Source organism: Gossypium raimondii, chromosome 5 (assembly GCF_025698545.1).
Source record: "Gossypium raimondii isolate GPD5lz chromosome 5, ASM2569854v1, whole genome shotgun sequence".
In the NCBI taxonomy this organism is placed as follows: domain Eukaryota; kingdom Viridiplantae; phylum Streptophyta; class Magnoliopsida; order Malvales; family Malvaceae; genus Gossypium; species Gossypium raimondii.
This window is the reverse complement of record NC_068569.1, coordinates 14,136,583-14,195,368: the sequence shown is the minus strand read 5'-3', so window position 1 is coordinate 14,195,368 and position 58,786 is coordinate 14,136,583. Positions and strand designations below refer to the sequence as shown.

General features: G+C 33.8%; 8 protein-coding genes across 13 annotated transcripts; 5 read left to right on the top strand and 3 right to left on the bottom strand.

Moving 5' to 3' along the window:
• The first annotated feature begins 11,583 nt into the window (after positions 1 to 11,583).
• Positions 11,584 to 14,153, top strand: LOC105770146 (rho GDP-dissociation inhibitor 1). Its single transcript, XM_012591223.2, has 5 exons — positions 11,584 to 12,467; positions 12,577 to 12,643; positions 13,049 to 13,267; positions 13,369 to 13,493; positions 13,808 to 14,153. Exons 1-5 carry the CDS (start codon positions 12,192 to 12,194, stop codon positions 13,880 to 13,882), a joined length of 762 nt encoding a protein of 253 aa, XP_012446677.1. The 5' UTR covers positions 11,584 to 12,191; the 3' UTR covers positions 13,883 to 14,153.
• A 1,497-nt stretch (positions 14,154 to 15,650) lies between these two features.
• On the top strand, positions 15,651 to 18,833 carry LOC105766818 (MDIS1-interacting receptor like kinase 2-like). Its single transcript, XM_052631731.1, has 2 exons — positions 15,651 to 18,063; positions 18,231 to 18,833. The coding sequence occupies exon 1, from the start codon at positions 17,090 to 17,092 to the stop codon at positions 17,834 to 17,836; it is 747 nt and encodes a 248-aa protein (XP_052487691.1). The 5' UTR covers positions 15,651 to 17,089; the 3' UTR covers positions 17,837 to 18,063; positions 18,231 to 18,833.
• A 600-nt stretch (positions 18,834 to 19,433) lies between these two features.
• LOC105768699 (fumarylacetoacetase) lies at positions 19,434 to 24,026 on the bottom strand. Its single transcript, XM_012588806.2, has 14 exons — positions 23,673 to 24,026; positions 23,287 to 23,365; positions 22,996 to 23,054; positions 22,779 to 22,903; positions 22,592 to 22,666; positions 22,407 to 22,482; positions 22,219 to 22,318; positions 22,070 to 22,129; positions 21,672 to 21,742; positions 21,486 to 21,548; positions 21,251 to 21,315; positions 20,921 to 21,017; positions 20,178 to 20,303; positions 19,434 to 19,737 (listed from the first exon to the last, which is right to left on the bottom strand). Exons 1-14 carry the CDS (start codon positions 23,874 to 23,876, stop codon positions 19,675 to 19,677), a joined length of 1,263 nt encoding a protein of 420 aa, XP_012444260.1. The 5' UTR covers positions 23,877 to 24,026; the 3' UTR covers positions 19,434 to 19,674.
• Positions 24,027 to 25,183: 1,157 nt separating this feature from the next.
• LOC105768700 (mavicyanin) lies at positions 25,184 to 26,579 on the bottom strand. The gene is made up of 2 exons (XM_012588807.2): positions 26,179 to 26,579; positions 25,184 to 25,696 (listed from the first exon to the last, which is right to left on the bottom strand). Exons 1-2 carry the CDS (start codon positions 26,348 to 26,350, stop codon positions 25,353 to 25,355), a joined length of 516 nt encoding a protein of 171 aa, XP_012444261.1. The 5' UTR covers positions 26,351 to 26,579; the 3' UTR covers positions 25,184 to 25,352.
• A 4,075-nt stretch (positions 26,580 to 30,654) lies between these two features.
• LOC105768698 (phosphatidate cytidylyltransferase 2) lies at positions 30,655 to 36,282 on the top strand. 4 transcript variants are annotated; one of them, XM_052631389.1, is made up of 13 exons: positions 30,655 to 30,860; positions 31,130 to 31,195; positions 32,118 to 32,308; positions 32,612 to 32,714; positions 32,835 to 32,986; positions 33,252 to 33,393; positions 33,637 to 33,793; positions 34,460 to 34,507; positions 34,601 to 34,687; positions 35,226 to 35,354; positions 35,458 to 35,514; positions 35,717 to 35,800; positions 35,879 to 36,282. In XM_052631389.1, the coding sequence occupies exons 4-13, from the start codon at positions 32,614 to 32,616 to the stop codon at positions 35,963 to 35,965; spliced, it is 1,044 nt and encodes a 347-aa protein (XP_052487349.1). In that variant the 5' UTR covers positions 30,655 to 30,860; positions 31,130 to 31,195; positions 32,118 to 32,308; positions 32,612 to 32,613; the 3' UTR covers positions 35,966 to 36,282. The 4 variants fall into 4 exon arrangements, with proteins under 4 accessions (XP_052487349.1, XP_052487348.1, XP_012444255.1 ...); XM_052631388.1 differs by having other exon boundaries at positions 30,656 to 30,860; positions 32,461 to 32,714; XM_012588801.2 differs by lacking the exon at positions 31,130 to 31,195 and having other exon boundaries at positions 30,657 to 30,860; positions 32,461 to 32,714.
• Positions 36,283 to 38,029: 1,747 nt separating this feature from the next.
• On the top strand, positions 38,030 to 38,500 carry LOC105766817 (probable transcription repressor OFP9). Its single transcript, XM_012586382.1, has one exon. It carries the CDS (start codon positions 38,030 to 38,032, stop codon positions 38,498 to 38,500), a length of 471 nt encoding a protein of 156 aa, XP_012441836.1.
• A 7,561-nt stretch (positions 38,501 to 46,061) lies between these two features.
• On the bottom strand, positions 46,062 to 47,837 carry LOC105769656 (plastid-lipid-associated protein, chloroplastic). The gene is made up of 3 exons (XM_012590426.2): positions 47,220 to 47,837; positions 46,843 to 47,038; positions 46,062 to 46,603 (listed from the first exon to the last, which is right to left on the bottom strand). The coding sequence occupies exons 1-3, from the start codon at positions 47,690 to 47,692 to the stop codon at positions 46,292 to 46,294; spliced, it is 981 nt and encodes a 326-aa protein (XP_012445880.1). The 5' UTR covers positions 47,693 to 47,837; the 3' UTR covers positions 46,062 to 46,291.
• Positions 47,838 to 51,354: 3,517 nt separating this feature from the next.
• On the top strand, positions 51,355 to 52,840 carry LOC105771354 (uncharacterized). 3 transcript variants are annotated; one of them, XM_012592785.2, is made up of 2 exons: positions 51,355 to 51,743; positions 51,912 to 52,840. In XM_012592785.2, exons 1-2 carry the CDS (start codon positions 51,739 to 51,741, stop codon positions 52,516 to 52,518), a joined length of 612 nt encoding a protein of 203 aa, XP_012448239.1. In that variant the 5' UTR covers positions 51,355 to 51,738; the 3' UTR covers positions 52,519 to 52,840. The 3 variants fall into 3 exon arrangements, with proteins under 3 accessions (XP_012448239.1, XP_012448240.1, XP_012448241.1); XM_012592786.2 differs by having other exon boundaries at positions 51,355 to 51,747; positions 51,925 to 52,840; XM_012592787.2 differs by having other exon boundaries at positions 51,359 to 51,743; positions 51,925 to 52,840.
• The last annotated feature ends 5,946 nt before the right edge of the window (positions 52,841 to 58,786 follow it).

The window sequence follows — 58,786 nt, the reverse complement described above, 5'->3', positions numbered from 1 at the left end:
ATATCATAATCAGTAGACTCAACTTTTATGTTACTAATGCAGTGCAAACATAAGAATGCGTGGACTCAGGGTCAATCAATACATATACAATAACATCAAAAAGTTAGAAAGTACCAACAATCATGTCCGAAGCCGTAGCTTCCTCCCTCACTCGGATAGCATAAGTACGTGCAGGTGCCCTAGCCTCTGACCGGGTAGTAAATCCCTCATACCTGAACGAGTTGTTCCAGTAGCACTATTTTGGCCCGAACGTCTACTTCGTTGAGAAGTGGCCAACTATTTCTCTTTTTGCTCTTCTTCCTCTCTTCGCAATTAAGGACAATTTTAAATAAAATGGTCAGTGGCTCCGCATTTGTAACAAGCCCCCGCTTTGCCTCTACATTCACCAGGATGATATTTTCCATAATATTTACATTTGAGACTAGGAGTATTCTGTACACTGCCCACACTAACAGTAGGTATAACAGTTACCCCGTGATCTTGTTGAGTCACCTTATTCTTATTTGATCGTTTCAACATTGGAGTGGCTCGACTAAAATCATCTCTCGACTTTTTCGCTGGTAAAGCTGAAAATGACTTGGAAGAGCTTCTTTTGTATGATTCTTTATTTCTTCTATCCCGTTGCATTTTTCTATTGTACACCTCTTTCATTTTCTGAGCACGATCTAACAGAATGAAAAATTCTTGTATTTCTGTGCCCCCAATCATTATTCTGATTTCATCATTTAGCCCTTCATCAAATCGAATACACATTTCTTATTCGGTTGGTACAATTTCTCGGGCATATCTGCTGAGGTATACAAATTCCCTCTCGTATTCAGCTACTGACTAGTTTTCTTGTCGCAAGTCAAGAAATTTCCTCTTCTTTTTATCCAGATACCTCTTGCTGACATATTTATTTTTAAATTCACTCTGAAAGAATTCCTAAGTAATTTTCTCTTTCGGCATCACGACCATTATATTCATCCACCAATTATAAGCTTCTTATTTAAGTTGTGACACAGCGCATCTCAGATAATCTTCGGGAGAACAAGCTATTTCCTCAAAAACTGTTATCGTGTTCTGAAACCAATATTCAGCTTTCACATGATCATCATCTGACCTACCTCAAAATTCTTCGGCTCTACACTTTTTAAGTTTTTCGATCAGAGTACATTTACTGGATTCAGTCATCGGAGGAGGTGGAGGTGCAACCAGAGGTTCTATAGGTGGTGTAATACCCCTACTCGTATTCGTCACCGGGATAAGGTATGAGGCATTACCAGATTTTATCGAATTAATTTTCCATTATTACAAGTTAAATACTATTCATTTATCGAAACATGTCATGACGTCCTTTGGTTAGGCCGAAGCCCAAAACATACATCGGGACCAAATCGGGATTAAATCGAAACCATAAGAAATTTTTTTGCAAAATTCCAAAGTTTTTTTTTGAACTCAATATAACCCCTTTATAAATTTCTAACCTTCCCTGCAATTTTAAACCGAGACTAATCCAACACAACCCATCCATTTCAACATATTTTCAAGATAGATTTAACATATTGATAAGATAATCTCATCACATACCAAAACCAAAATTTGTTAGCCATACCAATGGCTAACCATACATTCAATTCAATTCACATTTACATTTACATTTACTTTACTAGCTTATACATGCCATTGATTTCCAAAATAAAGTTTCTTTATATACCGAGATCTTGAGGTTGATAGTGTGATACATCTCTGACCGAATCCGACCTCCGAGCTCTTAACACTACAAAACAGGGGAAAAAGAAATAGGATAAGCACTTTGTGCTTAGTAAGCTCATGTAACAAGAATTATACTGACCTAATATTTTCAATACAATGCAATAAACATCCATACATCCATTCAATGCATTATTCCCTTAACATACACAAACTCAACATTCAAGTTAGTTCAATAATTTCCATGTATCAATAATATATATACCATGATTGATGAGCTCATCAATTCCATGATTTCCATTCCCTTGTTATTTTTCCATATTTATCCCGTTGAACTTTTCGGAATTTCGATGGATTTTTAGGGGTACACTTTAGTGTACAAATCCGGGTCCGTCAATTCATATTCATGTGCGCACATTTCCATTTTAGAGAGCACACTCCCACGAACCTCATCCTTACAGCAGAATTACCAGTCTAGGCTAAATCCCTTGTAATATAAACTCATAGAGTATTGTCGGGATTACCAGTCCAGGCTAAATCCCCTGCAATGACAATTACTCTAATGAGCTTGGATCTAAATTACCAGTCGAGGCTAAATTCAGACCCTAATTCGGATTACCCGTCAGGGCTAAATCCATTTTCCACATATTCTTCGGGAGGGCTATATCAGGATAGGTTCACCCGTCCGGGCTAGATCCTTTTTACCGTAAATTTCTTTTCAGAGATCCATCGAATTTTCCTTCCATTTAATCGGGATTTCTTCCCCTTTTTATCAAATATATCAATGTTTCATCAATTTTCATACGATGAACATTCAAATAATATTCACATCAATAACAAACATTTCAAGCATTTAAGAATATAATTCAAGTTACACGAACTTACCTCGATACTTGTTCGTAAACAAAAAAATCTACTAATTCTGAACTTTTTCGTTTCCTCGATCTAGCTTCGTATTTGAATTTTCTAGATCTAAATAAATGAATTTAATCATTAATCTAATACATTTCATGTTCATATGTAACACTCTCTATAATTTCATTATTATTTATAGTGCATTCAAAGTTATCTCACTGAGTCATAGTCACTAAATTATTTATATCTTGAACTACGGAACTCCAAATAAAGATCCAATAATTTTCCCCAAAACTAGACTCACATATCTTCTTACCATAAAATTTAAAAAATTTTTAGTTTAGCCAATAAGTAAATTTTATTCTTTAAAGTTTCCCCTGTTTCATTATTTGACAGTTCCGACCCCTCTTCACTAAAAATTAATTATCTCATTGTACAAAATTTGGATGATGTTCTTGCTTGTTTCTTTTGAAAATAGACTCATTAAGGATTTTAAAAATATAAATTTAAGCCCATAATTATTTTTTTCCAATTTTTTTATGATTTTCCAAAGTCAGAACAGGGGAACCCGAATTCATTCTGACCTTGTCTCACAAAATCTATTATATCTCATGATTTACAATTCCATTGCTTACATCGTTTCTTTTATAAGAAACTAGACTCAATAATATTTAATTTAATATTTTATTTATCCTCTAATTAGATCTCTATAATTTCTGGTGATTTTTCAAAGTTAGACTACTGCTGCTGTCCAAAATTGTTTTAGTGCATGATGTTAATTACCATTTTCCCCTAAGCTTTCAATAAATGACAATTTCATCCCTGCTCAATTAACCTTTCAATTGAGCTTATTTTTCTAAATTAACACTTTATTCTATCACTTTAAACTACTTTATAACCTTTAGAAATCAGAATTTTAGCACTAGATTTTAATTCCAAACATTTTCACAATTAGGTCCTACAAATCAATTTCTTTTGAAATTACCTAATAAAATCATCTAATAAACAAATTAAAGCTTCAATTTCATGCTATTTTATCATAAAATTATAGCACTCAACCATGGTGACTTTCAATTTTATTCATAAAATCAAAAACTAATGAATTTAGTAATAGGACCTAGTTGTAAAAGTCTTAGAAACATAAAAATTACAAGAAAAAGGTAAGGATTAACTCACTTGGTGCAAAAATTATGAAAAAACAGCTTGAATAAACCTTAGGACATTTTTGGCTGATGAGAATGCAGAAAAATAAAGAGAATTCTAGATATTCCAATTTGGTCCCATTTTTATGTTAGTAAAATTTATTATTTTCCCATTTTACCCTTATTTCACCAATTCTCCTGATTTTTCTCAGCTTATGCCGCGCAAAATATCTATTTTTGGGATTATTTGCAATTTATGTCCCTCCTTATTTAACAATTGAGCTATTAATCATTCTAGTAACTTTTACACCTTTTTCAAGTTAGTCCTTTTCACTTAATTGATTACCCAAACATTAAAATTTTCTAACGAAATTTTAATACCATATTACTAACATTTCATAAATATTTATAAAAATATTTTTGACTTGGTTTTACAAGATCGAGGTCTCAATACCTTGTTTTTACCCAATTTCTTCAATAATTTCTTTTTCTAACTAACCACTAAATCGGTAAAATTTTTCTATCGATGTTTTCATACGATTTTCCTATCATATCAATATTCATGCAAAAATATTAAAATAAATTTCTCTTTAAATCGGATTTGTGGTTACGAAACCACTGTTCCGATAACCTTGAATTTAGGCCATTACAGGTGGTACAATAGGGGGATGAGGTTGTTGAGCATGATTTCTCTCTTGCATAAATTCGTTAAACCATTAATTCATAAACCCAAAAAACATGTTTTTAAGTTCTTAAGCCGAAAGAATTGGGACGTTACTACTTGTCCCGTGTGTAACACCCCTAACCCATATTCGTCGCCGGAATAAGGTTACGGAGTATTACTAGAGTTTACAAAATAATTACAATTAATTCATGTCATTTACTATTCATATATGAAATTAATTATATTTTATTATATAGTATCTTTAAATGGGCCCTCAAGGACTAAAATAGGCATTAGAAACAAATCAGGACTAAACTAGAAACTCAGAGAATTTTTCACAAAATTTCAAAATTTTTCCTAGGTGCAGGGGACACACACCTGTATGGCCAAGCCGCGTGGCTCACACAGCCAAGAGATACGCCTGTGTCTTAGGCCGTGTGAGCATTCGATGTGGGACACATGGTCGTGTCTCAGCCCGTGTCCTTACACGTGTAACTCTTTAACTTGGGTCACACGTCCAACCACACGCTCTTGTGTTAGGCAGTGTGAAGGGTGCAGGAGTCACATGACTAAGCCACACACCCGTGTGCTATGCCGTGTGCAAATACCTGGGCATTCTGTTTTGAAATTTCAAGGTTCAGGAGACATACGGCTAGACTACACGCCCATGTGCATGGTCGTGAGTCATACTCGGCTGAGACACATGTCCGTGTGTCTGCCCGTGTGGATAAAAATAGGCCATTTTAAGGCCACTTTTCTCACCTTTTTTGACATAAACCTACACACAACTTTAAATACACTAATATATCCCAACCAAGCAATCAAAACCAATCAATACATGTTCTAAACATAATATAACATTACATATACATCAATTACTTATACTTATCCATTTAACTCATTTCATTGATTTATCAAATTCTACTACTAATTACACACATATAAACATTTAAGATTCACAACCATAATTCAAACTATTTCATTGCCAAACCAACCCTATACATGTCATATAAACCAAAATTTACATTTTAAAAACTACCAGATTAAACTAGGTAGTGTGGCTTGATGTGTTTATCTGATCTCTAGATTACACGTTAATCTACAAGAACATAAAACAACACGAGTAAGCTTAATGAAGCTTAGTAAGTTCAATAGATTAAACATTGATCTTACCGAACTTAATATAATAAACTAAATTGTAAATAAATCATACATTCTCTCTGTCAAATACAACATAGTCAGTGAACACACTTCCTTCAAATCAATATCATTAATAATCAATATATCTTTCAATTCATTCACATGGGTCTTTTACCAATTCTTACTGAATCGAGGAACGACTTACGGATATGAGTACACCTTTTTCTTTGTGCCATAGTCCAACTATGGTCTTACACATGCATTGCCATGGCCTAGCCATGGTCTTACATTCGTAGTGCCATAACTCAGTTATGGTCTTATCATCAGAATGCCATATCCCAGCTATGGTCTTACTTATAAATACTGTCATGGTCCAACTATGGTCTTATGTTCAAAATGCCATAACCCAATTATGGTTTTTTCATTAAAATGTCATCCCAGCTATGGTCTTACATATAAAAATTGCCACAGTCCAACCATGGTCTTATCCGTCAATTCATCCTTTGCTATAAAACGATTGTACGCTATCCCGCGTTCTACTTGTTTTAAACATTCATTTCAATTTCATATTTTAACAATAAATTTTAATTTTAATAAAAAAATATGAATAAATACATTTTATCATTCATAAATCAATAAATAATCATAAATTTTTAACCATACGAACTTACCTGGATTGAATTGTAAAATTGGTAGTAGTTCAAGGATTATTCACTAATTTCCTTTTTTCTCATTGATCTATAGGATCTTGATTTAAAATGTAAATTTTTTATTCATTAGCATATATTTCAATTTCAGTCCACTTCACAATTTATACCCTTCAGATTTTGAAATTACACAATTACCCTAACTTTTACAATTTTTACAATTTAGTCCCTCACCAATTAACTTATTAAATGAGCTAATTTTTCTCAATTAACACTTTATATAAATGTTATAAGCTATTACACAACCTTTGATAAACAAACTTTAATACCAAACCCTAAGATTTAATCTCTTCCACAATTTTGTCCTAAAATCAATTTCTATTGAAATTACTTGATAAAATCATCATATAACAAAATTAAAACTTAAAATCCATGTTAATTCATCTTAAACATCCAGCACTCATCAATGGTAACTTTCAAAATTACCCATAGAATCAAAAACTAATAAAATAGATAGTTGGACCTAGTTGTAAAAATTTTAAGAAATAAACAAAAATTGAACTTACATGAAGAAAAATTATGAAAAATCAGCTATTAGAAACCCTCCTATGGCGTTTTGGGACAGCAATTTGGGGAAGAAATGTCTAGATTATCCTACTTACTCCTTTATTTTATTTTCATTAATTTTCCCCAAATGACCAATTTTGCCCATCACTCACTTGATTTTTGTTTTTCTTTTCTACTTAAGCCATTTAAACCTTTTCAATTAGGCAAATTTATACTTTAAGTCCTCCCATATTTATATTTTAAGCTATTTAATCACTATTTCATCAATTAGCTAGTTTTGCACCTTTTTCAATTTAGTCCTTTTTACTAAATTAACTATCAAAACGTTAAAATTTTCTAACGATATTTTAAAACTAACTCAATGGCACTCCGTAAATATTTATAAAAATATTTACGACTCGTTTTATAAAATTGAGGTCTCAATACTTCGATTTAGAAACTAATTAATTTAATAAATATTTCTAAAGCACAAATTACTAATTCATATGCCTTCCTAAACTCATAATTTGTTCACAAGCACTAAATAATAAAATTTTTGAACTCACTCATTGGATTCAGTGGTCTTGAACCACTGTTTCTGACACCACTGAAAATTAAGTCATTACACCGTGTTCAGATGTTTGTACTCTACTATTAGCATCATCATGTTTAGCATGTTCAGATTTATCTGACATCTTTACAATCTATAAGAAAAAACAAGGGTTAGATTGGATCATACACATCACACTATCACATATTTATATGACATGTATTTTTAAAAATTTTACACACTACGTTTGTTCTGAGAATCAGCTAAACCGAGCTTTGATACCATTAAATGTAACACTCCTAACCCTTATCCATCACCGAAACAGGGTTACGAAACATTACTAGACTTTATGAATTAAATACGAACATTTCACAACATTTAATAAACATATCCGAAACCAATAATAAATTATTCATATTGTCCCTTATATGAGCCATCGATGCCTAATATACACCTTAGAACTGAATCGGGACTAAACCAGATACTCAGGAAAATTTTCCCAAATTAAAAAAAAATTCTTAGGAGTAGGGGACACACGCTCGTGTGGCCGGCTATGTGACTCATATGGCCAGAAGACACGCCCGTGACTTAGGCCGTGTGGACATTCGATGTGAGGCATACGGCCGTGTCCCAACCCATGTCCATACTCGTGTAACTCTCTGACTTGGGCCACACGGCCAACCACATGCATGTGTGATAGGCAGTGTGTAAGGTGCAGGGGTCACACGGCCAAGTCACACGCCCGTGTGCTAGGCTGTGTGCAAAAACCTGGGCATTCTGTTTCAAAATTTCAAGGTGCAGGGGACACATGGCCAAACTGTATGCCCATGTGTCAGGCCGTGTGTCACACACGGCTGAGACACACGCCCGTGTCACTGCCCGTGTGGACGAAAATATGTCATTTTAAGGTCACTTTTCTCACCCAATCTTGGTATCAACCTATGCATAATAAATTTTACACTCACAAACCATACAAGACCCTCAATTCAATCCAATACCAAGTTCTTATAACTAACATATCCACATATAATCAAATATCTTAACTTACCAAATTAACAACTTACACCTAGGTGTATATGTAACCATGCCTCAATAGACCTATTAATTATCCATCGTCTAAACATTTCAAACATGCTTCATACATTATTTATCTTTACTCATATAAGTTGGGTTGAAATGTAAACAAAATATAACTCTTGATATTTACACAAATCATTATCACCCTATACATGCCATATAAACTAAAATATACATTGCAAAAACTACCAGAATAAATTGGATAGTGTGGCTTAATGAAGCTTAGTAAGTTCGTTGGTTTTAAACATAAATCTTACCGAACATTGAACATACTATAATCAAATCAAGTAAGTAAATAATTCAAATTACATTTCCTGCGAACAACAACTTCAATTTATGAATTCTCTTAATTCATATCAAAATCATCAATAACTTTAAGTTCTCATATACTAATTTCATATGTCACTTATTAACCTTACTGAATCTGAGAACGACTTATGAATATGAGTACATCGTATACAGAATCCCGAAGGTTGCAAGAAGCACACAAGTGCTAAACGGAAACCCATAAGGGTTGAACGGAAGCTCATAAGAGCTAAATGGAAACCCATAAGGGTTAAACTGCAGCTCAAAAGAGCTGAACTAAAACCCATTAGGGTTAAACAGAAACTCATATGAGTTAACTGAAGCTCATAAGAGCTAAACGAAAAGTAAACACGAAAGTTTGCAACAAATGCTGAACCTCGATTTACTTGGGTAAATTGCCGTCAATTCTTCCTTTGCCATAGAACGATCATACTCAATCCCGCGTTCCACTTTAGCCGGATGTTCATCCCAATTCATAATATAACAATATTTCATTTTTATCCAATAATATATTAAATACATAATAAATTTAACAACATTCCATTTTTAACAATATATTAAATATGTAACATCATTCATCAATTTCCATATAATTATTAAACTTTAACCATACAAACTTACCTGGTTTAAATTGTGGAATTTGTAGTAGTTCAGGGACTATTCTGCTAATTTCCCTTTTCACAATTATCTACGGGCTCTGATCTAAAATATAAAATTATTCATCCATTAGCATATAATTTAGTTTCAATTCATTTCACAATTAATACCCCTCAATTTTTTAAATTACACAATTACCCCAAATTTTATAGTTTTTGTAATTTAGTCCTCACCAATTATCCTATCAATTGAACTAATTTTTCTCAATTGATAATTTATCTAATTATTCTAAGCTATCATATAGCATTTGATAAATATAATTTATTAACAAACCCTAATATCTAACATTTTTCACAATTTGGTCCTAAAATAAATTTTCTATTGAAATCACTTGATAAAATTATCATATAATAAAATTAAAGCTCCAAATCTCCAAATCCATGTTAATTCATCACAAACATCCAACACTCATCAATGGTAACTTTCAAAATTACCCATAAAATCAAAAACTAATGATACAAATAGTTGGACCTAATTGTAAAAGTCTTAAAACACAAGAATTTCAAGAAAAGAGCAAGAATTAAACTCACATGAAGTAAAAACATGAAAAACCAGCTTTGAGGACCTTCAATGACGTTTTTGGACTGCAATTGGAAGAAGAAATGTCTAGAAATTTCTAGAAATTCAATTTAGTCTTTGTTTTAATTTTTACCTTAATTCCAAAATGACCATTTTGCCTTTAAGTCATCCAATTTTAAGAAAAGAGTAAGAATTGAACTCACATGAAGTAAAAATATGAAAACCCAGCTTTGAGGACTTTCAATGGCATTTTTGGATGAAATTGGAAGAAGAAATGTCTAGAAATTCAATTTAGTCTCTGCACATGCCGTCTTAGCCTTCTAATAGGTGTCTAATTGTCTTTTTGGTCCTCCCTTATTCACCACTTAAGCTATTTAATCACTATTTCTTTAATTAGCAAGTTTTTCACCCTTTTCAATTTAGTCCTTTTTACTTAATTAACTATCAAAACGTTAAAATTTTCTGAAGAAAATTTACTACCGACTTAATGAAATCCGTAAATATAAAAATATTTACAGCTCAGTTTATAAAATCGAGGTCTCGATACCCCGTTTTCAAAATCAATTTACCTAATAAATTCTTCTAAAACACAAATCACTAATTCAAAAGTCTTCCTAAAATCACATTTAACTCATAAATACTAAATAATAAAATTTTTGAACTCACTCGTCAGATTTAGCGGTCTCAAACTACTGTTTCCGACACCACTGAAAATTGGGCTGTTACATTAGTTATGTTCTTCATTATATCCATTATGATGACAGAACCACCTCCCTCAAATTAAAAAAAAAAAAGGCAAATTGTTGAAGATGCCCAGTTTTGGAGAATAATGCATGTATTATTGAATCCCTTCATCAATGCAGGTTGTTAAATGAAATGAATGTTGTACAAAATAGAAAGAGATGGAAGAAACGTGCAGGAAGCATTAGTTTTGGTTTCTCCAACCGCCTAATCACTAATCAATGATCAACATCAAAGGAGAAGCAGCCAGACAGAGAGAAAGACTGTTTGCTTGAAAATAATTACGAATTAAAAAATTGGGGTATATTTACTAGATAATTGATTATTCTATGTCCGTGATATCATTAAATATCATATCTATTTTGGCGTAAATCAAGCATCAATTATCCAAGTAACAAGTTGAAAATGAAGGTCTGTTTAAAGGGTGGAGTGCGAATGGATTTCTTTTTTCTGCCTCAAAATTGTTGCCCCTTACAAAAAATGTCAGTAATTGGAATTGTAAGCTGTGTGTGAAGCCATGGAGAAGACTTTGACAAGTTAGAATTAGCGTACCCTCATTGTCCACCTCCATATATGGTGTCAAGTAAGACAAAGGGTTGATAGCGGTCAACTTAGGCTATTTAGCATATCATAAACGTTAAAATATACTTTTATTTTTTAAAATTTTAAAATTTAGGTTCAATTATTAATATATTTTAAAATTAAAAAATTATTTAATAACAATGTAATTAAAAATAAATTGAATTTAATAAAATATTTTACCTGTGTTAATAATTGAAAATTGAAAATTATGAAGGAAAGGAAAACAAATGGAAAGCAAAATCCTTCATTTCCTTAAACTAAGAAAAGAAAGTAATTTTTAAAATTGTAATGTATAATTATTCTTTCATAAATTATTCAAATAAAAATCATGAAAACTATATGCTTTGATTTCCCCCTCTCTACTTTCTTTTTCCTTAGTTTAGCGCGTAAACATCTTTCCTTTTCACCCTTTATTCCAATCATTAACATCAGTGTTTGAGGAAATGTGAAAAAGGCATATATACATTAAACAAAGGGGTGAGGGCTGTCTACGCTGTATATCTCTGCCCTTCAACTTTGTGTTCCCTGTTAAATCAGAGATTTTTAAAATCCAAAAGCCCCCCTCCTCGAATCGTGCTCTGCGTGGAAGCTAGTGCAGGAGTGAGTGACCTTCACGATCTCCCCACCTCTTCCCCCTCTCTCTTATATTTTTTTCCTTTTTTTGTTTCATTTTATGATGTTACATATTATCTGATCGCCATCTCCTTCTTTTCCTATCCGTTCCCTCTATTTTCTTTTTTTCTTTGTGTCTTTTCTTGTTTGAAGGGTTATCCTATTCCTTCCTCGGTATTTGTTTTCCGTTTACTTTTCTGGGATTCTTTGACCCAATATACTTCTTTTAATACTAATATTATATATATTTCTTTTTTTTTTTTGAATTAGGTTTCCCTCATCTTTTGTTGTTTTCTTCTGAGATTCTTCCTAGTGTTTTTTTTTTCCTTTTTTTTTCTTTGGCTTATCTTTTCTGTTCTTTTGTGCTTTGGGGCAAACTCTGTTAGTTACTACTATTGTATATATCTTCGGTGAGTGTGTTTAGCCTCTTTTTCTCTTTGTTCCTGTTTGATGGGCTGTTGATGTCTTTGGCGGTTGGTGAGAATCCAAGTCCCAAAACCATGGGGTTTGATAAGGAGGGGAGTGCTACTGATAGTGAAGCTTCAGAGACAAAAACACCATCAAAGATTCCTCCAAACGAAGATGCCGTTGACGGACATCATCCCCCTGGAATCAATAGAAAAGCAAGCGAGAGTTCTCTTTGTCCAACTGAAGACGAAGACGATGATGATGAAGAAGAGAGGGAGATTGAGTTAGGCCCGAAGTGCACCCTTAAAGAACAACTCGAAAAAGATAAGGTTCGTTCCTTTGTTCCATCTCTTCCTTCATATACTAATCTTTCTTTTTGTTTGAAACATTTTTAACGTTTAATCTTATCTGTATTTTGGTGGGAATTTGAGGGTTCAGGATGATGAGAGCTTGAGGAGGTGGAAGGAACAACTTCTTGGGACTGTGGATTTCGAGTCCGTTGGAGGTTTGACTTTCTCTTACTACATCTCTCTCTCTCTCTCTCTCTCTCTCTCTCTCTCTCTCTCATTTTCTATTCTTTCAAGCTTGAGGATTTCTTTCACTGTTGATGAAATTTATATTGTGTGTAAAATATCTGGAATATAATCCCTTGATCTCAAATGTTGCAATACTTGGTAGACCATTATTAAAAGGTAAGAGATGGGATGCAAGATCAATTTGTTTGCATATTGAATTTCAGCTTCTTTTAATGTAACTTTTTTGTTGGTGGACAGTTTATCTTAACATTGTAGGCGTAGAGTATAGCTTCATACCTTCTTTTTGTCTATGATTTCATCAATAGTTTCCATGCTCTGTAACGTGTCCTTTCTTTGTATCCTGACATTTTCTTCTATTGTTTATGATGTTATAGAAAAGCTAGAACCTGAAGTGAAGATACTGAGCCTTGCGATCAAATCACATGGTAGACCTGATATGGTACTTCCAATTCCGGAGAACGGAAAGCCTAAAGGCTTGTGGTTTACCCTAAAAGAAGGAAGCAAATACAGCCTGCAATTCACTTTCCAAGTGAGCAACAACATTGTGTCCGGCCTCAAGTACACTAATATGGTTTGGAAAACTGGTGTCAAGGGTAATTCCTCTTTCTCTTTCTCTGTTGTTCATATGGAAGAATTGTACCCTCTCATGTTAACCATTGGATTTGATATTCTTCACCATGAACTTTTGTACCAGTTGATAGCACGAAAGAGATGATTGGAACCTTCAGTCCCCAGGCAGAGCCTTACACACATGAAATTTGTGAAGAAACAACTCCATCTGGAATGTTTGCTAGAGGATCTTATTCAGCTAGAAGTAAGGTAAAATCAATGATAAAATAAAAAACCATTTAAGCTTGTTCATTAATGTCCATAGTGGTTTGTATGATCCTGGTTCTCTGTTGCTTTTATTACTTGATTTTCTTGTTAGATGGTGTCTCCGAATTAATATACTGATAAACATCCCATTAATGAGTTGTCAGGATCCATGTGAAACAGGCTTTTGAGATTCAAATTTGTGGGTCATTCTCATGTTATAGATAATGAAATCATAGTTGAAATTTTGTACCATCTTGATAGTGTGCATTCATACAAAGGCTTACTGATATTGTTTCCACCTATTTCTCTCCTTACAGTTTGTGGACGATGACAACAAGTGCTACTTGGAGATCAACTACACTTTCGATATCCGTAAAGAATGGCAATCGTAGACTACATACGAAGGAATCATTGTCAGCGAATTGGTTTGCTTTGTGTCCATTGTTTGTCAAGTCTCCTTTAGGTGTGACCATAGTTCATTCATTTACTTTGTTCTTATTTTGCCACCCATATCCTGTGTGAGAGTGAGACTAAGAATGGTCTACACAATGAAGAGAGTTTAGTGGAATAGCTTTCTGTTTTGCTCCGAGTCCGAGTTGCAGTTAGACATTCATTTCTTTAGGAATGGATTAATAAAAAAAAGTTAAAGCTTTTGCTTTTTAACCTTCCTTCACGGGAACCACGGCGTTAATCTTGCACTGTGTTAAGCTTTATTATATCTGCCATTCGGAGTAATTTGATCTGTAATGGAAAACAATGAAAAAGTTGAAAACTTTTTAAGGGGGGTCGGTACATAATTGTATGGTCTCAGTTGTTTTCCTTCACCGTGGAAAGTAAAAGTTAGCCAAAGCATGTGTAAACGCTTTGTCCCTTTAACTTTATTTGGTCCTTGTTCATTTTTGTTGTCACAAGCCAATTTACATTGTTTCTTTTTTGTCCCAATCAAAACCCACTATTAAATGACTGTTCAAGATCCAGTTTTTGTATTTGGAAAACGGATTGAGATTCTAACTATGCTGAGATGTGCAATGTCTAATTTCTTTTTAGGGTAAAAGCACATTTTATATATTAAAACAAATGCTAGAACAAAAGAAAAGCATGCGAGGGTTTGTACACCCAAATTTATGTGACTCGTCTTATTGAGGACTAGAAATATCATGCTTATTAAAAAAAAGGTAAAAAGAATATTTAGAGGAATTTAAAAAGCACTTAAGATAAAGCAATATCTTAATCAGCTATTGAGTTACTTTATTAATCTTTTTTCTCATCCAATGGAAGGATAAATTGAAAAAGAACGAACTGAGATAATAAATATATTGAATTCAAATACATCAATTTTTATTTGATAAAATTCTTGCCATGCCTAATTTTTCTTTAAATTTTTCTCCTAACGTATGGAATGGAGACCAAGAAACTAGCTTTGCCATATCTAAGGCCCTCTATATGATAAATCCTCATCCACATGTATGAACACAAATATTTTTAAATATTGAAAGAGCCCCCCCACTATATTTGATCATATTTGCAGAGGACTTGACATGCATGTACGTGTTCTCTCTTTCTTCTTCCAGCGTAAGGGAAGGGCAAAGAGACTGAAAGCTACAAACATGGCAAGCTTGTGTTGTGATCAATTTGTATTTGCACTGATTATTACAATATATTTCCGTGATTAATACCCCAGAGCTTCGCCATTCCCAACGATTAGTGCCCTTTTCCTCGGCATTTAAAGCTAAATATTGCAGTGGTTCCTAGAGTCGGATGTTACGTGATTAACACCATTCCATGCAATTTTAGTGGTGGAATTTGTTGTCATAAATCTTCAATTTTGAACAATCCATATCAAGAAAATAAGTATTGACCGTCGATTTCACTCTAGAAAAAACAATCTTTCTAGTGACGGTCTCATGGATTAATCTCCATACCATACGTCCTTCACTTTGAAGGAGCTAGTTGGAGATTTCTAACATGAAAATGATGATGAGAAAATAGTCTTCAGTTATCAGCCTTGTAAATAGAAGGGTCTTCCTGGTAGGTATTAGGTAGTCTCAGTGTCTCACAACTCAGCCTGAGTTAACGTACCATTCGTTAAGCAAATAATGGCCTACTTACTGAAACGCTTATCATTTTTACTGCTCTCTCTGGCATGTAAGAGCAGTGGAGCTGTTGGAAGCAAAAGCTCTTCTTAGATGGAAAGAGAGTCTCCCAAATCAATCCTCTCTCCAAACATGGACACTTGCAGTAAAAAACGAAAACCTTACCAGTCCATGTAACTGGTTTGGAATTTCATGCGACAATGCTGGAAGCATAATAGGAATTAACCTTGCAAGCTCACGTATTAGAGGTAATCTTAGTAACTTGGATTTCTCGTACTTCCCCAACCTCGCTTGTCTAAATCTCAGTTCCAATGTTCTCTCTGGTCCAATCCCATCCGAGCTAGGCTCACTTTCAAAACTAACCCACCTCAATCTCTCCATGAATTATCTTTCTGGTTTTCTTCCTCTTTCGTTAGCCAACCTCACTCAAATTTCACTGCTTTATGTGGGCAATAACTTGATCAGCGGCGAGCTAGACCCACGATTATTCTCCAACTGCAACAGGCTCCGATTTCTTGAGCTCCACAACAACAACTTCACTGGGATGATTCCTTCGGAAATTGGCCTGCTTGTTAATCTCGTGGAGCTAGCTTTGTCTAGCAATCATTTCCATGCCTTGGCTTTACATCGAAACCATCTTTCAGGTCCTTATCCCTTCATCTTTTGGTAACTTGACCGAATTAACAATGTTGTTTTTACACAAGAATGAGTTTTCTGGAACCTTCCCTCATAGTTTACTCAACTGTAATCTTCTTGTTGAATTGCTGCTGTTCACGAATCGGCTTTCGGGTTTTGTACCTCAAGGATTAGCAAACCTCACTTCTTTAAGAGAATTGCATTTGAGTGAAAACAACTTTTCAGGTCCCTTACCACAAGTCTGTCAAGGTGCAAAGGTTCAGCTTTTCACTGCAGCGTTCAACGACTTTACTGGTCCCATCCCGAAGAAACTTGCGTGTACCAGCCTCGTCCGAGTACGGCTCCACAACAACCAGCTTTCGAAATCTTTGGACCGAGACTTTGGAGTTTATCCGAATCTGAATTACTGTAAGTTGAGCCACAATAGATTGGAAGGGTTGCTTAGCAGAAACCTGGAACAATTAAAAGTTGCTGGTAATATGATCAAAGGAGAGATGCCTGAAGAATTCGGCAAGTTGACTCGACTAGCGGTACTCGATCTTTCTTCGAACCAACTTGTTGGAAAGATACCAAAAGTATTGGGCAGATTAACCTCTGTACTTCCTCAACTTGAGCAATAACCAATTATCACATGTGGTGCCACTTGAGATTGGAAAGCTCTCGAGTCTTGAGGATCTTGATCTTTCAGAAAACAAGCTGAATGGGCAAATTCCAGGACAATGCTCGAAGCTACATAATTTGTGCTTGAGAAAGAGCTATTTCAATGGGTCAATCCCATTCCAGCTTGGCTATCTAACTTTGCAGGGTTCACTTGATCTTAGTCAAAATTTGCTCACACAGCAGATACTTCCCGAGCTAGCAAAGTTCACCATGTTGGAGCATTTAAACGTCTCACACAACATGCTGTCAGGTTCAATCCCCTCTTTATTCGGTACAATGACTGGCTTAACGTCGATTGACTTCTCGTACAATGACTTGGAAGGACCGGTTCCTGACAGTGGATTCTTTCACCGTGCTTCACCTGCCGCATTCAGCAACAACAAAAACCTATGCGGTGAAGTCCTAGGTTTGAAGCCCTGCAGTAATACATCAGTGGAGAAGGAAACTCATAAGAAAAATCACAATGTTCCGATAATCATTGTCAGTGCTTCTTTATCATGGTTGATACTTTCTTTAGCCCTGTTTATTCTGTATGCACTCTCCCGAAGAGCAAAAAGGAGCAGAGAGTCGAAGGAAGCTATGGTATCGGAGGCCAGAAATCCACTTTCGGTTGTGAACTACGACGGGAAGATTGTGTATGAAGATATAATCGAAGCTACCGAGAGTTTTGATGAAAAGTATTGTATTGGATCTGGTGGAAGTGGAAGAGTGTATAAAGCAAAGTTAACACTAGGACCTATTCTGGCCATCAAGAAACTATTGTGTCTGGACGGGGAACAGATGGAGAAACTGAGAAGTTTTACCAACGAGATCCGAGCATTAACAGAAATAAGCCACAAAAACATAGTCAAGTTTTACGGATTTTGTTGCCACGGGCCGCACAAGTTCCTGGTTTATGATTATATCGAGAGAGGAAGCCTAGCTGATGTGCCAAGGGATGATATGAAAGCCAAATAATTGGAGTGGAGCAAAAGGATCAAACTTGTGAAGGATGTAGCAAATGGCTTGTCCTATATGCATCATGACTGCGTACAGTCAATAATTCATAGACATATCAAGCAAGAATGTATTGTTGAATGATGAGTAGGAGGCCTGCATTTCGGATTTCGGCACTGCTAAGATTCTGAACCCCAATTCGTCTAATGTAACAGTCCTTGCAGGCACATTAGGATATGTTGCTCCAGGTAATTTAAGCCTCTCTATGCACTCCATTTTCTGCTTCTCTATTGTATCTAAACTGTTTGATTGACATGGAAGGTTCTTACAAGTTTCCGACTCTGGCATCCAGATATAGAAGTTATTTATATTAAACTGAAGGGTTGATAGGCTTTTTTTTTTGTGGTGGATGCAGAGTTAGCTTATACAGTTAGCGCGACGGAAAAATGTGATGTCTACAGTTTTGGTGTTGTGGCCTTGGAAGTGATGATGGGGAAACATCCAGCGGAGCTTGTTTCTGTTCTGAATTCATGTTTGGATCAAAAGGATGTACAACTAGTACTAGACCCTCGTATTCGAACTCCCGCAGATGAAGAAACCGCTCTGGAAGTTGCTTCTATAGTGAGGCATGCTGTGTCCTGTATATGTGTTGAACCAAAATCTAGGCCCACCATGCGATGGGTTTCCCAAGCACTATCAGAAGCTCGAACCAATGTTTGAAGGATGTTATACAAAATTTGCCCTTTAAAATAATAAATCTCTTTCCATGGAGTCATTGAGAACTCGCTGACCAGTAAATAATGCCACCTTCTTGGATCATGTCGAACCGGGGTATGGTATTGTCCTCTTTTCCTGGTACTAGTGTTGCAAAAGAGATTCTTATATGAAGAGATCCTAGATTAGGATATGCAAAAGGAAAGACGCCTCAAAGTGACAAAATCTTGAAGGATTGGTGAATGTAAAAAAGGACGATATCAATATTATACTCACTGTAATTGTGTCACATAACTTAAGAAATTAATACTACCTTACAAGTCATTAGACCATGATAGTGACAAATATTAATAAAAATCTTTTATGAGTATTTATCAATTATCAAAGACTATGTTTAATAATAGTATTAATTAAATAAAGTATTTTCAATAATTCTTTTTACATCTTAATTAATCTTCTCAATCAACTCCAATTTATATGATCTAGTTTCCACTTTTCAGGATTAATGGAACACTTTAGGCAACTTGACCTAGAAAATGTATGAAGGAAAATGGATTTTTGTTCCCAAATCATAAACTCCATGACCCATCAATCTGGAATATTTGGTGAAAATTTGCATAACTAATTATTTCACCCTATAAATTTAGTTACCATAAAGAAGTAGGATTTGCGTGAAGTAGGATTTGCGTTGGATCTATGGATGTGGGATTCAAATAAATGAAACGGGAAAGGGTTCAAGTGCAAAGGTAGACTTCAATGTAGGGGATGTAAAAGTGGTTTGACCATTGCGAATTTATGTGTCACGTTGAGGTATTGAATCAACCAGCCAACGAAAGGTCCTTCAACTTCAACTGTAGTATAAGGCCCTAGTGTGTTTAAGTGCTTAGTTTTCCTTCAAAATTAATAAATAAAAAAGTTGGCTCTGCTAGCTATAAATATTATTACTTAATGGGCAAATCCAGGTTCCAGCATAACATCAAGTGCTACAACTATATTAACATTGTAGGAGAGATCAGTCAACACATATACAACAAACACACCATTTTGTCAGCTCTCTGAATTTCCAGTATGATCTCTTTTAAATCAACGACGACTTAAGTGAGTGGCACGTGATCTTCTTTTATCTCCAAAGTAGAAAAGTTTCCTCAATCGCGTGGTGGGACAATCTTACCAGCACAGGTTCCAAAACCAACATTGTAACCATCTCCCTGTATGCAATTTATAATTCAGAAATCAATCACTCTATACTACTCCACATGTTCCTGTTCCTCCTATTGGAGGTAAAAGATTTTGGGAAACAATACATGACCATGACTTTAACATCAAATGACTCCACGTTCTATATAGTAACTTTCACTTTCAGCACGGATTTGGAGATAAACAAATTTAAATTCTCCTTGAGCTCAAACCTTAGATTCTAAACCCCACTATACTAAGCTTCTGAATTCCATAATTTTAAACCCCATCACTTCCAAAACTTCAACCAATAACCCAGAACCAGAAAGATATCCTAAAATATTGTGGCTTTATTTCACCTGTTTAAAATTCCTTCAAGGCCAAAGACTCGAGCCTATCTATAAATTGCATGATAGGGAGATAAATGAGTTTGCAACTTAGTTTTAAAAACCATGTGGAACACAGGAAGTACCTTGCAGCAACCAGAGAAGGTTACTTCATCTCCATCTTCTAAGAATTTTCGAGTTGTCCCATTTAATGGCAATGGTTTTTGTCCATTCCATGTTAGTTCCAGCAAACATCCAAATGATTCAAATTCCTGCCCAAAATATAAGAGGCTAAACTTTAAGCAAACAGTACCAGACTCATTTATAGTTATTGCTTGAAGAAAGAAAAACATCAGACGCAGTATGACCGAATAATCATCATATTGTGACTCACATACCAAACAAGCAGCATGATCAACACTATACCAGAACTGACTCTCAGTTATTTTTCATTTCATCCAAGGCAATTAACATAAATACAGAAAACTATTGGAATATTCAAGGAAGGATTACATGCATCACTTTAACCCAACTCTCAGTAGCATAACCATTCTATTCAATAAAAACTCAACTCTTAGTTTTCCAAAAAAAATCAATGCAACTCTTCCATCTCATACTTTGCTTTAAAGGTAGTTGCAATAAATAATTAAGAGAATTGGTTTAAATGAGCTTTTCTCAGGGAATGGCCAAATGTAATGTCCAAAGACCCATTTGGCTGTCTTATTCACTGCATTGAAAGAACACCAGAGGCTAGGAGCAGTTGATTAAGTTGGGAAATTTCTAACACATAAACACATTCATTACTTGTGCATGTTTGTGTGTGGATTGGTAGATACATACATGCAAAGCAAAAAGGATACAAAAGTGAAAGGTAATGTACTAAACATACAGGCCCACTAATGGTCCCAGTTCCAAGGAGATCGCCTGGCCTCAGGTTGCAACCATTGATTGTGTGGTGTGCTACTTGTTGAGTCACTGTCCAATATCTGTTACAAGAGTTCAACAAAAATCAGCATATATTTGAAAAGCAACAAATCAGTATGTTAAGTACAACAAGAGATGCAACATCTTCAAGTTCAAAAAATACTCAAATTTTCTCCCAACATCAAATAATGAAACAATTTGATTCTTTCTTTCATAACATCATAAGGGAAAAAGCAGCTATCATCTGAAAGGACTTTCAAAAGAATAAGAGCAGCAGTGAAGTAGAATCCCTTACAGGTTCTTGAAATTACTTCTTGTAACCACGCATGAATCAGTTTGTCCAGAAGGTTTAATTTGAACCTAGAATCAAGAAAAAAGTTCACCTTGAAAATTTTATAAAATTTAAGCACCCGTAACTCAATAGCAAGAAAATAACTTAAATTCACAATACTACAAACACATCATATCAAACTGGGAAACATCCAATAAAATAACTAGTGAAATACTGAAAATCAAGAGCTGGATGCTACCTCCAATTCAATATCATAGTTTTTGGATATTTTCTCTGCCAAATATGGCAATGGATGGGGATCCTGAAATGCAGAACATGCGTTTTTAGTTAGTTCACTAAAATAACCACCATGAAAGAAAATTAGGGAAAAAAGATAGAAACTCAAATGGCTTTAAGATCTAAGACACCCAGTATAGATACCTACCTGCTTAGGAGCATCACATGCAAAAGGTTCAAGAGCATCAAGTGTCACAATCCAAGGGGATATTGTAGTACCTAAAAGATGATGGAAATAAAGTAAATCCAAGCTGTAACAACCTGTGGGCTCAAGAAAAGATACAGCACATGCATAATCTTCACTAGCCTACCTACTTTTAGCCCAGTAGAGTCCATGACTTCCCCAGATTTATCTAATCTTTTCTCACCAAAATTAAGATGGTTAAGAGATCTCATTCCCTTATATTGGATTATATATTGATTCCTTACTATCTTGTTCATTAATTTGGGTCCCCCTTTCAAAATAAGCTGTGGTTTTGCCATGAGTAATTAGACATACTGTTTGTAGCCTTAACTCAAAAGAAAAGCAGGAATACATTGTCTTACCAAAACTCTTTCCAAGAAAGGGTCCAAGAGGAACATATTCCCACGCTTGAATATCTCGAGCTGCCAAAACCAAATGTGTATTAAATATGGTATTCAAAAAGGGGGGGGAAATGAGGATGATGAAGTGAAGCAACAAAAGGTAATTATACCACTCCAGTCGTTCATCAAGACAAGTCCAAAGATATGATCTGTAGCCTCATTAACATCTATGGCTTTCCCTAATTCATTTCCTGGACCAACCACAGCAGCCTGCCAGTTTGGTAAGAACCTATGTCAGAATAAAATTTATAGCAAGGTAAAATGAGACAATAACACGACAGTAAAACAAAATGCTGACCATTTCAAGTTCAAAATCTAGCTTCAATGAAGGTCCAAAATATGGTGGAGATTGACCTGTTGGATAGCCTTGACCCCTAGAAGGATATAGAATTAAGCCAGTTAGTGTCCACAGCAGAGTGGACAGTTCTTCTAGTATCCCAGTCACTAACTGCAATATATGGAACAAGTTATTGAACTTCTAACCTTGGTCTATTAATGTTTGTTCCAGAGATGACAATAGATGATGCTCGCCCATGATAGGCAATAGGAAGATGGAACCTGAATAGTGCACAATCATCATGCTTCCAAGTGAGAGAAGGTATGATATATAAAGCTTTTCATTCAACAAGTTCTCACTCTTTATTTGTCAAAACGTTAAAAATCAGCATACCAGTTTTGTGGAATTGCATTTTGAGGTCCACGAAATATGGTCCCACAATTCTTTGCATGATGCATGGATGAATAAAAGTCTGTGTAGTCTCCAATTTCCATAGGAATAACCATTTCTACCTTGCTCTAAAGAAGCATGAATAAACTGAAACATTAGGAAATTGAACGACAAACATCTTCATTCAGATCCTGTATTGGAACTTATTGTATATTCTTACCATCGGCACAAGTGACTTCTGCCTCAAGTCTGCATTATCACGCAAGGTTGGCTCCGTAGCTGCAAGATCCAATAAGTGTCAACCGTTCCCTTCCATATCTCAGAAATCTATTTTCATTTCACTTGAAAACTATATTGTGCTTTTGAAGGACCAAAATACGGCAACTTCAATAATATTAAGTATAGCTCATGCTATCGCCTATTAGTATAATCTTCACCAGTTAACCTCAATCCATTACATGTTTAAACCAAAAAAAAGAAAGATAAGAGGATAAGTAAGTCGTTAACATACATGACAAAAGCTTTTGAAGAGTAGCACGAGCTTCCTTCCAAGCAGGCCGTCCCAGCGCCAAAAAATTGTTCAGAGTAGGCTGGCACCACCAAAACCAACCAAATAGCAAGAAATTGATTTAGCTAAAGTTCTCAAAAAAAAAGAAAGAAAGTAATAATAATATAGAGTTTAATTATCTAGGCAACATCAACAACTCATAATCTTATTTCACAACTTGATTATGTGATTAATAACGTGAATTAGGCTACGACGATAATTTCAATTACCAATTTTATGGTTAGTTACGATTCAAACAAGAAGCTTTACTTGTACAATTTATGTAAAAACTGCCAATTATGAACTGAGCTACCTCTCAAGGTGAAGAGAAGGAGAATTGAGAAACGAACCTGCAGAAAGCAATCGGAAGCGGCGAGTATAGGGCCGTTGAAAAGACCGGCTTTGGCGATCTCGGAGAGATCTACTACATAGTCACCAATAGCGGTGGCGAGACGGGCAGGTGCTGTAGGATGGGCTTTAAACGCTCCATACGGAAGGTTTTGGATGGAGAAGTGGGAGTCTGGAAGGACTTGGATGAATGATCCCAAAGCCATGAATGTATACGAAACGGCGTTGCAGATAGATGGGGCAAAGGTGATGCAGAAGCAGACTAGCAGAAGCCGAGAGAAGGGGAGAAAACGAGAGTCAAAAGTGGCTGACCAGAAAGATAATCGCAGTGTCCGGTTGGAATGATTTTATTTATTTTATTTTGATAATATATAAAAATAATTTTCCACACTCTTTTGGTCGGTTTTTAGTTGATCTTAGTTAATGTGCTACAATAAAAAAAATTAAAGATTGCCTCTTCCTTTTCGTGACATGAAAAATGGGACACTTTACCAAAATTTAATTTCTACAACTGTGTTTCTTCGTTATGCGTTTTCTTATTTAAATTTAATTAAATTAGCAATGACTAAATTTTATACGGAATAAACAAATTGAGAAAAGATTAGTACACCAAAGTTTTGATTGAGATGATATTTCTCACTAGTTATGTCTTAACTTAATCTGCAATAATAAAAGATAATCTTTTCTTCTGAAGTAATATATTGTTTTGAAGATATTTATGTATTTGTCACTTTAACTTTATTACATTAAAAAAATATCATCCATTTTATAAAGTATTTTTATTGGTTAGTATCATAATTTGAGATAAAATAAAATAAAATATATAATTTAGATATCACATTTGACAAAAAAAGTATCCAAGTAAAAAGGATAAATCCCAAAACTATACAACTTTTGATTTGATCCAATTTTTGTAAATTATTAGCATCATTTTATGTTTATATATTACATACATAAATAATTATATTTATCCAATATAAAAATAAATTGATGTATTTATTTCTTTAAATGTGTATGATTAAATTAAAATTAAAATTTCAAGTATACATTTAAACCATAATTAGAGTTTCACGTGTATAATTATATTAAATTAAAATTTATATATAATTACATATTAAAATTTATTGTTGCTGTAACCATGGTTTCCAAAAATCCAAGTATAACCTTTGGATGTGACCAAAGATTTTCTTTTAAAAGAAAAACAATCTGGAAATGGTAATAAAAAGATAAAAAATTTCATGGGATTCGCAAATGTTTTATATGAAAATAATAAATTATTAAAAATATTTTTATAAAAATATTAGAATCATTTATGAAATAAAAATACATTAAATATTAACCGCATAAAATTAAAATAAAAACATTAAACCCAGCGGAGAACAAATTTTAATAATATCTAAATTATCAATTTAAAATTTAAAATTCATATTTAGAAAGGAATTATGCTTATCAGCTATGTATATGTTTTAATTGTTTGAACAATTTTCGTCCGAAAATTTAAGGGCTCTACCACTGAAGCAACATTTTCATAATCTAATATTATGGTCCTTCAAGGCCAATTCTTGAAGATATCAAGTGATACACATAATTTGAAATTTAAAGTAGATTCTCGTACAACAATATAAAGCAGAAGGTAAAGTCTAAAGAGGAAAAAGAGTGCAGAGAGGTCATAACTGGTACAATCAAATAGCCATATGGCAAAGCCATAACCCAACCAATAATAACACGGAGCTTCCGTAAAGCCGGGCTGATCCAGAAGGAGTGGTGGGCGCTGCAGCAGCCACTGCAACTCTGGGCTTTTCGGGCTCGGGGTTCCCAAAAGGCATCACCTCCACGTGTAGCTTTAGACCGTTCTTGCAGCTCTCTTCCTTGCCGCTTACGAAATAACGGATCCCTTCCCCATCCAGTGGGATGCCATCTATGCCGTCCGTGTACATTCTTATGGGGTTGCTCACATCGCACGACTCATATTCTTCCGGGCTATTCACCTCAGCAATGCTCTCCTGTGCTGCGGCGTAGGCGAACCCTGTGCATCAGTGTAAAAAAGATCGTAGAAAAAAGAACGAAAATAAATTAGAGAAAAAAGAGAATACTGCCGATTAAAATCATGGATCTCACCAGCTTTACAGCTCGATCCTTTCATATATATATATATATATATTCAAGTAACATATGTGGGATCTTAGTATAGATTAAGGTTAAGAGTGTTTGGGTTTTGATGGGTTATAGGAGAACATATTTCTATTTTACTCAATGTTTTTGTAACCCGATTTTACAATAAGAGTTCATAGTTCGATACGAATAATTAATGCTAGGGTTTATGATGCTTTGATTTTCTTTTTTACACACTAAAGGCAACAAAATTGAACAATGATAGATTACTGTATTAGTGTTTTTCTTTTTACTCATTCAACAAAACAATCAATTTATCATCGAAGTTGAAAGGGGCTTGTACGTGTTTCTCTATGACAAGCTAGTTTATAAAGAAAGAGTAAAGTAAAAGCTTACAGATTTTGTCTCCAACCCTGAAGCTCCTACCGGAGGACCAAGATGCCACGTCAGAGGAAAGGTCCCACCCACGGTCACCTCCGACCACATGGTGTACTTGTGCTGCACCCAATTTCCCTCCGAGGGTCGCTGCCATGATAACCACAGCCATCACCATATTCACAATCGCCATTGTCACTGAACAGCGAAACTGGGGGGGGGGGGAAGTTGTGCTCCCTAAAATTTTTGCTTGCTTCTTTGAGAGAAAAAAAAATGAAAAGAAAGAGTAGGTGAGTGAATGAATGAATGAAGTTTGTTAAGCGCAAAAGAAGCGGTTTTTTTAGTACAATAGAGGAAAGGCCATCCTGGCAATTTCCTACACGAAACCAACAGAAGCAGATGAAGGAATGGTTGGTGTGAGCCCAAAATAAAGTTCCCTTTCAACTGCCAAAGCGTTTGCCATTTGGAGTGTCCTCCAAGGACTGGGCGTTGGCGGGTTCTTGATGCACGGCCCGTCTATTTCTTATTTTCTTAGCTCCTTTCCTAGTCACTAAACCCCCCCCCCCCCGAGTTACCATTCACAACTACCGTTCTAATTCAACTTTTTCTTTAAAAAAAATTGGGAATTTCATTCAATGTATTTTTCTTATACTGCAACTGCACATTGATCACATTTACCATGTCATGAAAGTAACATGATGGTAGTATGGGATGTATATACAATATGTTACCGATCATATATGTTCTTTTTTATATAATATCTAAAATTATTCATAATTCCTCCTCAACTCATAAATAAGAGAATAATATATTTCAACACACTTAAACTCACACATTTTTATATTAACAATAATACTTATATTAATTGTGCTAAAATTACTATATTAAAATTACTAATACATCCTAACCCAACACTGCATTAGTAGCTTTTATATTGTGTGAACCTATTAAATTTTGACAGTGTACCTACACCATAGTACAGGACCATACTGACGGATGCATTAATTTATAGAACATGGTGAATTCTTTTTACTCATCAGGCTGTTGATTTTAAACTTTTTTTATTGAGAACCCACGTGTACAACTCTATTACGTTTAATAATTGTGTCATACAAGATTTTAAAATATTGTAAAAATTTCAACTCCAAATATCTTTTTAATGGTTACTCTTGTTTAATTATATACTCCTGTTTGGTCAAAAGCAGATTTTGGGTATACTATTTTCTAGTAAAGTAGTAAAACCCAAGCTGGTGTATTTAATGTAGTTGAAAGCAAAGCATGTGGAGGAAACTTCAGGTCTCCTTGGAAGCATCGCCAAAAGAGCTGAGAAAAAAGGAATCGTCATTAAACAATTAGCAACCATACTTTTCGCTTTTGTCATTATGTGAGCATGGGTACATACATGGCCCAGAAGGATCCAAGTCCAACCACACCCAACACATGAAAGATCTTAGGAGTGAAATCGCTCTATGCGGTCCTCGATTCAAGCATGGTTTGGAGCCTTATTTGATGTTGCCGTTTGTACTAGTAATATTTTGAACCCTGTAACTTCCTCTTTGTCCCTTCCATGGCATTTCGTATACCAAATTTTGTTCCCTTGGAGTTTACCCATAGATGATCTAAGTACCCTTTTTCTTTGTTTGGATATAGGTTTCTACATCGTTGGAAGATCCGCCTAGGTGCCCACCTTTTTTTAACTCTATACAACCGTCATCTGCAGCCCATTTTAACCCTCTATTTATGCCATTTATTTATATAGAAACCTTGAAACGTTGCTAGATAGGTTTAGAACTTAGGGTATTTTAACCTTCCACGAAGAAGATGAACCAATGGAGTAACTTTGGCCCTTAATACAAAATTTTATATTAAGAAGTCAAAGTTAAAATTATAAAAAAAATTACAAGGATTAAAGTTAAAATTTGGGTATAAAGATGGTTTAAACTGAATTATTAATTCTAAAATTGCAAATATTTCATTTAACTAAGAGCTAAAATGAACTTAAATTAAATTATTAATTATTGGAAGCTTAAAAGTATAATGGCTCCATTTTATTAAGGGCAATTTGAGAAGTCAATTCCGTGTTAATATCACCCGTTTGATAGTATATTAGAATAACAAATTCTAATTTTCGTTTTAGTGCAAATTTCAATCAATACCATTAATACTGGTATATTTCAATCCATTTTGATCTATACAAATTGTACTAACTCGCATCGGTTCATATAATATTTTAATATTTTTATTTTAACTATTTTATAATTACATTTAAAATAAACATAAAAGGTTTTTTACACGAGTTAAACTTTATTGTACCCAATAAATTTCAGTTGAGAAAATTAAATTTACTTATTTGTCAAAACTTCACAGGTAATGCTTAAAACTCCACCAAAACTGAAACCTTCATACTTTCTACCTAAACTTTGCTTTATTATATACATAAAATATTAAATTAAAAACAATACGAGGACGGGATTCAATCCCCGTTTATAAGAATAAAACATATTTAATCACTAGTCGTTTAAATAAAAGATTAATCACTATTATTAACAATAAACACTTTAAAATAATTTTAACTCTTAACTAAAAGTTCGAAGATGCTTATTGCTTAGTGTGATTATTAAATTAGAATGAGATTTAAATCCATTTTACCTATGTATTTTATGCAATGGACATTAAGAATTTAGGTTCTTCCATTTATTGTTCTCACTAATCTATTTATTTATTGGACTCGCAGCTACATTAAAATTATAATTGTGGTTGAAAAATATTTTGTAATTTTTTTGGTCAAATATTTAGTATTAACATTAAAAAGAAATTAAAAGTTAGTTTATTTTATTTATGATATTGAGAAGTAAAAATAATTTCTTTTAAATTGTATCAAAATAAAAAATCATTTTAAATAACATTTTAATCCATTAACATTTAAATATTTTGAATAATTAATAAAATTATTTGTAAACTTTACTTTAAATATATAAATCATATTATATATATATATACATTAAAATCAACTAGACACATAATTTTTACAAAATTCAAATATATAATACTATTTATTTATTATACCCCATCACTCAACCCCTCGCTAAACACCTTATAACGACCCATATCACCAAACAAGATCACCAACAATATCTTCGCACACATTAGTTGAGTCCCATGCACAAACATTTCCATTAATTTTTGAAAGGGTGTGTTCTTTGCCAACACCACCTTGCTATGCATGATGGTGTGATATGTATGCTTATCTAACTCTCAATCATGGTAAGACAAGTGACACCTTGAGATTAGAAAAGTTTATATCTAATTTAGATTTCGAAAAATGAAAGAAAAGAAAAGAAAAAGCTAGACTAAAATGTTCATTTGCCTCCGACTAAACAACACGGCTTTCCACCCATTCATGTATTAGATTGGGTGAATTATAAACAAATATTGTATCCCTCTTTATGTATCAAGACTGTTTGATATAAATTTCAAATAATAAAATAATTATATTACCAAAATACATACTTTTATTGTTTTTTTTAAATAAACTATGTATTCAATACCCAATATAAATTAAGAACAATTTTATAATCTCAAGTCAAAACTAGCATTTCTCTCCCCAAAACCTGATTTGGTTGAAAAAGCATGTAGATTTTCCTTGTTCCATCATTCGAGTGAAATAAAGCAAAAAGGAAAAGGTTTCCATCATGCTGATAAAAGATGATGGACACAAGATTTTCGTCAGCTTTGAGGCATTTAGATATGTGCTTGTTCTGCTTCTTTCACATTTTATTCAGGTTTCCCACGCATAACAAAAGAAGCATAAAGCAGGGTTTGCTATTTGCTTCATGTCAACTTTGAAATAGACTTGGAAAAAGAAAAGAATAAATCAGGGATAGGGAAATAAAGTGAGACAGATTGTACCAGCATTTTCCATGTGAGCTTTGCTTTAGCTATGCTTTTTAATCAAAATATCATTTTACAGATAAAAGTCTTTTGGTTTGTGAGGAACATAAATCAACTGTTATGGATAACTGTCATTTTGCCACATTTGATCAATTGATGGGGGTTATATATAAGAAAAAATTGAGGCCAGGGATGAAAAAACAAACTCCAAGTAATAGCCCTTTTCCTCTTTCAATATCATAAAAATGAAAAACTGAAATTTGAAATTTATTCATTATTTGATACTTTATTTTTAAATATCATCACTTAGTTTAAACAATTGAAATTATTAAATATTACAAATAAAATATTGACAATAAATGTCTGACATGATAAGTTGAAATGGTGTTTTTAATAAAGAATTTATGTCAACATAGTTAACAAAATTAACTCTATGGATTAATTAATTATGTTATAAAAATAGATGATTAAATTTCAAATTTGATTATAGTGACTAGTGAGGGACCAAAACCCAAATAAAAATAGTGTTCAGATAATAATTTACAAAAGTAGGGGGGTGAAAATGAAAACTGTGCAACAAGTTTCTACATGTGATCGGAACTATTTTGCTCTCCTGGAAAAGGGCAAATAAACCAAAAATTTCAATCAGCTGTGTTTATAGCATTTCCCTTCAAGTAGGAAAATTATTTTTCAAATATTATTATTTTACAACACAATTTACGCTTGGCCTTCTCAACCTTTTCTTTTATTTTTCTCTCTGTGCTCTCATTTGGTGGGTTTCCAAGTTTACTGCAACTGAAAGCTAAACCAAGGTTTCTAACTCTCTTTTACTCTCAAACTGCTTTAATGTTTGCAGCTCTAAATTTATCGCTGTTTTTTTCCCTGTTGATCCATTAGGTTCAAGAAATTGAGCTTTTTTCTGCTTCAGATTTGATTTTGAGTGGTTATTTTCCTTCTTTACCATGTCAAATTTTAAGTTTGATTGGTTTACTTTGATGGGTTTGTGTTATTGGATTAATTTTTATGGATTCCTGTATTTTAATTAGCTTAAGAGTTCCGAGTAAAGTTCTATTTCTTAAAGGTTGCTGTTGCTGGTGGAAACTGGAACTCGAAATTTTAAATCTTGGACATGAAAAGACGAATAGGAGTAAGTATATGTGTGCTGTAATTGGTCCACTTCTTTCTTGGTTTAGCAATCGTTTTATATCTGACATATAATTTCTCTTTTCAATATTCGATATGTAGATTAGGTTGTCGTTCAGTAAAGTTCACTTCATGATTTGTGCCTAATTTTTTATTTTGAGTTTGAACCTTTGAGTTTTCAATACTGCCTAACCAGAAGAAGGAATAACGATGTGGTCTTGTCAAGTATACCTACCCTGCACTTTCTTTGGTGCTCTTATCTTGTTGGAATATCACTATTTGTCTAAAAAATGTCTCAAGCATCTGATTCCAAAATCTTTTTTGAATAAGAGATGCTTTTTGGTGTTTTTTGCTCTTTCTCTTGGGGTGGTGGGGGGCAGGGTGGCAACAAGGTATCTTTTTTCGGTGAGAATTTTCGGTCGGGGTACTGGTATTTTCTACTGGTTTAAACATAATTGCCCAGTGAGAACAACTTCAGTTTGAGGTTCTATAAGATAATAAAAAGCCCAATTATTTGTATAGTGAAAGAATACATGAAACCGTAATATACATGGTTTTTTTCTGGATGGAATTTTCATAGCTTTTTGAGCTGGCATGTATTGAATAAAAAGGTTCTTTTCTGGCTGTGCTATGTCTATTTATTAGTTTAATGGTCAGTCATTGTGAAAGTGAGTCACTGGATTTAACATGTTTCAAAAAAAAAAAGAACAGGTTGAGGTAGTTATCATGACTGAACCTTTTGTGCATGCATATTTATGAGATTTTGATGTGCTGATTTCTTTCTACATGCATCTCTACACCTAGCTGATTATAACTTCCCTGCAAAAATTTTGTCACCATTTTGGTTGCCTAGATCTTTATCCTTTTATTAGTATAACTCATCTTCTACCTAAGTTGCTTAATAGAATTGTTCATGCTTCTTTCAGTGAGTCCCAGTTACTTCTCTTTTAGAGTTTGATTTAATAGCGGGGCAGCAATTTCCACTGCATCAGAAATATATGTGAGTTTTTTCATTTGACGATCGACATTAAAGTAAAGAGCCATGCAAAAGGAGAATAATACAACTGTGCCATCAGCTACTACTCCTAGAATTCGGCACCGCAAAAGATCCAATGAGGTTGGTCACTTAAATATTAATATATTTTGTTTGTTTCCTTTTTCATGTCTATGGTCATGGTTCCTGTTGTTGTTGCATTTGTACAAAATATTATCCAGTCCAAGAAAGGGATTTCCCTCCCTTAACTTCTTAAAATTCAAACATTCTGTCAGGTTATTCCAGAACCTAGTAAAGCAAATGGTGGAAATTTGCTTGTTAATGACCGTAACAAATACAAATCAATGTGGATCCGAACACACTCTACTGTTTGGATGATTGGGGGTTTTGCATTAATTGTCTACATGGGTCATCTCTATATTACAGCTATGGTGGTGGTTATCCAAATATTTATGGCAAAAGAGCTTTTCAATCTTCTCAGGAAAGCACATGAAGATAGGCATCTTCCAGGGTTTAGGCTATTAAATTGGTGAGATTACAACCTTTACCTTCCATATGGTGACCAAGATTTTTCTGCCATTGGAGTTAGTCTTAAATCTTACTTGCTTTCATCTGATTAGAATGGTTCGTCTTCGTTTTATGGGCACAGGCACTTCTTCTTCACCGCAATGTTTTTTGTATATGGCCGCCTTCTTAGCCAACCACTTGTCAATACTGTAACTTCGGATAAGTTTTTGTATCAGTTTGTTAGCAGCCTTATCAAGTATCATATGGCTATCTGTTACTTCTTGTACATTGCAGGTTAGTTAAGCATATCATTTGATGTTTTTGACTGAAAGCATGGAAGAATAATTATGTCAATAATTCATCAATCAATATAATGAATTTCAATTCTGACCGAAGTGGGATTAGATGCCTTCTATTTCTGTAAATATATTATTTTCTCATATGTTGTATGGTTTTCGTACTTGCTATTTTTAGTGATTGCACCTTGAATTTCCCTTTCCTGTAGCATAACATATGACCATTGGTATCTTCTATATTGTCATTTGGGTTTCGGGATCAGGTTTTATGTGGTTTATTCTTACATTGAAGAAGAAGATGTACAAGTATCAATTTGGCCAGTATGCATGGACACACATGATCCTGATCGTGGTCTTCACACAGTCGTCCTTTACTGTGGCCAATATCTTTGAAGGAATTTTTTGGTAACTTTTCTTTCTCAGACCCCCTTCCTACCTACCTACGTATTTGCAGTCGTACCAGATGTGCACATAGTATATAGATGTTAGAAAAGGAAAGTAAAAAGTCTTATTATGGTAACTTTTCTCATTAATATAATGTAAGTTATTACCTCTTAAGTTTTACGCAATTAATTGAATGCTTTTGGTACTTTGACTGTGTTCTCTCCCATTATTCTTCTTCACCCAAAAGTACTTTCTTTTTTCCAGGTTTCTTCTTCCAGCATCGCTTATTGTTATCAATGACATTTTTGCTTATATCTTTGGTTTCTTCTTTGGAAAAACCCCATTAATCAAATTGTCTCCTAAGAAAACATGGGAGGGTTTTATTGGAGCGTCTGTTACAACTATCATCTCTGCATTCGTGGTGAGCATAGTTTTTCCATATTGGTGTTAGACTCCATCTCGTTTGTGATAAGGGTATCGTTTATATTATGCCAGTTTTACATCAGTAGATTTGAACTTATCTAGTTATACGTGTCTGTAGAATGAAATAATCCAGGTGACTTGTAAATATTCAAGTTAATCAGGTTCTTTTTGAACAGATTATTGCAGTGGAAGTCTGTTCTAGCAATTTTAGCATTATTGATCCTTCTACTATTGCAGTAACCTGACATTTTCTCTATTTGTACCTTTTTTTCTTTTTCTCATGCTACTAACTTGAGGATCCATAGTTGATATTATATATGTCTGGACCGGTTTAATGGATTACATTTAAATGGACATCCTTCCAAAAGATCATTTGTGAAGAACTTATAAAATGTGTTGATCTCCTTGGCATTCGTGGGAAAGTTGATCCTGAACTTGTAATCCTGAGATCTAATGCTAATGCCTTGATTAATGTTGCTGAATCAAGTATATTAATAACACTTCCTTTTTTTAATTTTATTTGCAAATTTTCATTGTGCTTCAATAATGAGAATACATGCCTTAGGTGGAACTGGTAAAGTTGTGTTATTTTCCTGTTGTTTTATGTATAGATTTTTGTTGTAGTATGTTTTCATAAACATGTAGTGAGTTTATGCATATGCAGCTTGCAAACATCTTGGGTCGTTTCCGTTGGCTAACCTGTCCAAGGAAGGTAAATTATTGGATTTGACCTATTATTTGATCCTTCCAGAAGCATGCTGATTCCTTTTCCTGAAAACTTAGTGTGCGAGGGTAATGCTTGCAGGATTTATCAACTGGTTGGCTTGAATGTGACCCAGGTCTATTGTTTAAACCAGAGAATTATATCTTACCAGGATGGATTTCTCAATGGGTGAGCTTAATTTAATTGTCTTTGGATTTATTGTCCTAATTATTCCTTTTCAGTTAGTAAGATTAGATTCTCTTGAAACAAAGGATTAGTCTTCAACATCTCCATAAAAAATTGTCACTTTAAATTTCTGGTCTTATGGTTCAGAACTCCCTGGTTAGGGGGAAAAGACTAGATGTTCGAATTGTGATGAACGTTCAACAGGAAAGTTATCCATCTTTGGATATATTTCTTACTAAAAATTTAACCATCTTAATGGACATGATGTCACATTCCCATTCTTTCTAGTTACAGATCACAAACCTTTGTAAAATTTGATTGTCTTCATCAATGCCAGTTGATGATTATCTCCTCAGCCCAAAGTGGTTGGGTCTTTTTGTGTCTTGTGGTCAAATTCTAAGGCTGTGAACTTTATTATGGATGCTTATTGTTGCCAATGGATTGGATATGTTAAAAAGATAGTTTTCTCATTAAAAAATTGAAATGCTATTGTCTCTGCTACAACGCTCCATCTCTTGTTATACCTTTTATTTTTTAACAGTTTCCTTGGAAAGAGATCTCCGTTTTGCCTGTTCAGTGGCATGCTTTATGCTTTGGTTTGTTTGCATCAATAATAGCACCTTTTGGGGGATTTTTTGCAAGTGGTTTTAAAAGAGCTTTTAAGATCAAGGTGTGAACTCCTTCCCTATTCACTTTTCTGATTTTTGCATAGCTTTCTTCAAGATACCGACTCAAGTATATTATGTTAACTCCCACTTTTGATATTGGCACAGGATTTTGGTGATAGTATTCCTGGGCATGGTGGAATTACAGATAGAATGGATTGCCAGGTGAGAAAATGGAACCTTTTTATCTTAGTTAATGTTGTGTTTTATATGTAAGCTAGAGATTGATATTTAGCTGTTACTGGGAAAAGAAGGGGGGGGGGGGGGGAAGCTAGAAAGGAGTGGAAGGACGGATCACAAATTCTTTTACTAATTTACATCCTAAGTTTATATGTCCGGCTTTCACTTATTTGGTCATTTAATGTAGATGGTGATGGCGGTATTTGCATATATCTATCACCAATCATTTGTCATGCGTCAAGGCATCTCAGTTGAAATGATCTTGGACCAGGTTCAGTCTCCATTACCACAAAATAAGTGATACTATAAGTAAACCTATACTGATTACCGAGGATTAATTGCGATGCAGATATTGACAAACCTTACTTTCGAGGAGCAGCAGAGTCTTCTCATGAAGCTGGGACAGATCTTGCAGGAAAGACTTGAACATTCTTAAATATTCAGGCATAATTCTGTGCGAGCTACTGGAACGTATTGCTTGCACCTGGTGGTGTTAAGTTGTAACAACAAAAGAAGGAAAAGAAAGTGATTTGTATATGGTGTTGTGTTTCATGTTTTTCCATTAAAAAATTTTAGGCAGAAAAGTTTTCTTTATGCGCCCAGTTTGTATAGTATATGTTAAGCAAATTAATTGTTAATTGCCTAATTGCCCGTCAGTCACCGCGTCCTGAATTGATCATTATATGTATGCCGGTTTCTTTGTTCTTCCGAATCGAAAAAAGGAATATGAACTGCTGTATGTTGTCCTCATAAGTCATGCATTTCAATATAAATGTTGTACGCTTTCCAGTTCTACAATAGCTCTTTAATCACACCAAGATAAATTGGAAAATGTATCAATCATTAGCTCTTTAATTGTAGAAAAATTGTCACACGTATCTGTAGGCATAGCACATAGTTTGGATGATCTACATTAGCTCTTTAGTCACACTGATGCGTATTCATCATATTTTAAGAGCAGATATGATATTGCAAAGTACTTTCGGTAATACCAGAAAACTAGAACTCTTCACTGTTTCTTGAGATGGATGGATTAGCATAAAATGGTTATAGTAATCAAACCCAAATATCACCACCGGTTTAGCTTTAGTCCCACCAAATCAAATGGAAATACCAAGAGCATGATTCTAACAATATAGGAAACAAAATGACACCTATATAACATGTTGCTCACGACAATCTAGAATCCGAAATGTCTGGAAAGTGTAAAGAACTCACTATGTCCTTGGAGACCAAAACATGCCGCTACAGTTGTGTCCTTACCTGGTGCCCCCTTCAACACTGAACTTTGATGCATATCCAAAATCATTAATTCATCTCTTTTGCCTGCTCCTTGATTTCTCAAAAGAACCCAAGAATGTCAGGGAACACCCTGTCATTTGATTACGCCTAAGCAGAGATGACTAGGGCTAATTACTGCTTTTAAGTTCTTTTTTAACAGATGATCATCATAGCAACATGTGCCATTGTGCGTGGTTAAACAACTTGGAATCCTTCTAAGTACCATATTAAACAATTAGTTTATTGAGGCATGGTGAAAAATACAACTCCATTTTCCCTTCATAAATTTCAAGTAATGTCAGTCTTCATGATACACACAATTGAAGAAATGATTATCTCATGCTAAACTCCCAGTGTTTTGATAGTAACTCTTACCCCATTTCTATTTTGCTTTTCTTATTCATCTTCTTGTCTCCCTCATTTCCAAACATAAAAGAACCCATTAAAGAGATTCCATCCAGCTATGCAAATCTTTGTCGATTTTCTCCATAATTCAACTAGGCAACCCCCGTTAAGCAATTAGAAGAATGCATGTTTTGCTCTAAAACAAGAAAAAAAAAGGTTCAATTTTAAACCTAAAAGAAGACCCAGAGTAGGAATAAAAGTAGCTAAGAACATGCTTTGTTCTTGAAAGTTGAAACAGCCTTTAGTACACACTAGGACGAGTTCATGGGGCTAATTCTTCTGTTCTGATATCACAGTGGATCAGGTTTATTTTCAGATCAGGGTAGTTGGCAACATTTTTCTACTAGCAGACTTGCATCATTATAGTTTTAACTGATATGTTTGCTATATGGTCCATGAGAAATAATGGCTAAATCCCAGTTTCCCATAAGGAATGTGAAGCCAACCAAAACTATTTTATGGTTGCCATTTGTCTTTAATTCTAAAGCTAGTACCCTAAACTTATAAAATAAAGGACCAATTTGAAGGGTTCATCATTCATGGACCCTGTTCTTTCCATTTTGATAACTATGCCACCTAACACTACCTATAAAGGATAGTAGTATAAAGATCAATTAGCCCACATGATGAACATAAGCTTAATTAACAAATAAAAATGTTCCCTAATAGCCTCCCAACTATCCCTAATCTTTTAGGTATTAATTGTCTCAAACTCAAGACACAATCATGCTTAACGTAACCCACTTGCCTAATGAGCATAAATGATTATTTTGGCACAAATTTTTGCTTCAAAGGTTCACGTCCATGCTAGAAGATGAAAGCCTCCAAAGAACACAAGCAGCAAGGGCTTCAACAGAGAGGATGCAAGGCATTGTGCTGCAGTTGCAGGCTTAGTGTCTCTTCTTCAGAAGAAGCAGAAAGCTCCAATTCAGATCGATACGCATCAATATCGAGTCTAGCACACGCCATGGTTCAAGAGAGATTAGACCAAATGATCAGAGAAAGGCAGGAGACAAGGCATAATGTCGAAAGAAGGCGGCAAAGTAGTGAAGGGACTAAATTCATTGTTATGGTAGCCATGGAGAAGTGTTCTTACGATCCAAGAGAAGATTTTAGTAAGTCTATGGTCGAGATGATTAAGGCGAACCGGATTCAAGAGCCAAAGGACCTTCGCAACCTCTTGAATTATTATGTATCTATGAATTCAGAGGAGTATCATGGAATTATACTAGAAGTTTTCCATGAAGTTTGCACTAATTTGTTCTTATGTTGTAAACGCCATTGAAAAGAAAACGCGATTCTTTTTTATATATTTTTCCTCAGAGAAATGGTCTACTAGTCTTGAATAATTATGAGCAATGTATAATGTGCATGGATGAGTATTTATTAAGCTGGGGTTTTCCAGTAACTCTGGCTAAGTAAATAAATAATAATGAGCAGTGTATAATGATGGATAGCGCAGCATAAAAACCTGTTGGTATCTGAGCTTTTATCTTATCGGATCTATGAGTTGAGAGAAATTGACATAACGTTTTCTCATATTGTTCCATCAATCTTTTATAGTGGTAACTATTAAGTTTGGGCTGTTAGAATGACAGTCTATCTTGATGCAATGGATATTTGGGAAGCAGTAGAAGAAACTATGATGTTCCGTTTTTGCCAGCAAATCCAACGATGAATTAACTGAAGACTCACAAAGAGAAGAAGACAAGGAAGTCTAAAGCTAAAGCATGTCTTTTCCAAAATATTTACAAGAATCATGAATTTGGGGTCAGCAAAAATAATTTGGGACTAGCTCAAGAAAGAATACGAGGGCAATGAAAGAACAAAAAATATGCAAATGCTCAATCTAATCAGCGAGTTTGAAATGATGAAAATGAAGAAGACAGAAACTATTAAAGACTATTCTGACAAGTTGGAGGGCGTAGTAAACAAGGTAAGATTGTTAGGTAAGGATTTTTCCGATATCAAATAGTGCAAAAAATTCTTGTCACTTTGTCTGAAAAATATGAGTCTAAAATTTCTTCATTAGAAGAATCTAAGGATTTTTCAAGTATATCATTGGTAGAATTAGTGAATGCATTACAGGCTCCAAAACAAAAGAGAAAGATTGTAACAGCCCGATTTTGGGCCTAGTCGGAACAGTGGTTTCGGGACCACAAATCCGACGAGAAAAAAAAATATTTTTGTTATATTTTTATGGTCTACGATTTCATCGAATGATTTTGTAAAAATTTTGTTCGAAAATTTCGACATTTGGGCACTCAATTTAGTAAAAATGATTAAATTGTAAAAAGTGCAAAAGTTGAGTTCTACATGTTAAAAGTGTTCAATTGTTATGAAATTTTAAATTAGAGATCCTTAAATGGAAATTAGACCATTGGTTAACTTGTTGTACAAAAATGGACATGAGATTGGGGTGAGCATTCGATCGAATCGAATCGAATCGAATTGAAAATTTTCGAGTTAATCGAGTTTTCGAATATCATTTTATCATCCTAACTTTATTTGAAGTTTTCTCGAATCGAGTCGAGTGAGATGGAATTCGAATCGAATCGAATCGAATCGAATATATTTGTTCGAGTTAAATTTTAAAAAATAATTTTAGGTCATTATAACTACTGTCACCCATCGTAATAAAATTTGTCTATCTTAATCAAATTTTTATTAACTTTCATCACCTCATAATTTATTTATTAAATTTTTATATCTTGGTTAGCTTCTTTGCTTGCTTAGTTGTTTCAATTATTTTGATTCTTGTTACTATATATTTTGGAATTAAAAATATATTAAATGTAAAAATATGATTTTTAATAAAAGTTGTTTTAAAAATAAAATATGAAATTGATACCATCCTAAAATTTTAACACGAATATTTTATGGCATAATTAATAATTCAATTTTAATATAAATATTCAATATGACTAAACAATTCAATAATATAAATAATATAAAATGTGAAATTTAATTTAATAATATAAATAGTATATATAAATAAAATTATTAGTTTAGTGATTTTTTTTTGGATAATTTTGATTTTTTATTTGAGAGTAAAGGGTGAGAAGTAAAAGTTTAGAGGGAAAATAAAAAGTTTTGGGAAATAAAAGTTTGAGAGAAAGTAAATAGGGGGAGTAAAATTTTGGAGGGAAAATATTAAAAAAAAATTGGAGGGGGGAGGGTTTGGGGTAGATGAGAGGTGGGATGGGTAGTGAATAAAAGTTTTAGGGAAAAAGTGGGAGGGAGTAAAAATTTTGGGGAAAAATAAAAGGTTTTGAGGGTTTTTGGAAGTAAAATTTTGAGAAAAAGTAAATGGGAGAGTAAAATTTTGGTGGGAAATGAATTTTGGGTAGATTGGAAGGTTGGGAGGGGAGGGAAGTAAAAGTTTTGGGGGGAAAGTGGGAAAGAGTAAAAGTTTTGAGGGAAAAGTAAAAAGTTTGGGAGTTTAGGGTAAAAATGTAAAATATTATAGTTTAATATTCGAATTATTCGAATTATTCGAGTTATTCGAATTCGAAAACTCAACTCGATTCGAACTCGAAATTTGAAAAAAAAATTCGAGTTGATTCGAATAACTCGATTCGTTTAACTCGAAATTCGAAATTTTTTTCGATTTTTTCGAGTCAAATCGAATTTTGCTTACCCCTACATGAGATAAGTGAAATAGGATATTTTTAAGTTGGGGGCATTTTGGTCATTTAGTAATTAAAAGAATTAAAAAGGTCAAAATAGCCAAAAAAATTGTCCATCTTCAAGCCTTGGCTGAATTTCACAAGGGGGGAGCCATTAGGGTTTTCAAACTTCCAAGCTCCATAGTAAGTGATTTCAAGCCCCGTTTTTAATGTTCTTTACGTTTTTGGAGTCCCGGTAACTTGATTTAGCTTATTCTAGCAATAATTTAACCTAGGGTTTATATTTGGAAAAATGCTCATAGGTGAAATGTGTTTATTTTGATTTTTATGGTAAAATATGAAGCTTGAAATTATGTTAAACAACTTTTGCTAAGCGATTTTAAGTGAAAACGAGTAAAACAACATAATCGGTAAAAATACCTAATGTTCATAAGTAAGTGTTAGAGTGGGAATTCGATGTTGCCATAGAAGGGAAAAATGTTCAGCATGTCATAATACATAAGAATAAGGGATGAATTTTAATTTACGAGCTTTGGGGTAAAAGTGTAAATATGTAAAAGTTTAGAGGCAAAATTGTAATTTTGCCAAAGTTTGAGTCAAGGACTGTTTTGATAAATGTGAGTATTAAATAAGTCAAATGTGTTATTATATATCAAGAAAGAAGTGAAATCGACCTTGATCAGAGAAAAGAAAAGATTAAAGACTAAATTGCTAAATTTTTATATTGTTGTACTAAAATAAGTTATGTGTAAATAATAGCAATATATTTTTATAAATTGTGAATTATATTTGATATGTGAATTAATATTGAATGTGGAAGGAAAATTTTTCATGAATTATTCAAGTGATAAAGTGTTTAAAATAATGTGTTAAGTGTAAATTCCAGGTTGAACTTAAGAATAGAAGTGGATACAAGTGACATGTCACTGGAGACCAATGTTACAATGTTACAGTGAGTCTCGGGTGCTGGGTGATCTAGCATGTGTTGCAGACACCTGATAGCTTGTGTGAGCAGGCCCGTGGACATTTCCAGTGTTATTGATCAGTGGTAGCTTCGGCTACATTTCAGTGGTAGCTACGGCTACCACTGACTACGTATCAATGGTAGCTTCGGCTACATATCAGTGTGACACTTATGTGCTAATTCTCTATGTATCTGTGTATATTCCGAGTGTTTAACAGGAAATTGACTAAGTGAAAATACATGAGATCATGTAACGATTAAGTGTAATTGAATGATGAATATATGTGTGGAATTGAAATGAATAGTGATCGAAAGTGAAAAAGTGAAATTATGAAATAGTAGAATTAACAACAAAATAGTTTTAGACAGAAACTGTTGTGTAACTTTGAAAAATCACAAAAAATGGTGGAAATCGAATTAGAGAGTGAATAAGATATGAAATGAAATCTTAATAAGTTTATTTTTACATAAAAGAAACAGAGCAAGCAAAAGACTTATATATTTTGATATATTTTAAGTTTAGTGAGACAGTGTCAGAATGAGTTTGGAATCCCCTGTTCTGACTTTGGAAAATTATTAAAAATTGTAACAAAATAATTACGGGCTAAAATTTATATGTTTAGAACCCTGAATGAGTCTATTTTCAAGTGAAATAAACGTAAGTACCATCCGAATTCTGGACATTGAGATAATTAATTTTTAGTGAAGAGAGGTCAGAACTGTCGAGCAGTGAAACATGTGAAACTTTAAAGAATAAACTGTACTTATTGGCTAAGCCAAAAATTCTGAAAATTTTATAGTAAGAAGATATGTGAATCTAGTTTCAGGAAAAATTAACGGATCTTAATTTGGAGCTCTGTAGCTCCAGATAAAAATAATTTAATAACTCTGACTCAAATATATAGCTTTGAATATACATGTGAGTGAATAGTAAAATTATAGAAAATGTTATTTATAAGAGTGTTATGTACATTAAGGATGTGGAATGGAGAGGAGGAGGAGGAAAAATAAAATATATGAATGATTTGTATATAAATTGGTCATATGCGATTATATTTGATAAACGTTGAATTAGAAATGACATAATGTTTCTTTTCAATTAGTTATTATGAATTGAATTGTAAATTCATATGGATGAAACCAAACAATTATTTGTTAGTATTATGCATGACATAATGTATTATTCTATATATATATATATATATATATATATATATATTCATGGTTGAATTATGATTGTTGAGAAAGATAGATAAATTGGAAAGAAAGTTCAAATTGAGTAGAACGCAGGGTTGAGTACTTTCGTTCAGTGATAAAGACGAATTGACGGAAAATACCATGGATGGACCATGACAATAAGTGATATGCAATTCCGTGTAAGACCATAACTGGGCTATGGCATCGGTATATGTCATGTGATTACGTGTAAGACCATAGTTGGACTATGGCATCGAGAAAATAAAGTACTCAATTCCATAAGACGTTCGCTAATTTGACAAAGTTTGTAAGTGTTACATGGACTCACACTCAAGTGATAGATTTATTGTGATTGTTGAAGTTGAATTCAATTAAGTGATTTCACCAATTGGATATTGTATATGGCAAGATGTGTTAGTGAATTACATATTTATGAAATGATATTTGAAGTTCAGTAAGTGATATATGAAATTAATATGAAAAGATTTATGATTGTTATTAGTATTGTTTTTGACATAATGTGGATTCTTCGATGTTGAAATGATTTAACGGATTTATTGAGCATATGAATGAGTATGAGACTCATACGAGTTAGTATAGATTTGTACATGTGTCTTACAAGCTTTGAAATGATAAGACTTGTGAATTGTGAATTAATCTGTGTGAAAGTATATGGGATAGATTAACGAATCTTTACAAGATATTGAATATTTAATATATTACAATGGTTTAATAGGAAAAATATGACAATACGAGAATATGAAATGATACGGATCAATTCAGGTACTTGCGAAAAGCAAGTAATAATTGATAAATTCATATGACAAGAAAGTGAAGGATTATAAGTTCATATATGGCTATGAAATGAACAAATGGTGATAGCTATAAGGCTTGGATCGAATGAGTATATATATTGTGCCTTGTAAGCCCTAATTAGCGATTCGAAGATAATATTTTGAAAGTTTTTATTTGTATGAAATTTTATAACTCAGTTTAATACGTTTATAAATGTATGTGTTTTGGTAATGCCTGGTACCCTATTCCGGCGTCGAATACGGGTAAGGGGTGTTACAATGTGACATTGCCAGATTCGGCCATAACGTTTAGGTTGGGTTTGGGGTGTTACAAAGATGAAACAAGAAGCATCAGTAGAGGGTGCTTTTCGAGCAAAGTTTGAAAATTCAGGAGGCAAAAACAAGAAAATTAAAGATGAGACCAGCAATAATAACAACAACGAAACATGTTTCTCCAAAGAGAAAATGTGGTAGTATTGGGCACATAGAACGGGTCTGTAAGTCTCAATAACATGAAGAGGCAAAAGCATCAATTGAGCAATAAGAAGATGAGTTCCTTTTTGTGGCGACATGTTTCTCCAATGATTCTTGGTTGATCGATAGCGACTACACAAATCACATGACCAATGACCCAACACTTTTTAAAGAACTTGATAAAACTATCATTTCCAAAATAAAAATTGGAAATGATGAGTTTATTCCAGTTAAGGGAAAAGGAATGATTATTGAAAGTTTAACAAGTTTGAAACACATAATTGATGTTCTATATGTGCCTAATATTGACCAAAATCTTCTAAGTGTTGGGCAGTTGATTGAAAAAGGATTCAAGATCATATTTGAAGACAAATGGTGTTTGATCAAAGACTCAAAAGGTAGAAATGTATTCAAAGTAAAAATGAAAGCGAAAAGTTTTGCTCTAAATCTAATGGAGGAGAAGTCAACAATGAAGTAATTGCTAGAGACTCCTCAATACTTTGATGACAACACCGATGATGTTCCAGTTCGTGACACAAAATCTTTATCTAAAATTTATGAAAAGTGAAATATTGTTGTATTTGAGTCTGCTAAGTTTAAAGAAGTTGAGAAGGATGACAAACGGATTGAAGTAATGAGAGAAAAGTAACCCGAGGCATTCCAAGTCAAGGGACAGGAGGAGAAAGTCTACACATTAAATAATGCCTCATGTGGTCTTAAACAAACTTCTAGGGCCTAGTACAACAAGATTGATAGATATCATTTGAAAGAAGAACAAAAAATTGGTGAAATCAAGTCTATTTTTTGCAAGACTAAAGATCAAATTGCAGATATATTAACCAAGGCTCTTTCAAAAGTTAGATTTAAAGTTTTAAGAAATAAATTAGGTTTTTGCAATTACTAATGCAAGGAGGAGTGTTGAGGATGTGCCTTAGACTTGCTTAATAATAAGTATGTAGACCAAGTTTTAGGGATTTAAATTTTTGTTACATGATTTTAGGAGTAAGTTAAGTGTTTGTGGCATGTTTTTTAGGAGTAAGTCTTGTAGGTTTTTGTTATTTTTTTGCTATATAATATGAACAATACAATAGACTATAGTGTGCTTTCAATATATCTTTCAATATACCAACAAAACCTCTTCATGCTTTTGCTTTCCCTGGCATAAGAGATAACAAGCATAGACTCCTCTCTTTATATATTTCAATATTTTCTATTTATCAAATTTGATTGCAGCCTACAATCAGGTTTTATCCTTGTGTATCAGTGTATGTATGCTGACCTAATCATTTCAGACAATAAATAAAGCCTTATGCATGTATAAGGGTGTTCTTCACCCGTTGTTGTGCAGATTGATGTTGATCTTTGTGCCCTTGGTTATAACTTCCCTACTTTAACGCCTGGAGTTAAGGATACACAGAGTCGAATTAAGACCATGCCAATGATACGAATAACCTGCCTTTCTTCGTAGGTTTTCCTCACAGATCCACATATAACAGCATACATACATGCAGAAACATCAATAATAAATTTTCAAGACTACCCAAAACATTCATCTTTCTTTGCACCAGGAAATGTACCAATTAATCTCGTATTCAAGAAGATTAATAATAAATAACTGATTAGTGAGCTAAAAGTATCATAAGGTGAGATATAAAGTTTGTCCGCACATCCGTCACTTAAGGGTGTCTATCTAGCTTTCAGAAGGGAAAAATGGAAAGTGGGACGACAATGTGGTCGGTTTGCTTTGGTGCTGTTCCGGAGTGAAGGCCTGAAACATTTGGTCGAAGATACATGAATAGGCATATATATAGATGATATGTATATATGTTTCAAGTAGTATATACCAACTCTTCCTTGCTTGAGACAGCAAGTTGGAACCAAGTGTTACAACAAATAGAGTCCATGACCATGTATTACCCATATAAGTGTATAGTTCTGACATTCTGTCTTAATAAAAACCACGACAACAGATAACTCTAATACATAGCTGAGGAAGAAGAAGAACCGGAACCCAGAGTTTAGTTCAAGAGAGCGCTGCCCTCCTTGACGAGCACAAACACACTCCCAGCATCTCCCCTTGAAATCCGCAGTTCATCGTCAAGGTATGTTGTAAGCAACCATGATTCAGCATTGCTGTTTGATAATGGGATCTTCAATGGCGGTTGGCTGGAAATGGTCTTTGCAACAGATGAAGCTGTGTCTTGCACAGAGGTCAGCAAGCCCTTAATAGGAGTGAGATCAATTTTTTGTCCTAGAAATTCCACATTTTCTGGTAACACTATGGAGTCTGTCAGCTGGGGAGTTCCAATTATGCCTTCTTGAAACTTGATCTGCATAAATATTCATAAAGAAACAAGAGTAAATTTTTAAGTTACATCCAAAGTCCAGATCTTTAATTTCTTTTGCATTAAGCAAAGCATAGCAGTTTCCTCTACTAGCATAGTCATGATTAAAGAAAACTTAGATACACCAGATAGGCTCAGTTACGTTCCAAATATTTGTTGTGAAAGACAAAAACAACTTCACTATTAGTTTTAACAGAAGAAAAGTAGATCGGTAAAGAACATACCTGCACACGTTTGGGGCTTCGAACCTCGAATTTAGCACTGGTACTAATAGAACTTGAGGCCAATGGTCCAGCGAACTGAACAGAGTTCTGCACAGTGAGACTTTCGGCATCAATGGTCTGTGATATTTCCTCCACCTTAACTAAAGGAAATTGACCCCTTGACAACAGTGGAAACAGACCCGGGAATGATGTGTACCTGAACCACAATTCAATACATCAAACATCAGCATGCGTTAGATTGTCCAACACTACGTGTGCTTTTTTTATGATTTTATTTTTCATAGTTTTCTTTGGTCTAAGTTACATATAAGTCTATTAACCAAAGTCCATCAACCAAAGTTTTTTTATTGGCGGCAAGGGCAAGACAAAAAACTTACTTGAGAATCCATTTGCCATTGAGAAGAGGCAAAGCCTCAGTTGGTGCTGGAGTCGGGTTCTTGGCCTCGAGCTGAGTTATAAGCTCAACAATCTCAGCTCTGGTCTCACTGCTAGCTTTCAAGCCACGATCCGTCCCATAAAACGAATCCACCAAAGCTTTCTTCAAGCTCTCTATTTCCCCCGCATCGTCAGGCTTCTTCTCTTCCGCCACGGCCACTCCAGGACTCTCGATTACAACTGGCTCCTCCTTGTCCGGGCCCCATTCGTCGTCGGCGTCCGAAGCACGGACCTGGAAAACAGGCCTTGGCTGGACTGATTTCTGGGTCAAAAATTGAGATTTCTTGATCGAATTCTGAGTTGGTTTTGTAGAGTTTAGAGGCAGAACCGGAAGTTTTGAGGTAAAGTTACTGTTTTGTGGGGTTATTAAGAAGGTCTTGCATGGAAAGTTATTCAATTGAGAAACAGTAGCCATGGGTGTCTAGGTTCCAAGTTATAAAATTTACAGAGAAGAAAACAGGGGAGATCGATATATGCAAGTATGACCATACAATTTCAACAGTGACCAAATTAAAAGAAAACCACGGCGTAATGTCCTAAATAATTGTCAATGAGCATCTTGGGGGAGATTTTATGCTTGTCATGTCCATGTTTTTGACACGTGGAGTCTTGCAGGAAGAAGACAACAAAAAAGAAGGGCGAGTGGTGAGGAGGGATTGTGTATCGCAATTGAATTCAGTAACTTGTGATGTGTCGGCAAATTGCAATGGCAAGTGAGCCTTATTGGCGTGAAAACCACTCCTCGAACCTTCTAACCCTAAAATATCTCTCTCCCAACCTATTCCTTTGAATTGAAAGTTGAAACCGGTTATATGATTGGTATACTAGACAAAATGATAGGGGATTCTAGAATTTTTCTTTTTCTCAGAAAAATTATTTAATAATGTTTAATAGATCTACAATTACAAAACTGAAAAAGATTTAAATGTTCGGAGAGAAAATAGAAAACGAGATTGGGTAGACAAGAAAGTGAAGTTGGGTAGACAAGTTAGGTTTCCAATTAATGTTCAATCAATGGGTGTAACATATTTAGGGTAAATCTTTGTCAGCAGAGCAGTCCTTCTGACTGAAGCAACAGAGTTTATAAGGAATTTGGTGCTTCAGTTTTAGGGGCGCTTCCATAGTGTGTTGAATTTGGAAGTGATGTGAGTGGGTGGACATTCGGGGCTATAATTTGTAGCAGTGGACTTAGCATAAATGCTGATAAGGAGAGATGGGGATGATGCAATTTTGTTATCAAATCAGATTTCAATCATCTGCATAATTTTAATATCACACACTTGAATATATAATTTATGATTTCTTTTACCTATTTTGCTCTAACAGCACAAAACTATGCAGCAGTTATTACATAAGGCTTAAGAACATTTATATCACAGTTAGTTAAATGCATAGTTTGTTAATACTCCTAACCAGAGCATTCTTCTCATTCGGCATATGGATTCCCAGTGAAAAACCCATCTCCAATGCCAGCCCATATTCCAACTTAGTAACTGAACAAGAACCAGTGTTTGGATTGTTTCCCATTAACCATCGACCTGAGGAGTCTCTCAAGTCAATTCCCTTCAATGCTTCATCTGAATTCAATTTCATCCAACCAAATGCATGAGCTAACCAGCCAACAAGGCACAAGCTTTACAGTTTTAACAGCCTGGTGGCTGCTCGTAACACTACTGTTGAACACTGACTTTGCCTAAGCTAGCAATGCCTTGCGCATGAGTGTTATAGGAACCATAATGGTCTCTTCTAAACACAAGCAAATTTCTATGCTTCCATATTTTCCAGCAAAGAATACAAAAGAGTGTGTCCAATTCAAATTATCAAACATAATATTGTGAGTATTTTTGAATGTTCTCACTAACCCAATCGAGTAGTGAAGAAATAAAATTAAAAAAAAAAAAAAAACTGAAAGTTTTCTCGTGAGGCGCAACTTTCCTCCATATGCTGGCTGCATTGGGACAATCTCGGGTCACGTGGAGGGTTGATTCATGGTTGTCTCCACAAATCTCGCACCGAGCATCGTCAGTGAGTTACCGTCGATTCCTTTTGACATTTGCGAGAAGCTTACCTTTAAGCACTAGCCACATAAATTGCTTAACACGATGTGGACTTTTACTCCCCCATATTAGTTGCCATAACTTATTAGGCTGCTCCCAGATTCTTGGTTAAAAATTTATAAGCATCAGTTGTTGAAAACGTCCATTACTCAGATCAACGCCAGGTACAAATAACTAGGCCTACATTCTCACTTAGTGGGTTGATTTCCCGCTATTGCAAGAACAGCAAAATGATTCAATTTATCCTCGAATTCCAATCCTCAATGCTAGCAACCATGGCATTCATTAACACGAAGGTCCTCCTCTCCCCTTTATCCATCAGTTCGATGATCATTCAAAGGTTTCAATTCATGTATCGCTCCATATTTTGGGTTTTAGCTCGTTGCTTATGGACCAACTGATATTTTCTCCAATCAAACGCCATACATTAGCTAGCTAATGAGCTCCATACAAATGAGTAATTTCTTTTATCAATGCAATTCCAACAAACCTCCTGGGATCCTCGATCTACGCAATCCAACTCATTTGCTAATTGTTGGCAGCAGCTTTCCCAATTAACGAGAGTATACTTTCTAGTTCCATTAATAAGTCTCCAAATAAAAATTCCTCACAGTCTTTTCTATTTCATCAGATAACCAAATCGAAATCAAAGCAGTTTGCATAAAATAGTTTGGAACAATAGAATCAATTTCCCTAAAATAATCCGGCCAACCAAAGAAAAAGTTAAAATATCTCATCCATTCAGCTTTTTGCGAACCATCTGAAGAACATATTGAACTCTTATGGAGGAGAGGAATTACCAAAGACCTCTCCAAAATCATTAACCCTTCAAAATCGAGGGTCAAGTTAGGATCAGTATTCATGGAGAAGAAAATGTGTTTTTTTTTTTAAATTTATTTTGTGACAAGAGGGTTTTATGGGTTGTGCAGCCTGTGAGTTGGATTTGGTTTAGTTTTTTAAACCTTGGATCGGCCCAACCTACTTCATTATTCAAAAAATTTAAAAATTATGTAATAAATTTATATTAATATTTATATATTTTTGTAATTAAGTTTAAATTTAACTAAAAATATTTTATTATTTTAAAACTGTTAAATGGATCATTTAGGTGAAAAACTCGGACTTAATTTTTTTCTGAAATCAGGCTTTTCCAACCCATGAAGACCTTTGTGACCCGAGTAGTAGCAAAACTTGTCTAAAGACTCTAGACACCTCTTCTTCCTTCTCCAGCTCTGCCTATCCGCAAATATAAATTTAGATGTTTACAAATGTATATTATATGGTGAAACCTCAAATTTTCGTGTCCTGGGATTATACTACTCGCAGCGTGAGGGTTTGAAAATTGCAATTGTGGGCCATATGGTGAGGTCGGAAGGAGGAATTGGCGAGAGATAAACAGAGATGCCTTTGTGTTTAGTCTTCGGTGGCTTCCATGTTGATGGATAAATAATACATTGCAGACTTGATGCACCAATCATTCTTTGTTTTTTATTTGACTTGACCTATAGAGGTTTGGACTATTGCATGGGGGCAACATTTATTATTTTCAGTTCTGTTTTAAAAATTCATCAATCTCTCACACCCGGAAGAAGAGGTTTGCAGCTCATATGAGCTCCACCTCATTGGAAACTGATAGCCTGATTGTTTATTATCTATATAGAGAGAGACAGAGAGAGTTAATTTGGACTATTTCGTTTAGATATAAATATATAATTGTCCGAGAGTGGAAGGAGTATCACTTCCATGCATTGCACAAACTCAGGGAAATTAGCTTTCCTTGATAAAAATGCATGCAGAAGCAATGTTGATTTATTTATTCAACATTTCAACTTAATTTATCCCCATGTTGTATATCTAATTAATTTTATAATTAAATCCAAGTTATCCAAAACTTAAATATTTAGAATAAGAAGGTTTTGTTTGTTTCAAAAAGCTAACAAACGAAAAGGATAGCAGAAAAGGAATTTTCATGCAAAATGAAACACTTGGCAAACGGAGACGTCGGTTGCAGCAACCCTTTGACTTTGGTTTTTGGCCGGCGAACGACAAAAACCAAAATTAGTCCAATCTGAATAATTAAACCCAACCAATTAGAAACTAATCAAATTCCAAAACTAAACACCCACCAACTCCAACAAAAGCCATTCCCCCCATAAGCAACCCTCCTCATTTCTTTCTTTCTTTCTTTCTTGCCCCATCTCCGTGTTCCTAACGGAAATTTGGAAAGCTTAATACCGTTGGCAATGAGGGAGGAGCGGTACGCTCTAAAGTACAAACTCTGGGGAACCAGTTTTATGTAGTACCCATTTTGTTTCATTCTGTCATTTTCAGCAGTGTGAGTCAATGCCAGAGGTGGGATTCTCTTAATTGTTTGTTTTTCGAGTAATAAGCTCACGGGACTTCCATGCTGTACGTATGCCTCCTCCTTAACAATCTTCACACTCTTTTTTCCCTTTGCTTAAAACACCTTATTCTTTTGTATTCTTCTTTGTTGGTTTCCTAGTTGTTTTCTGGGTTTTCTTTGCTTTTGCCGTAATCGTGTTAATTACTAAAAAAAAAAAATATGAGTCAACTCAGTGCGTTGTTGCAGGAATCATTGCAGAGGGAGAGGGAAGCAAGAACAATCCTGAGATTTCTTAGAGAACAAATGGACGGTGTAGATAGGGAAAGGAGGAGATGGAGGAGTTTCAAGGAACGGCTAGGATTTAAAGTCATGGGTTGTTGTGGGACCGCATGGGGTTTTGGGTCAACCGAAATGAGCGTCACGGACGACGGTATTGTTGGAGCTGAAGGACGAGTAGACCCAGGTCACAACCCGGATCCAGGTTGCATTAACCCGGCTCCCGTTTCGTCGGGCATGAATCTGGCGGAGGCTTTAGCAGCGGAGCGACATTTTCGGGCAGTGCCGGCACGGGAGGGAGGTGACGTGGGGATTAGAGCGCCAGGGACGCCGATTAGGGTGTCGTTGATGAGGCTGTTGGAGGAGGAAGAAGAGGAGGGGAAAGGTGGCGCGCAGATTGGGAATGATTCAACGTGCTGCGTGTGCATGGGGAGGAAGAAAGGTGCGGCGTTTATCCCATGTGGACACACTTTTTGCAGGATGTGTTCGAGGGAACTGTGGTTGAATCGAGGGCGTTGTCCCCTCTGCAACCGTTCAATCCTCGAGATTCTTGACATTTTCTAAGTCGTGTATTATCATGATGATGGTGACTGGGTGATCAGACACTGATCAACGACGACGATGGTGCTAGTGCCTCGAGATCAGATGTCATGCAAGGCTAAGGCTGACCAAGGGGGAATTTCACTTTTACTCTAGGAATGGGGCATATTATATTATATGATGTGAAATATATTCTATTCTACTACTATTTTATTACTTAAAAGTTGACTTGAAAGTTTTAAGTTTTATTATAACTGCCATTATTCATTTCCCAATTTATATTTTATGTATATAACAATTACGGCTTAATTTTAATTTCCGCTTGCTAAATATTTAGCAGTGAAAACTTAGATTTTAATCCTTCTTAATTTATTTGACATGAGTATTATTAATATAAGAGGATGTAGGTACACATTATCCTTTTATTTATAGATTAAAGAGATTTTAACCTTGTTTAAAAAATTTCCTTTTAATTAATTTAATCGTTCTACCTTTGTATCACCCATTAATTTTATTTCTATCAAAACCCATTTGAATCAACAACTAAAAAGAAAAAGGGAAGAAGAAGAAGTCAACATGTAGAGCTAATCAAAGCATGAAATTAATATATTAAATTTAAATTAAATTGTTTTTTATTCTCTCTTTCCTCACCCACGATCATCAAACCACTCAGTCTAATGCCAATGTAGAACCGATGTCATTTTCCATGGAAAATACGTTTAAATCTAGTATGCAAGCTGAAGTTTAAAAAAGCTCTATAGATCCATTCATCACTGGTTGAGAAGAGAGCCACGTCCAAATTTTGACCAACCAAATGACAGTCTGCATTTGCCATGATTGAATAATAATAATAATAAAAGAAAGAAAGAGTTTGGCTGAATTAGGGATTTTATTGGTTTCATTCTTTATACACAATTTGAGATCTAAACAAAAAAAGAAGCTTTACTAAAATGATGTAGTTTGAACAAAACTAAAGTTGGATGCTTTCTTGGGTAAGAAATCGATTGTAGAGTTTTCAGGAACTTTCGAGTGGGGATTTTTGAGAAGAAGAGCTATTGGATTTGATGGGATATGAGTTTAGGAGGGAGGGATGCTGAAACAACAATCTTATGAAAAAAAAATTTATTATGTTATCTATAAATTTAATTTTGAAAAATAAATGGAAACTGCATTAACTTTTAAAAATATATATATATATATATATATAATTATTTGAATGAATAATACACTCAACATAACCTAAGATAAATTATCCTAAATTTAGGATTTATTCATTTATCATGTACATGATATAACTCAAGCGAAGGTCATATGTGCTTGACGTTAATGGTGTGATTTTTAACCGTAAGCCGTGTCCAAAACTATCAATTATTTGAACGAATAAATCTTAAATTCAAGATTTATTCATAATATAACTCAAGCGAGGGTCATATGTGCTTAACGTTAATGGTGCGATTTTTAACTACGGGCCGTGTCCAAAACTATCAACTCACTGTAGTTATATGTTTCGATATGAATGCAAAGATTTGGACCTTCGATAATTGCAAATCTATAGTGCAGATTGTAGGCAGAACCCACTTTAATGGGCTTCATTAACGCTCAAAAACTTGAGCCCAGTTTGCTAAAGGTAGAGATTCGCCAGAGTCAATGTGTACGTAGTGTGAGCCCGTGAGGCGAGGCCGAAGCCTAGCAAGTGACGAGCATGAAAGTTGGTTCATAAAGCCCAGATGGAACTAAACGAGAATCCAAGTTGGTTCGTAAAGCTCAGTCCATAGTTAAAAGATGGTTGCTTATTTCATCTTTTAGTATGTGATCAGAGTTTCGATTCTCATTTATCTTTTCGAAAAATATTTACGATAAAGAGATTAATCACACTACAGAAAATAGCCTTTAATTATAACTAAATAAAAAATGTAAATAGTACTAAACTTGTATTTTAATCTAAAGAACGGAAATTAAATTCATAGAACGAGATTAATGTAGCGAGGCAAGTGACTGTTTCTTAACCTAATGTAATAGAAGGAAGCATCAAAATTTTCGAGTTTATTGCTAAACTTAACTCCATTGATAACTTTATTGGAAAGGCTTAGCCCTCCTCCTATAATATTTTTTTTTAAATTACACGTATAATCATAATTGTAATTACAAAAAATACATTCGAGTAACTATAATTAAAACTAATCATTATAAAACATGATACAACTAATATCATGTTACTTAAATTAGAATAAACAAAGACTAAAATCTACACATAGTTTACATAAAGTGAAACTCGAACCTAAAATATTAAAATTCTTAGGACCTCAATCTTGTTATTTAGCTAAGTACTCATTAGCTATAAGTTTTTTTTAATTTTATAAATGATAATTATATTTTATATCCTCTCTTTTATTTTATGTTTCTGTTTTAATAATTTTTTATCTAAGTATATATTAATTAATTTAATTTAATTATAATGTTACAATTTAGATGAATTTTTATACGTTATAACATTTTTTCCATTAAAATTTTCTAGATAATGGTAATTAATTAATTTTATATAAAAATAATTTAATGTATTCATCTCAAGATTCGTTAATTTAATATATATTTTGTTAGAGTTGACTTGCTGTCTTGCTAGTGGCTGTTATTTATTTATCCTAACTCGGAAGTTCATCCGATATTTTAAAAGATTTGAATAAAATTATTGGTTTTAAAATATAAGTTTAGATAAAAATTAAATTTATTTAAAATATGAATTAAATTGAAGTTTCAATATTAAAATTCAAGCTCATTCTAATCCGTTTTAAATTTATAATATATTTTATATGAAAATTAAATATATATACTACATTAAATTGCTTATTCTTAGAAATCTAATAAAATATTTATGATTGTAGTAAAAGAAATATATAATTATTGAATATTAAAAATAATATATTTTAAAATTTAAAAAAAATATTATGGATTGACCTAAATAGATTTGGGTTTGTCATTACAAATACGAGTGGTTTGATCAAAATTTGAAGTCTATATTTCAGTTTATATCGAACTTGAGCAAGTATGACATTAATACCATACATAAACTTTACCTCACCCGATGTAGGAATACCTTTACTTTAAAGTTTATTAATTTCAATAATAAGTCTTGATGTTCATTATTATAGCAGTTTTTGGGTATCCTTTTTAATTATAACATATTTTAGCATTGTTTATAAGTATTAGACCAGCCGCTGGACTGGTTGAATAAAGAATCAATTGCGTATTAGTTTGAAATAAGGGGTTGGATCAATTGACTCGCGAATCGATACAAATCAAGTGAATTAGGCTAAAAACTTACTAAACTGATAATTGAACAGCTTTTTTCTTTTTCTTTAATATTTTTTTATTTTTTATGAATTTTTAATAACTTATTTAGTTTAAAATAGAGAAGCTTTCAAGTGTTGCGATCTACTACAAGTTGCTTAAAAAACATGGATGGGGTGGTTGCAGTCACTATTCAGATTTTCCTTCCGTAATGCCACTATTATTTACAGTTTGATAGCTTGAACGATGGTCAATGTTACAAAAACAAAACAAAACACAACACGGCTTCTCTCTTATTCTCTGTCGTAAGACGAGTTGACATTAATGAAGGAACTAAAGTCTAGTTTAAGTGCATTCAAGCATTGATTTGCATCCGAAAAGGACTAAACATAACCCAAAAAAAAGTGAAAGAAACAAAGACCAGAGAATAATCAGATGGGTCGTTGTCTCAGGGAGGGAAAATATCATCTATAGATAAAACTATATATGATAACGTGAAGTAAATGCATGCCACAACATGGAAAGTGATGGCCATATATATCCACCATGGATAAGCACCACCTTACTCCCAAAACCTTATGAACATTGTTAAAAGAGGAAAAGCATATGATTCTGATGGATCCTAATCATTTCATTATGGAATGGATGCTTTCTTGTAACATGCATAGTACCAGTATGAACTGGGATAAAAAAAAAAAAAAACAAAAACGTCAACCACTACCACAAGGGCCTCTTTTATTTGAACTCAGTGGTGGGTTCTTTCGATTTGCATCAAACACAACTTTCTTTTCTTTCCTTTTCTTTTCTTTAATATTGTTGTAGCATCTGGAATTCTCTTTCGTCTTTTACGTTAAAATCACTGTTGTCATCATCCCCATCCATTTGCCTAAAGAGATGCCTTATTTGAAGTTTGATCATCCATAAACCAAGCAGTTCTTGATGTGTTTGTATTCATTTTCAAAACTAATCCTCTAATATTTTTTATGCCCTTTAATTTGTAAGATAATCACCGTTGGCTGTGTTTAGTATTACTTAGACCAAATTAATCATATAATTGCACACTCTATGTGAGTGAAAATTTTATAAAACATTAATATAAAAAACAAATGGAGCTTTGGTTGTAATAATACAAATTAAAATGTTTTTAGTTTAAATCATGTAAAAGATTTAAAAATATATCCTTATTTTCAAAAATATTATTTTCCAGATTTAATGAATTAATTGATATTTGATGTGATGAGTGATCTAAATGGAGATATGATATTATTCAAAACTTTTAAAAGTAAATTCATTTAATTTAATTTTAGATGATGTATCGTCATTGAGAACCTATACAAATATAAATTGCCAATGCATATATAAATTTTAATATATAATATAATTGAAATGAGATTTCTATTTTAGATCATTATTTTTAATGTTTACATAGTATTGTGTTATTATATATATATATACTTTTTATGTGATATAAATTACATAATATATGATAAAATAAAAATATATTATAAAAGTATAGAATGGGCTGGGTTGAGTCCATGTCTTGAATGTTGAAGTTCAAGCTCGGCTTGCTTTTAAACAGTACTCCCTTTTTTGTCCAAACATATATTTTAGGTCTTATACTCTTGTTCAGTTTTTTTAATATTTTAGACAAAACTTCGAGTTTGGATGGATAACTTGATCCATAAATAGATTTTTTCGAATGTGATGAAGTGAATTTAGGTTATTTAACTTTAGTAAGTGTGTAACAACTGATTTTAGCTAAATCGGAACAATAGTTTTGGAACCACAAATCCGAGGTCGGAAAATTAGTTTAATATTATTTTTGGTGTTTACAGCATGTGATTATATATGCGTGAAAGTTTTGTGATTTAATTTTATTGTTTAATAGCTCAATTTGAGAAAAAAGACTTACTCACGTAAAATGCAAAAGTGGCATTCTATATGTTAAATGTCTTTAATTGCTATGATTTATTAAACCAAAGGTCCTTATGATCATATTAGACCATTGGTTGTGTAAGTGGACATTTATGGACAACCATTATATATTTAATATTATTTCATTAAGGTTAATTAAGTAATTTGTGATTTAAGTTTAATTAAATTAAAACAAAACCAAAATTAAGCTTCATTTCATTTTTCTTTGGCTGAATATGGTGGAAGAAGAAAACATTTAGTTCATTTTAGGGTTCGGTCGATTGGGAGCTTAATTGGTAAGTGTTTTGAGCTCGGTTTTTTATGATTTTTACATTTTTGATATCATTGCTTTGTATTCTAGCTATCCCATGCCTTAATTTTTGAAGTTGTCAATGTTTTTGTGAAGTGCCATTGATGAATTTTTGAGCTTTTAAATGTTTGATGATGAAAAATGGATATTTGTTGATAGATTATCATATTTTGTTAAGTGATTTTTGACAAAAATGTCAAATAGGGATTTATTTGTGAAAATGTGTGGTTAAATGTTTGAATAAATGATAAATATGAGCTGATATGTGCACTAGGAAAATTCAGCTAGCTTAGGAAGGTATTAAATTGCATGAATTTTGTGTATTTGTGAAATAGGGACTAAATTGAATAAATGTGAAACTTTAGGGGCTAAAGTGTAAAAATTCCCAAATATGTGTTTGTTGACTGAATTGAATGATTTGATGAATAAATGAGTTAATTTTGAATGTATATAGATCAAGAACAAAAGAAATCAGATTTAGATCGGGGAAAATCAAAGGTTATCGAATAGTCGATACATTCCGTTTATCCCAAAAACAAGGTAAGTTCATAAGTAAATAGATGTTTTTAAATTTAAATGTATATGTTTTATATGTTGCGAATTTGATTCATATATGGTTATATATTGCGAATTGAATTGTATATATATACTTATATTGCCAAATTGAATTGTACATATATACTTATATTGTCGAATTGAATTGTATAGGTATACACCTATTGCGAATTGAATTGTATATATATACTTATATTGCGAATTGAATTGTATAGGTATACATCTATT

Bases quoted from the DNA above. Each gene is read 5' to 3' on its own strand.
- LOC105768699 (XM_012588806.2), bottom strand. From the start codon at position 23,876: ATGGCTTTGGGATCATTCATCCAAGTCCTTCCAGACTCCCACTTCTCC. The intron at 22,904-22,995 runs GTAAGAATATAC...ATGCTTCTTTAG, and splicing joins AGAAGTCACTTGTGCCGATG to AGCAAGGTAGAAATGGTTAT. The intron at 21,743-22,069 runs GTAAGACAATGT...ATCATCTTTTAG, and splicing joins CTTTCTTGGAAAGAGTTTTG to GTACTACAATATCCCCTTGG.
- LOC105766818 (XM_052631731.1), top strand. From the start codon at position 17,090: ATGTTGGAGCATTTAAACGTCTCACACAACATGCTGTCAGGTTCAATC.
- LOC105770146 (XM_012591223.2), top strand. From the start codon at position 12,192: ATGTCTTTGGCGGTTGGTGAGAATCCAAGTCCCAAAACCATGGGGTTT. The intron at 13,268-13,368 runs GTAATTCCTCTT...CTTTTGTACCAG, and splicing joins TTGGAAAACTGGTGTCAAGG to TTGATAGCACGAAAGAGATG. The intron at 13,494-13,807 runs GTAAAATCAATG...CTCTCCTTACAG, and splicing joins CTTATTCAGCTAGAAGTAAG to TTTGTGGACGATGACAACAA.
- LOC105766817 (XM_012586382.1), top strand. From the start codon at position 38,030: ATGAAAGCCTCCAAAGAACACAAGCAGCAAGGGCTTCAACAGAGAGGA.
- LOC105768698 (XM_052631388.1), top strand. From the start codon at position 32,234: ATGCAAAAGGAGAATAATACAACTGTGCCATCAGCTACTACTCCTAGA. The intron at 33,794-34,459 runs GTGAGCATAGTT...ATGCATATGCAG, and splicing joins CTATCATCTCTGCATTCGTG to CTTGCAAACATCTTGGGTCG. The intron at 35,355-35,457 runs GTGTGAACTCCT...ATATTGGCACAG, and splicing joins AAAGAGCTTTTAAGATCAAG to GATTTTGGTGATAGTATTCC.
- LOC105769656 (XM_012590426.2), bottom strand. From the start codon at position 47,692: ATGGCTACTGTTTCTCAATTGAATAACTTTCCATGCAAGACCTTCTTA. The intron at 47,039-47,219 runs GTAAGTTTTTTG...ATTGTGGTTCAG, and splicing joins AATGGCAAATGGATTCTCAA to GTACACATCATTCCCGGGTC. The intron at 46,604-46,842 runs GTATGTTCTTTA...ATATTTATGCAG, and splicing joins GAAGCCCCAAACGTGTGCAG to ATCAAGTTTCAAGAAGGCAT.
- LOC105768700 (XM_012588807.2), bottom strand. From the start codon at position 26,350: ATGGCGATTGTGAATATGGTGATGGCTGTGGTTATCATGGCAGCGACC. The intron at 25,697-26,178 runs GTAAGCTTTTAC...ACTGATGCACAG, and splicing joins CAGGGTTGGAGACAAAATCT to GGTTCGCCTACGCCGCAGCA.